General features: G+C 38.8%; 2 protein-coding genes and 1 long non-coding RNA gene across 3 annotated transcripts; 2 read left to right on the top strand and 1 right to left on the bottom strand.

Moving 5' to 3' along the window:
• Nucleotides 1-11,248: 11,248 nt before the first annotated feature.
• Nucleotides 11,249-12,703, bottom strand: LOC128371234 (uncharacterized). The gene is made up of 3 exons (XR_008322801.1): nucleotides 12,679-12,703; nucleotides 12,142-12,292; nucleotides 11,249-11,368 (listed from the first exon to the last, which is right to left on the bottom strand). It is a non-coding gene; the product is annotated as an uncharacterized LOC128371234 (long non-coding RNA).
• A 2,117-nt stretch (nucleotides 12,704-14,820) lies between these two features.
• On the top strand, nucleotides 14,821-22,061 carry f11r.1 (F11 receptor, tandem duplicate 1). Its single transcript, XM_053331496.1, has 10 exons — nucleotides 14,821-15,084; nucleotides 17,693-17,752; nucleotides 18,108-18,224; nucleotides 18,743-18,886; nucleotides 19,018-19,220; nucleotides 19,331-19,433; nucleotides 19,658-19,765; nucleotides 20,151-20,163; nucleotides 20,287-20,347; nucleotides 20,484-22,061. The coding sequence occupies exons 1-10, from the start codon at nucleotides 15,033-15,035 to the stop codon at nucleotides 20,517-20,519; spliced, it is 897 nt and encodes a 298-aa protein (XP_053187471.1). The 5' UTR covers nucleotides 14,821-15,032; the 3' UTR covers nucleotides 20,520-22,061.
• A 1,222-nt stretch (nucleotides 22,062-23,283) lies between these two features.
• On the top strand, nucleotides 23,284-46,746 carry ubash3ba (ubiquitin associated and SH3 domain containing Ba). Its single transcript, XM_053331638.1, has 14 exons — nucleotides 23,284-24,035; nucleotides 37,148-37,201; nucleotides 37,433-37,619; nucleotides 39,441-39,639; nucleotides 39,736-39,905; nucleotides 40,093-40,301; nucleotides 40,911-41,055; nucleotides 41,781-41,901; nucleotides 41,988-42,110; nucleotides 43,037-43,129; nucleotides 43,641-43,785; nucleotides 43,882-43,988; nucleotides 44,326-44,435; nucleotides 44,559-46,746. Exons 1-14 carry the CDS (start codon nucleotides 23,908-23,910, stop codon nucleotides 44,694-44,696), a joined length of 1,929 nt encoding a protein of 642 aa, XP_053187613.1. The 5' UTR covers nucleotides 23,284-23,907; the 3' UTR covers nucleotides 44,697-46,746.
• The last annotated feature ends 14,202 nt before the right edge of the window (nucleotides 46,747-60,948 follow it).

Here is a 60,948-nt window from a genome sequence, read left to right as displayed (position 1 = left end):
TACAATGCTGTACATATTATCTTCTTTAGTAGTACATTTTTGTATATGATGGTTTTAATGACTTTGTTATGATTATACTGAAATATTATCCTGTATGTATGATTGTGTTACAAATGGTTGTTTACGTATCTCCAAAACTATATCATTACATATAAAAACACTCATACCTCAAAATATTTTACCTCTGAAGTGTTCAAGGGATTTTTCCTGCCATTTCCCTGCGTGAGTTATGTATTGAATTTGTCTTCATTTTCAGAGTTTTGTATATATTGTTTTGTTAATGCTTAGACAGGTTCAGAGTGAAGTATCTCTTTAAACTTTGAATGTTTTCTTGTGCTTGAGGATTATAGCCATTAGTTTCTACTGAATATTTTGTGACAGCGATGTAAATCATTTTAAAATTGAACATGAATTTGTGGGTAATTCTACATTTATTTCAATACATTTGTATTTATCTTTTGAGACAGAAATCCAGGAAAGAAGGAAACATTTAATAAAATTTCATTATATTGTGGCACAAAATTACTACTTTATTTAAAGCAAAGCAAAGATAAATATTTGATGGAATCATTTCAATAAATAGCTACCATGCACAAATGAGAGTGCTTGAGTCTGTTACATTTCATTATGAAAAAAAGAGAATATATCTCATTTTCATATGAAATCTTTTACATAAATGCTTAAACCCATGTAAGGATTTTCAGAAAACATACCATCTTGATTTGCTTTTAATGTCTACATCCAGGGATTTTAGATTTTTCTGTTACCCATTCAATGCATAAATCACAGTGTGAGCCTGCAATTAAAGGAAGAGAAAATAAATAGCATGTGTTTTCCATATAGTAGCGGTGTTATAAACTCATGCTGTTTATAATATATGAGACATCTGACAAAATTTGATGTCATGGACTTTTACTTATTTAAATTTCTGGAATACTGTTGAGTTTTAGGCTTGTTAAGAACATTAAAGAATGAATAGGTGTCCTATCCAAAAGTGGACCTGGAAGTGTGTTTGCTACCTATTGTTACAGAAAGAAATACAATTTTAATGTATAGATTAATTAAAAAGTCATTCATTTTGCATCAGTGCAAAGCTGAATCTCAGGTTTATGTTTGTCCATAAAATACAATAAATTGTGGCAGATATGCTTCTTCCTCAGTGCAGACTGTGCCCGTGATCCGTGCTTAAGTGTTTTTAAACTACTTGATGTAGCGTGACTTGAAGTCTTTATGTGGATTTGATGCTGCAGAGCATCTTAGACAGTGAGGCTGGTTGTGAGGAATGAGGCTCGTGCAGGATGGACACCCATCATTAAGCACACATGCAGCCCACATGCTCACATTCAGATTGTGAGAGGTCTCTTCAGGTCACAGTGGAGCTCAATTCGAGGTTGGGTAGAACTGGGGATTGCCGGGATGTGAATAGAAAAAACAATAGATGCAGACATGTCAAATATGAAACATATCTAGAGTAGTTTTGTTCAGCTGTCTTTAAATAACCTTTTGAAAAATGTTCCTCCAATCTGTGAGACAATTATGAGTCACCAACGTTGATATCACATCTGACCGGTGGCTTCAACAAGTGTGTCATTAAAGGAACTTGAATTTGACACCAACAATTAACCCACTACCTTTTAATTGATTGATTTGATCAGTGTTGAATTCTTAAAATCATATATATATAATTGTATGTATGCAGTGACAGCAAACCCTGGAGTCATGCAGCTGTTATCCTAAATGACGTCAGAGCATTTATTCGTGGGTGGCTCAGTAAATGAATGAAACAGGTTTTTGTCGATTCACATTATATTAAGCGAACAAAAACCTACTGTACCTCCAACGCAAAATAGTTTCCAGATTATCAACCCAGGGCAAATCCCCATATAAAAGTTCTTTGGTATCTCCTCCACAACTTTCGATGTCTATCAGGGCACTCTTTCATTCCTTCCTACTTTGACTCATTCAGAACAGTTTCTTGACTAACTTACATCGAATGAGCTGTGACTCGGGTTCTTGCAATTGGGGCCTTAATGGAGGGTGTGTGTCAGTGGAGCAGTATATATAAACTTTTCTCAGTTACATTAAATGAAAGCATTTGTCAAAACAGTGTGAGACTCTCATTATGCTTCAAATAAACAAGATTGTACAATGTGTTTGTCTGAAGGCATAATGATAATAATGATCATTTTATTTAGATAGCCCTTTTCAAGCTAGCAGCACAAAGTGCTTTCCACTGCAAAATGGGCAAAAAGATGTCATGGCCTCCTCTGGCTGTATCCCACTGCCTTCATATCTCTCAGAGAATTTGTACTTTTGTTCATCTTTGTGGTCTCACTGCCAAGAATCATACAGTATCACTTTACAATGAGGTACACAAAATTTTGAGTAGTTACCAAGGAACAAATGAGGAGCGAATGAGGCACTAACTGCTGGTAAACAAAAAAAAGTAGTTGATTCATTTATGATTAGTTAATTGAAAAATGACTGTGATGTTACGGAGTACTGAATCATTACTTCATGATTATCTGTCCATTAGTTGCCCAATTTGTGCCACACTATTCCAGCAGACAAAAACTTGGTGAGTAATAAACAGGTAATGATTCAGTGTATACTAACATACTGTATGGTACATCAATTCACTTGAGGAGACACAAAAATAGAAACTAATAGGTTATAATGAAATGATGATTTGTAATTGCTTAAGTGCTGTTTAGCTCATTATTCAGAAGTTATTAAGAACTATGCATTAAGAGCCATTATAAGAATTAACAGATACCCATGAACAATTTTGTACATGCCTGTTACATAATATCTAACAGTTGTTTCTCTATTAACTAGTCATTAACTAGTCATGATATGTGAAGGAGGTAGTTTTATGAAGAATGGAAAAAAAGAGCTTGGGAGAGAAGTTCAAATCCTGCTTACTTTCTCAACTCTGCTCACCTGGCCTGACACCTGTATGTTTTAAAAGAGTTACAGAAAAAAATGTTGGATGCAGCCCCTTCTGCTGCCAGAAAGGAGGTTTACAACTCTGTTAGATGACCAAACAAGCACTTTCTCTGAATCATACTGCGACCTTTACAGTCCTCTCATGCCTCTGTGTGGAATTACATATTAACTTTATAACACAATAACAGCTGTTGGGTGCAAGGGATTAATTTGTGATGACTAATTTTCTAGCTTTTCTGGCAACAGTTATTAAAACTCATTGGCAATATATAACAGTATATATATATTAACAGTTCTCCCAAATAAATGGTTTATGTGCCCACATTTTCACACATTACCCTTTAAATTAAGCGAAATGCATTGTGTTACATTTGAAGAGGCACTATAATCAATACAATGAATACTTACACAAAAATCATCAAAAGCGCCAAAGCCAAATGCATTTTATTGTACACATTTGACAGGACCAAAAACAGCATATTAGTGTCAAATAAATGTAGAGATTCTTGCAGGCTGTATGATAGGGTTCATAATTCTTAAAATATTCACTCAATAAAGAAAAAGCTCTGTGTGGTGCAGTGATAGTGAGAGAGCTGTCTCCATATGACAAATTCACCCCCCCCCCAAAAAAACCCCCCAAACAAACAAAAACAAAACACAGGCCTTTCAGGTTTAATCCTAAAACAGGAGGAGATCTATAACCTTTTCTTACATGAATAGGTGATAATTAGGATTCATTCTTCAGACCAAAATCCTGTTCCACTGAGCTCAGCACATCTGTAAAACCTAGCTGCCGCCTAAGTTGGGTGTTCACACCAAGAGCAGGCTGCAACCCATGACCGCCCATAACTGTAGAATTAGTTCCAGGAAGCTGATTATTTATAGTAACAAAATATGAAGAAATTATAAATTAGTCATCTTCCATGTGGCCTACATTGCCACCTGAAGCTTATTCTCTACTGTAATGCAAAACAGACCTAGTTTTACTGAGGACAAAAAATAACCATACTTTAGCATGAAATGCAAGAAGAAATAGGAAGCAGGCCACTAAGGAGTCTCAGCACACACTTTGGTTTCTGTCAAACCTGACAAAGTTGATTTTGATGTGAGTGATAACAGGTTCATTTCCTGTTTGAAATGAGGCCACATTACAGCTACAGTCTCATGCATATGGGAGCAAAGTACTGTCTGCAACTTTGTTAATCAATCAGTTAGAAAAAGACTACAATCTTTTAAATAGTGCAGAAAAAAATCAATTTGCACTTTTATTATTCAGCAAGTCTTAGACTTTTAATGCCAGTGAAATATCTTCTCTTGGTCAGCACGGACTGTTTCAATATTGAACTTTTGTAATTACACCTGTCAACACATGTTCATGATTATGAATGATATGAGCATAACAATTTTTCACCTCCAAAAAGTAATGTATTGACTCTTCTTCCATTTCCCCAAAGTAGTCTCTTAATAGCTGGTTAAACACACACAGCTAGCTTCACGCACAATTAATCCCATGGTGAGAGCCATTTAACCGCAGGGAGGCAGATTACAAAGATAGTGCCTGAGTGGTTGTTGTTTCCAGAGCTGGACATCAGGTCACCTCTCCTGCCTGACTGGCCAATAAAGTGCATTAGAAAAAGCTAGGTGGGTGGCTGCTTAGTGGGGTAAAACGGACGCCCGCTGTCTTTTATTTGTTAGCCTGGGGCACTTCTTGTCAGCTTCATTGGTTACAAAACATGTACTCTAACATGCGATTTTTACTTAAGACTTAATTGTACATTTTGATGAAATTGATTGATACCACTCTCATATCTGTCCAATGCATAAAAAGCTTGAGCCAAGTGACTGTTAGCATAGCTTAGCATACAGACTGGCAACAGGTAGCCTGACTCAGTTCTGAATTTAAAAATTAGCTTAGCAGCAACTCTCAGATTTTTGTGAGCCTTTGGGCAGAGCCAGAATAGCTGTTTCACCCTGCTTCCAGTCTTCCTGTCTACTGACTCTAGCTTCATATTTAGCATGGAGACATGAGAGTAGTTAAAAAAAAAAGAAAAAGAAAAAAGGTTATTACTAACCCTTCCCCAAATGTCAAACTATTCCTTTAAAATATTCCTGTTTTTTCTGCCCTCCGGTCTTCTTTATTTTAATTACTTTTTATTGTTAATATTGTTAATATTATATTAAGTGTTGTATACACAATGAACGCCTATTTTACATTTCTGTTTGTGTGACATTGTGCATTGCATTTGACAGCATCAGTCTAATGCCTAAAATATCAGATTGACATGCTGAAATTGAGGCAACAGCACAGTGCACATAATGTGAGTAAGTGTCTAATTAAACAACATTCATGTTTGTGACTCTGAATGTAAGTTATGCTGCAGCACAACACAGACACACAACCAGATGAGATTTTCTGTTTGTTCCACAATCACTAATGAGGCAGATGTGGTTTAAAGCTGTCCTGCTGTGCTCCCACTCCTGGTTGATTCTCTTAATTGACAGCAGCAGAAAAAACAGCAGACCCTGTATTAAAGTACTAGTGTGTAGCATTTAGTGGCATCAAGCAGTAAAGGTTGCTGATTGCAACCAATTGAATCATATAGGAGAACCTACAGTGATCACGAAACTTATGAAAAATGTATAAAGCCCTGTCTGGAGACAGGTTTGGTTTGTCCATTCACAACATGGCAGTACAACATGAGGGTTCTGTGGAAGAGGCTTATTTAGATATAAAGAGTTCATTCTAAGGTAATGGAAAAAAGGAGGTTATTTTCAGGTGTATACAAACTAATTAAAACATACTTATGAATATTATATTCCTTTCTGCCGAGTCCATTCTGCTATGCCACTTAATTCTACACACTGCACCTTTAACATCTGTGTGGAGTGGAAGATGAATTCTTATTTAATGCACATCAGATTTGATGGAGATAATTCCTGCCAGGCTTGTATAAATAAGATGGACCTCTGTTGATAGCTTCTTCCACAGGGGGGGAGTGGTAGCCTGGAGGAGCTGCACAGCGAGCTGGGGACGAGGCTAATTCATCTGTGTGGCCCAGGCACAAAGCCAGATTAGGTGGGTTGAGCCTTTGGAGCTTTGCTAATATAAAACACAATATGCACATGCACGCCAAGCATTGCAGCTGTGATGCAGCTCTGTGTCTCTCAGGGGGAGGCCAGGATGAAGATTAATTCATGATAAGATTAACCTGACAGCAGCCTGCTGATCAGGGCCATCACGTGATGCTTGAACAGGAAATCGAGAAAATCAGGTTGGTGGTATGGGTGCAAACATCTCTGGTCACCTGTGACTCAAAGCTGGGTCTTGGTAAAGTCCATGCAAATGAATCAACAGTTGGCAATTTGACAAACTGTTCAAATAAGTTTATACATTATAGGAAGCCATAGTGTGTTAATAACTCAATAGAGGAACCTTTATAAGGTAAAAGATAGACAAGATGGTAAATGGCATTTGTTGTAAAATGCCACGCTATAAAGAGCTAGTATAATCTGCTTTGTTGTAGTTTCCTGTTATTACAATATTTTGATTTGCAAACTGCAAGAGAAGCACACAGTGTACCTCAGCAAGGAAGGAAACTATACAGTTTTATAATTTTGAGAGGGGATTTTTTTGTTGTTACACTCTGTGATGATGCAGAATTAAAGTCTGTTTATAAGGACAGGAAGCCAAGCACAGTATATTTTTATTTGTTCCTTTGTACTTAAAGCCTATGTCATTTCCATGACATAGTTCAGAAAATATTTCCACTGCACTTGGCTTCAGTTAACTTACTACCACAGGAAGTGACATCACACAACTGTTTATGCTATATCTGTACTGTTAGTGACACTGCTTATTATGAACCCGTTTTGGAAATGCTGCAATGAATCCTTTTTCTCTCTTCTCCATTTTTTCTTGCCATCCCACCCCAAAACAATGCCTTTCCATTAACACCCTTTAACTTCACTCTTGTGACAACCATCACAGTTACAAACTCACCAGAATGTGTCCCTGTGTACAGAAAAAGTGCCTTATCAAGAACACACAGAACTTTCATTGTGACCAACCTTTAGTGTAAGTAAGTCACAATCTTGGTTGATGCACACACGCCATTAAAAGAAAATGCTCTCAGGGCTGCATCACTGTGAGTAACATGTAGTTGGCAAAGAATACACAATTGTGAATACTGTATAAGCCTGTGTGTGTGTGTGAGAGAGAGAGAGAGAGAGAGAGCGCCAGAGAGTGAGGTAGACATCGTCCTCGTGGCAAACATCAAGTACAGTGCTGCCTTTGGACTACAGTTAAATACTTTTCCTCACTTGATCTGGGTTTCCCCTCAAAAAATCTGAGGTGACTGATCTTGCTTAAATACCAAGCTGGTTTCACCTTCTTATGACAGTTTATGAAAGTTAATCTTCAGGTTCATCTATGAAGTTTGACTAGTCATAGCTGAAGAAGCATAAGTTAAAAAAAAAGTGGCAATGCCAGTTTAATACTCCATTGTAAGTCATTAAGTAAAAGTAGCCTTATCATCAAAAAGTTTATAAAGTGTTAAAAATAAAGTTACTCTTCATGCAAAATGGCCTCTTACAGAATGTTGATCATATAAGTACCATACAAGTACCTCATATTTTGCTGGATAGATTGATCTATGACAGTGCATCATCATAGTTCATAAGTCAACCTATTTGCAAAGTAACCAGTAACCAATACAGGTGTCAAGTAGTGCTGTAAAAGTATACATTTTGCCTCTGAAATGTAGTGAATGCTTCAAATGTAAATGAATTAGATGTACGTATCACATAAGTATCAAGTATTATAAAATCTAAATACTTAAGTACATTACCTCATTACCTTGTATTTCAGTACACTACCTGAATAAAGGTACTAACTTTTCACTAGTTATTCAGTGCTATTCCACTCCACATGTCTGAGTCCTTGGGCAAGATACTGAACCCCAAATTGCTCCCAAAAGCTGTGCCATCAGCATTTGAATGTGTGTGGGAATGTTTCAGTCCATTTACCATTCAATCACATTAGTGATGGCTTTGTTCAGTTGAAGTGTTGACAAAGGGTGAGCATGCATAACTATATGATTTCATCACCCTGAAACTGAATAGAAGGCAGTCATTATAAAAGTTAATACTCTCCTGCTATATCTGCTGTCAAATAGACCCACATAGCACATCATGACAAGTAGAGAATCTCACCTGTATCACCTCAATACCATGAATACACTGTGTGCTTTTAGAGAACTGTCACATGTTGGTGCAAAACAATAGCCCCATCTGCAGGACAAAAACTGGAAGCAACGTCACAAAAAGTCAAACAACGCTTTGGTGACACCTAGTGTAAAAGGGAAGTTGTGTTTGGGTCATGCTGGATACACAATTGGAGCTTTAGACCTGAATTAGCTAAGTTTGAGAGTAAACTTTCAATTTATCCATTTTCTATAACACTTACATCGTTTTCAGCTGCAGTTTTCCCAGTATAGCTTTATTTGTGAAACCAGGTGTGATACTTTTCCTACAACCGTATTTGTTTTCTGTTGCAGTTTAAAGATTTCACATGCAAATACATTCTATTGATAGAAAATGCACTTAGTTCTTAGCAACAAGTATGTACAAGTATGTGTTATATGACATTATGTATGTGTTGTATGGAAGTAGTGACTTTTGCAGAGAAAATACTGGACACATTTACTATGTATTCAGACCTTTATTTGTTACTATACTTTTACTTTTGCATTTAACACACCTTTGGTGAACACTTGATTTGTCTATTTGAAAAACATAAACATATCTTGATAATAAGTGCTTCTTTGCAAATAATACTATGCAGCGTAGCTTATGATGATGGTGGCAACTTATAACAAAAGTGCACTGCAGAGACAATTCATGTTTGAAAAATGTGACACCAAAGTAAAAAACAAATAAAACAACAAAATCTAGGCAGAATGAAGTAAGCAGCATAAAAAGAGCACAAATGTCCTCAACGTATCTGTGTTTAGTTAGTGCAGGAAGCTTGTGCAATTTTAATGTAAACATCAAATATTAAAATGAAAGCAGCTTTGAAAAAACACATGAAGCTACAATATTCATTCATACTACACACATACTGGATACATTATCTCATTATTGCATACAAGCACATGGGCAACAGCTAATTTAAACACTCCAGGATTATTAGAGTGAATTTCAGTATTGTGCAAAACATTATATTTCCACCGACTGTTATTCTCACCATATTCATTCTTGGTCTGTCAGTTATTACTGAAGAAACAGGCTAAATGGGTGGGTCATTGTTTTGTTTTTTTCATTTCTGTTTGTTCCAATTGGTTCATATTATTGTTCTAATTTAAAGTGCATTCATTTTTGCTAGTTTCATCAGTCTTTTTCTCCCACAAATAGATTAATATGGAGAATATTACATGAAAGACAACTTTGTTTTCAGACACTTTGTACAGACTCTATTGGTCATGTAACATCCAGTAAAAAGATCTTTTAGACTGCAGGACACTGAGTGACACATGGTGCAGATCTTGAAGTAAGAAATATTCATCCCAATCATTTTATTTATTTGTGTCTTATTGCTGTTCAAAGGGTGCGGGAAGACTCTGATATTGCTATATAGACGTGCAGATCTAATGACATAACAAAACATAATGTAGTGTGCAGAAGAATAAAGGAACAGTGCTGAAGGTATCTGAGATTAGCTAGCAGCAGAGGCAGTGACCGAGCAATCATTCATTATTGTTATTCAAAAGTCATAATATTCAGAATATTTGTCTATGTTACAATGTAGTTCAGCAAACTGGTAACACTGTAATACAACCCAAATTAAAATAAGGGGGTGAAGTCAAAGAGAGAAATGAATCTGTAGCACAAAAAAACCCAATCATAGGGCTCTCCACATTTTTACATACAGCTATATGTTGCAAGAGCACCAGATCTGTGTTGTGATGATCTCCACTATTATAAGCCAAGGTTTTCAAAGAGGGAGGTGGGTCTCTCCAGAGGGGGTCCAAACTGTTTCAGGGAAGACTCAGTGAATGGAAGTGAAACAACACTGCATTAGTTATTTCTTTAGTTATCAAAAGGAGATAATGTGGAATAGCCTAATCATGTGTGATTTGGTTATAGAAACGGTTCAGAGATACAGTCATTTTCGGGGATTCAACTGTTTTTCCCTCTTTTCCGGATTCAGAAACTGATAAATACCTTCAGACAGACCTTTTTTATGTAGTTGATGTAGTCTGAAGTATGTCAAAAAACAATATCAGGCTATCTTGGTTCAATTGTTGAGGATATATGGGATCAAATAATACAATCGTGATCCCATAAGCATCCAGGAATTGAAGTAAACTAAGCAAGCAAAAAAAATGGAGGATGGAGTGGGGGATAGCACCTTTTTTCAAACTTTGTCTGATGGGAGGCCCACAGTCTCAGACTTTGAAAACCCCCACTATAAGCCAACCCATTTGTGTTCACAGAATCAACAAGATGCAATAGAAATCTATAAGAATGATCTGTTTTTATTTAAAAAACTAAATGTTTGTTAGTATCAAGACAGGACCCTGATCATGACAACGGGCAAATGTCTTGAATCAGTTGTATCATAACAGAAAATAAACACTGTTCACTGTTGCATTTGTTTTCACTGTCATTTATGTTAATATTGTGAGTTCCTTCCTGTACTAAAGTCCTTGGAGATGACTTGATGTTTTTCAGTGTCATTTATTCGGAGGGGTTTTCATACCCTACAAAATGACGATTCATTATGATGCAGAGTCAACCACCAACCATCAAACCAGAGTGAATCACAAACCATGTTTAAAAAAATGTCCAGTGAGTTGTTACCCTGTGAAAGGGACAGTTCAGGGACTCAGAAGCCCCACAGCTACAGGAAGTGACATCACCAGTGATAAAAGCCATGGCGCAGATTTGAACATCACACTTATTGCAGAGCAGATTGGAAGAATCCCTGTATGGAAACAGGAAGTGAGTTTAGATATTGTTTCAACTGTTGTTTGTAGAAATTAAATGAGTGGTTGAAGTAGACTCTACTCACTGTGATGCACGGCCATGCTGTTCTCCTTCCATTCAGTGCCTTGGTAAACCCTGCAGGTGTAGGTGTAAGGCTTCTCATCATCCATCGGTGCCCACGTGAGGCGGCACAGGGTGGGAGTGACCAGGCTGACATTGCTCCTCCTGCGGTCGTCAGTGGACACATAGATGACGGCGTTGGGGTAGGTGCTGCCAACCAGCCGGCTGTCCTGCCGATACTCACAGTAGGGGCCTGGGACCTCATAGGTGGGTGGGAACTCACAGTCCACCCTGACATTTCGCTCCAAGTAAGTTAGACAGGGAAACATCTGAGGGCCACGTGGAGGGAAGAGAAGTGTGGTAACTGGGTTCACTGAAAGAGACACAAAGAATAAAATACCAAGATGTTACACTCAGAAAACCCAAAATATTCCATTTGCATGTAGTATTTATATTTGAAGCAAGATCCTGCATGCGGATCATGAGTCACAGCCACCAATTTGTACAGTTTTTGAAAACACTTGGGATTTTATAGAAGTAATTTAGGTCTTTGTAGATATTTGTTTTATTTTAGGTATTAAAAGTTTAAGTAAAACACCTTTAATAAATTGCTTGTGATTCAATATATTAAGAGAATGAACATGGAAAAAGTCCAAGTGGTTGATGAAACTTACACTGTGTGGATACTAGTTTCACCCCCTCCCCATCAACTACTCAGCTCAGTGGAAAGGCATGAATTCAAAGCATCCACATAATTTTGGGAGTAAGCAGGTGTCTGTAAACCTTGTGGATTACGTAATCCTCATTAAATCCTTACTGATCTCTGTGGTAAAATTGAGAAATGACACGATGGTGCAGTGTTATTGCATTTTGGGCTGTTTTGGAGGAGTTCACAAAATGTATCCGATCTCTTTATTACTTATATTTTTAATTAGAGCCAAGATATTTAAAAATAAAATAAAAGATCTTCAGTGCAACAATCCACCTCTTTGATTGAATCATCCACACTGAGTTTTTATAGGCTACATTACTCGAATGGGTGCCTAACATCTCATTTTTGTCTGCAGGACCCTCCAATGACAGCCAGTAGTTATAACAGTAACATACCAGTCTTAAATACGTGAATAAAAAAAGAATGGTACATACTGTGATTCTGAGTTTGGTGCGTTAGCATTATCCTGCCAAACAGGAGACAGGCCGTGGCGAACAGGTGAAGTTCCATGGCGATTGGTACGATCAGATCAATAACCTTCACAGCACAGGATGACCTGGGAAAGTTTGAACATGCAGAACCAGACTACCACACGTGATTAAAGCAGAAAACACAAGATTTATAGAAGATACAGAACCTAGAGTATCTAGTACTTAACCCGTAGAACCTATAGAGACACACAGTAAGTCTAAACGTGCAAACAAAGCGCAAACAGCAGCACACTATAGCGCAGTAATAGCGGGCCTGGATGTGCCCATCTGGGTGGGCTGCAGAAGAGACTACGCCTATGCGGAGACTTTGCACTGCAGCAAACTGCCGACTTCTATCCACATATTGTCCTTACTGCAGCTCCAAGAACCATGCACACTTATGTCTCTGCTAGACCCGAGAAAATGTTAAATCTTCAATAAAGACACGTTAGAGTCTTGTGTTATTTTTTTAAACCCTGCAGATGAGACAGCCCAACCTACCTGGTAGTTGATCCCTATCCCGAGCTCCGCCTGTGTGTATGCAGAGCAGTCTCCGCAATCCGCATTATCACTCAGCACCACAGCGCTGGCTGATGACTGCTGAGTTATTTCCCTCAATTTGTATGTCTGCACTCACACACACATCGGCTGCATATCTTCAATAAGCTTATCCCCGAGCAGGGATCCAGCAGAAGTGAAATCTCTGGGTATAACTGTAATCCAGAGAAACCGCGTTGAGTTGTCTTCACCATGCAGAATAGCAGAAACTCCTCATGTGAGGCGCAGGCTTGATGAGGGCTTGTAACGATGATCTAGATCTTGGGTTTGATGTTAAAATGTAGGCAAACATAATATATTTTTGTTTTTAACGACACCCCCCCCCCCCCATGAAATGAATGAAACATTAAAAAATTGGGCACCATAATTTTTTAATTTCTTTATTTTTTACATTGATTTATTTATGCACTTCTTATTTATTTCTGTATTTCTGTGTAGTAAGGTAGACAATCACACCTCAGTCCATTTGTGTTTCTTTGCCCCAAACAGCCAGAATACATGACTGTACATTATCTGTAAATAGCAACAGCAAGCATTGACTGTCTGAGGGAGTGTGTCTGTGTGTTTTTGTTCAGAGTTTAGATTTGTAAATTAGTCTGGAGGGGTTAGGGTTAAATTAAAAGTTTAATTTTTGTCTTTCTGTTTGAATACTGAGAGTCATTTGTCTCCTCATGAGTTTAAACAAGCCAGAACAAATAAATCAGTAACTTCACTTGCTGTCCCCAAATCAGACTGGTAATTTATATGTGAATAATTTACAGTACATGCATGTGTGTGCATGTTTTGATATTGTCAGTCTTGTCATCTTACTATTAGGTGATGTTAGTTCAGTATTCAGTAACCTAATAACAAGATATGATCATGAAAGCTATGCAGCCCCGACAACCTCAAGACCAACAAAGCAGTTTTATTTTGTATGGCTTTATCCCAACTAACTATTAATCACAATAAGCCTGTCCTTTTTTCACTCTAAATCTGTGAAGTTTTCTGAGCTTTTTACTGCTGCTTCTTTAACTGCCTTTGATCCACATTCAAACACAGAGTCTTGCTTTTTAATCACTCCTGTCAGACTGTCCTGAACTCTGTCTCTCTACTCTACATAGTGTATTAATGAATCAAAATGGATTTACATGTAATTTATGAGATCTGGAAAGACACAATGAAGAAAGCAGTTAAAAAACAAGAGAAAATCATTCTTACGCCACAATTTTATTCAAGGTAATAGACTCAATCATCAACTTGTCCCACTTCAATACCTCACAAAAGATGTGTGAGAGTTTTTTAATTGATTTATAAATGGTGTCAAGGACATAAGGCAAATCACCCCCACACTGTGTTTTACATGTCAGTAGGGACAGTCATATTTATTTCAGCAATCTTAAACCTGTATCACTGTCATTTTGTGAAATCAACTATATGCAGCCTTGATATTAACCTCACTACATTTCTTTAAGAGGTTATTGACACACTTGGGTCAAGTATTTTAATGATCATTAATAGATAGCAAACCTTTTTTTATGCAATGCTATTTAGTTATTTATTCTGCACAAAAGAAAAGAAACTGACTTTCACACACCCAAGTGAACATTATATACAAAGATAGGCAGAGCTACAGAAGTCAAAACACACACCAGTGTCTCCTGTTATTTTTCACAACCCCAGCTTGCTCGTCACCTCATTCTCCCTTATCATACTCTGCTCCCAAACTGTCCTTGATCATTCTATTCTTCTTCGATCATAGTATCATCAACACTTTCACAAAATAAGAATGATTTAAAAATGTAAAAGATGGTGTGATGGATATAAGGGAAGAGAAATTTGCATATGACTCACTCACACCATGCTGCTGAGTCATCGTTTTTTTCCTCATAAATGGAGAAGTAAAGGAGGTTAAATACATACAAATCAGTGCCACGGCTCACCCACCGCTAATGATGGTAGAGGGTTTAGAGACACTGTCTGTTGTCTGTTTAGTCTGTGCAAATATCACCTGGCCAATTACAAACAGCGATCTTGGCTCTGTTTTCTCTGTAAATGTGCTATGTAGTTTTGCTCCTGTCAAACCTGTTTTTCCACTCTGACGTCACCCAGATACCTGAGAGGCTTTTATTACCCGGAAGTCACCTGGGCGGACTATGCAGACGAGAACAGACGTGTATTGAAGCTGTAAACATAGTTGATAAAAGTTGGACATATCGAAGCTTGGTTGTTTACTCGACGCGAGGAAGGTTTTTTTTGCAATTTTTTGGTCCGTGTTTTATTCTCCAGGAGTATTGTTGAAGAAGGAATAGGTCGACATGCGTGTCAACAGGTTGCTCTCAGTTGCTTTGTTCGTGTGCGCAGCGACAGGTGAGGTATTTGGCCGCAAACTTCAGTCGTTTGAGGACTATCCAACGCTAAATGTCTTTATATTTTTATTATTTAAGTAAATATTTATCAAGCCAATGCTCACAGGCACTAAACTAAATATTGAATGAGCTTTTATGACTTGTTTTATTATCTCCAAATGAACGCTGGGCCTTGTCTACAGAATGCAGGCCTGCTTTGTGTTAGTTGGCGACAGGAAGGTGGGTTTAGGAATGTAATGAGAAGTTGATATTTGTGGCAATGAAAAACATTGGTCTTTTTGTGGTCGTAGGACACATCATGTTTTGTTGTGATGTCCTTTTAAAAAAATATATGACAGCAATAAAGCAAAACGCCCGATCGTTGTAATCAACTATAAAACACAAAGGTGTGAGAGGAAGGGACACCAGGTTGATTAGTTCCTCCTCATTTACAAAATATATCATTGTAATTTGATAATAAATGTGGGAGGTGGGCTCCTGAAAATATAGCATTTGTTCTCACTTTTCTCATTCATGTATATACATCAGAATGAGGTCACTGTTTTATTCATTTATATGAGCAAATGTAATTGTAAAGAAGGTGTTTAATAATAGTCTGTATGTATGAATGCAAGGTTTTCAGCATTCCAGACTGAACTGAATTTTGAATTTTACTTGTTGGCGGATGGACTTTCCTTTTCTCCCAGTAAAGAACCTAAAATAATGTCCTTGGTTATTGACAGGGGCATTGCTGACAACATTTCTTTACACTATAAATTTGGAGCTTTAAATTTACTGTCTTGTCTTGCTGTCTCTAATTTGTTCACATACTCTATGTAAGCTCAGATTCATCATTTTGATGTTTTCTCCTTCGAACATTCACTCTGAAGTTAGGGAAATCTGTCTCAGAAGCAAGTTCTTTTAAGTATCTTTTTTATGTGTAAAAAAAAAACATGAATTAAGACAGAGCTGTACGATGACTGATTGATGATGATTGATGACTGATGCCCTGTTTCAGTTTTCACAAGTGTTTTTATAAAGTAAAATTTCTTCAAGCTGCTTTCCAAGGCGGTTACTGTTCATCTTTGTTGTGATACTCAGTTGGTTCCTGTAGTACAGTCTGCTGTGTGACTTCAAATCCGTACACTACACTTGTTACTCTATACAGAGAAATCTACTGTGGGGCTTGAAATGAGAGTTTCCACATTAATCTCTAACCTGCGTGTGCTGCCAGTATCTTACACTGGAGGACTTTAATCATTCCAGCCCGAAACTCACACACTATACAAACAAGGAAGCCATGGGCTGCTCTGGTTTCATTTTACACTGTAGGCTTATCTCTCCACCAAACCAAAACTGTGACGGTGCTATTTTATCTCAGGCAACTATTTGGCTGTCTTTAAAATACATAACATCAACATGTCATTATTACATTTTATTAAATGGCATATTGATATACACAATAAAATAAATGATCTAGTAGTAAATACAATGGCCCCGTTGATGGCTTGTTCAGCATACAGCAAATGATTTACCGGCTGGTGCTGCTGTTCCCTGTATTTGAAGGGCTTCTCCTACGCAGGCGTGGCAGACAACAAGGTAGTAGTTAAATCATGTAACTACCAACAGTCAAAGCCATGCCAAGTGGTTTAATGTTATGCATTTGTGCATGTATGTGAGACAGGCTAAATAGTGCTTTAGCAGTGCTGCCGTCCCTGAAAAGACCCAGTTTCAGCTAGATGGTTGACAGTTTCACCTGAAGGTTTCTGGCTCAGCAGAAAGGAATGAGCAACTTTTTTTGGTTCACACCCTGGAGGCTTCTCACTATTGTTTACTTTGTGTGACAAGGGGAGTGTTCATCAATCGTCACACATTTTCACAGCATGACAGTTTGTGAAGTGATATTATGGAGATTAAACCTCTCATGTATCAATAACAGTCTTGACATGGCCTGATACATTTTTTTGTTTATAAAGCAGAAACAGTAATGAAAATATTCATGTAGGGATTTCCCGCTTGATGCCCCGTCGGTCCTCTTTTGACCTGAACCTGTCTTGTAGTTGAGGGTAATTGCTGAACTTTTCAAAGGGGACCAACAACTATACTGATCCCAAAAACTTTAGAAGTGATGGTAATCTGCATCCCAGCCTTGGTTCAACCAGTCTTCATGCCTGCTGCAGCTTCTTGTGTTCAACCATATAAATATTATGACAGTGCTTTTATTTTGCCTCCAAGTTTTTGAACTGTTCATATTTCAATCCTTTAAAATCCAACCGGAAAGTCAGCATTTCATGGTAGATGACACTTGTATTATTACTTATGTTGTACACTTTGAGATGCTGTTTGTCTGTGGCTGATATTGCAGTGAATTGCAGACAAAACTCAGCAGAAAGACCACTACACTATGTGCATTTAGAGGAAGTGAGACTCTAGATGTGGCAACTTTTGAAATTGTGGTGATCAGTGTCTATCATGTCAGGATTTCAGAGGCTATATGACATCTTAAGCAGTCTCAAACAATGAATGAACTGGTCATAAAACTGCATTCTTGACAGGGATGTATTATAGTGACCACATGTAATGGAATTTCTAATTACCTGTATTTGTTGTATTTTAATGTCTATGTACAGGTGTAAGCAGCTTTTCAGTTACTACCTCCAATCCAGATGTGAAGGTTAAAGAGAATGAAGGTGAGTCCTGAAAATGTAAATTCATTTGAAGATAGAGAAAATGCCATGAAATTTTACATCCCATGGGATTATTTCGCCTGGTTTGTAATGTTTGGTTAGAAATCTGCAAGGTTGTCAATGAAGCACTTCATTAAAATGAGCCATATCTATATCCACAAGGCTGATTAGTAGTTGTATGAATACATGTTAAGGTTGTAAAAGTTATATTAATATGTGCCATCATTGGAATAAAGTATAACTGTGATTGCCAAAGAGGGTTTGAGGGTTTTATTATTTGCCAACACTACATAATAAAAGTGAAGACAGCACATTTGTGTTTTCTCTTTGGATTCATTGTGAACTGTCTTTATTTTAGGGGTTGACCTTACATGCAGTTATTCGGCAGACTTTGGTGCAGATGCCAGAGTTGAGTGGAAATTTAAGGACATGAAAGGCTCCCAGACCTATATAGTTTATGATAGGAAAGTCACAGGTAAGTGGGTTTACAGTTTGTGTCTGTGTCTATTTGTCGACAAATATTTTCAGATCTTTTTGTCATTTTGTCTGTCTGTCAGTTTTACATCTCTAAAACTAGCTTAAAAGATATTGAGGAAATTTGGTGGAAAGAATCAGTTTCCTATAATTGATTAAAAAATTGTTGTACTTGCAGCCTATTACGTGTGATATAACATACCATCATTTCTAAATGTGTTGTGCAAGTACAACCAACGTACATGACATGTGCATATCCGCTCCAACTCATTCTGAAAACTTTGACTGCAGACATAGATTTTGAATGTCCATAACTCTCTTCATATTTTACATAAACCATCCTCCTGCAAAACCCTAATATTCCTGTACAGGATGAAAAAACAGCATGATTGCCCATCAGTGTTTTTTGGTTCATATTAGCTGCTAAAATGTTTCTATTATCAAGTAACACATTCAGAGGACTCTGCATCTTTGATAGAAGTTTCCTGTCTGTTATGTAATGTTGCAACTCTTCCACAGCACCATATGCCAGCCGAGTGGAGATGTTTGGTAACATAAATCTGAGATTCTCCAAAGTGACCCGTAAAGATAACGGAGTGTATGACTGTGAGGTGTCTGGCAACGGCCAGTTCGGAGAGACCAGAGTGAAGCTCACTGTTCTCGGTAAGGACCCTTTGTAACTACACCCAGACACAGTCACTGCCATAAAATAAATAATATCCTATCTCAAACATCTTTGTCTTAAATTTTTGTGCTTTGTGGTCCTGATGAAAACTGAATGTTATGTCCTACAGTGCCTCCGTCTGCACCTGTGTGTCGGGTCCCTACCTCAGTGACAACAGGCAACAAAGCCCTCCTGTCCTGCTTTGACAAAGATGGCTCACCTCCTCCCCAATACAAGTGGTACAAAGATGGCACCCTTCTGCCTGCTGACCCCAGCAAGATTGCGGCCTTCAAAAATGCCACCTACAGGCTGAACCCATACACTGGCAACCTGGTTAGCTGCAACTCATCTCACCTTGCACCATATAAACTGTGACAGCTGCAATCTTATGGGCTTTTAGAAATAATATAACTCATATGAATATACCCTGTCTGTCTTCTTAGGAGTTTCCTGCTTCAAACAAGATGGACACAGCAGAGTATTACTGTGAGGCTTCCAACAGTGCCGGTCCTGCTCAGCGCTGTACAGCTGCGAGAATGGAAGTCCGTAAGTGCTCTTCACTTGAGCCTGACCTGATTTCAGATTTTATTTATTTTTTATTCTTACCATAAGTAAAGGGATGAAAAGTGGATAGATTCAAGAGATTATCATCTTTAACAAAGTTTCAGGCAGTATACTGTGCTACGTACCAACACTAAGGACATTAAACTTTCATTTTCAGTTTAAAAATGCCAAGTTTTCTGTCATCGTCCTTTGTGCTCTTCTTCAAGGTGACATGAACACCGGAGGGATTGTTGCTGGGGTAATAGTGGCTCTCCTGCTAGTGGGCCTACTGGCACTTGGAGTTTGGTACGCCAACAGGAAAGGATACCTGCCCAGTGAGTGTACACTTCCACATTTACTGTAATCAACAATATTCTGGTATTCATGTTGACATTATCTTGGTCCTCTAAAATCTAGACAGATGGCAGACCAGTGGCAACATGAAATAATTTCTCCTATTAATTAAAGAAGCTAGTTGAATCCAACACATTATCAGAATTTGCATTTTAAATTAAAGCAAATTCAGCATTTTAGAAGTCTTCATGGAAAAACAATGTAACCACTTTTAAAAGGATTTTTTAAACTTCCTCTTCCTCTAACCTGTTCCTGTAACCTGCACCCCTATATGTTTTTTGGTCATGTGTGGGAGGAGGGAAAAGGCAAGGTGTTATACAGTAATGTGTCCAACCATTGACTTTGTTTCCTTTCTTCCCTGTACAGAGAAGAGCGAAAGGTAAGATCACTTTCTTTCTTTTCTTTTTTTTAAATATTTGCAGGTTTCATTCAGATTGCACGTGTAAAATGATCCTCTGTCTCTGTGACAAGCTCATAATGTTCTTTTAAATGATCTGTGCAGCAAATCAAAGCCCAGTGTGGTCTACCAGCCTCCTTCAGTGTATGGAGGTGATGAAGAAGATGTACGTATGAATCTGCCTGTTTTCAACTTTAAACACACTGCTGTTATTCCAAGTGATTTATATGTTTCTTCTGACAGGTTTTTCTATGTTTGAGAAACATGTTCCAATAATGATGTTCGGTGTGTTTGTTTTTCAGGGGGAGTTCAAACAGAAGTCATCGTTCGTGGTATAGCCTGCAAGCCACAGACATAACTGGAGATCACCATGATTTTTCTCAGCATGTTTTTTTTTCTTTCTGTTTTTAATGACGTCCTGACACTAACTTTTTTTGTTCCTAAATTGCAGTTTTCGTAGAGCAGTGTTTGAGTTAACTTTACAGTTTAACATCAACGTGTGTGCTTTAAAGATCAAGGTTTTAGGAAATTATTTACTACAGGGACGACAGCTAGTGATACGTCTTTTGTACATGAATTATGTTTTTAATAAGATGAGCTGTGGCTACTAGTCACAGATTTTTGGGAGGTTTTTTTGGAGGTTTGGAGTTTGTGCCTCTGAGTTTCTGATTTTCAGTGCCTTTTTTAGAATAGAATCAACCCATTTTTAACATAGTTGAAAGGACACAATTGCGTGTAAAAGCCTGAAATCATCTCCGTCTAGCTGAATATAAATTTCACTCCCTATTTGGTCATTTTCTTTACATGGGGGTTGGACTCATGTGATAGGCACATTTTCCCTGCAGATGCAGTGTCTTGATAAGACATTTTTTTACAATCACATTTTTATTACACTTACTGATCTGTCACCTTAATTTCCTCCAGTGAAACACTCATCTGTCAATCTATGTGTGTCAAAGCAGAAACATTTAAGCAGCTAAAAAATATTGCTTGACTCTTGGGATGTTTTTGTTTTTCTTGTTTTTTAACAACCATAAAACATTTTCCGTGTACAATATTTTCTTCTGTGAAAGTTTATAAAATGTCTAATTTCTGTAAATATATGCTTTTGTGTTTGCAATTAAGAACAATTTAGAAAGTCAGCTGCTCTTCCTGTCGCTGAGGTTCGTGATATAAACTACAAACTTTACCTTAACCTTATTACATCTGAGGTTGTTATGGAAACTGGTTATAAGACAAACGTTTTAGGTGCACCTTCTCTTTAAAATGTCCTTTCTGATTGAGCTAATATTACATTTGTTTGTTGTTTGTAGAAGACTTAAGTTTGTAATCCTCTGCACTACATTGGCTAAGTTAATGCATTGATAAGAGTGTAGGCTTACAGTACAGAACACTTCACGCATGGTGCGATTCATTTCCTGTTGAAATGTCATTTCCTGTCAGCTGAGATGCAGGCGATACAGCACTGTGATGAACTGGAGGCAAACATGTGACTAAATGACAATGTCAAAATTAACAAAGGATTTACTTTTTAAGTGATGACAAGCAGGTTTGTATGGCATCATGTGTAGCATTACCATATGATTAATTACACAAATTGTTATCCTTGATATCCACAAGTACTCAGGTTGTGTTGTGTATTTAAGTGGTTTGTTAAGGTTAGTCACCAATACATATCATGAGTTTATATAATCTGTCAGATATATGTAAATTGGGAAACACTGTAGGTTTTTCTACATTTCTGTGTACAAACCTTGCCTTTATAGGCAGTTAAAAGCTGATGAATAATGATTATTGTAACTTCTCTTTATGTATTGGTTAATAAAATTGTTTTGTTTAATTGGATATACTGTCGTGTCAATAAATGGATATTCAGTGTACGTCATTTGGTGTGCTGACTAAGTGCAAAGACCTGCAGTAAATGCATAAAACTCTGATAAACATTCAACGAAGAGTATCGACAGAAGCCTGCATATAAAAGGCCTATATATCATCTGGATTTTTCCTGACAAGCTCTGCCATATACTGTATGTGGATACAAGAAAATATACCAGTTACCAGTTATTGGTTTTGCTGAAAGTTAGAAATTTAGGACCACTGACTGATGCAGTGAGCCTATTATATCATTCAACACGAAGATACTGCATATATGTATTCCCCTGCATTTAAACTGAGCATGATTCTTTTAATTACAATATTATGAAGCTTTTTCTTTAAATGTGTCCAGAACACCTGAAAGTGTCAGCACAATTAACCCTTTTATTTTAATAGTATGACTTGACAGTTTCCTTTTAGGATGCCTTATAAAACTATCATTGTCACTTAAATCAGTTAAGGGCAATTTAAGGCCAAATTATACAGTAAACCAGTCATTAATGTCACCAAAGACACACTTCAAAGTGCATACATTTCAATGCAATGTAAACATATAAATATTCTTATAATAAATAGTGTCTGTCCAAAATGGTATACTTTACATGAGTCCTGATCTCTAATTACAAAGGAGTGAATGTTTTGTTTATAACTTATAACTTGTGTTTTCCCTTAACACTGCCTAGTTAACATTAAACTGTGAATATGAAGGTAAGCCAGTTGTCCTTACTGGACGCACTCTATAATGACCTGAAGGCAGCATAGACCCCAGACTCTTTAAAACAGAAACCTTTTTATGCAAGAAGGCTTTTTCATCTTAACTCTTATTTTATGTATGCTTTATGTTTGCAATGTTGTAGCAACCTGAGATTCACAGTAAATGAAAATCATAATAAATGATAATTATGGTTGTTATGATCACAGCTACAATAAAAAGCATACTTTTAAATGCAGGAGTGAATTAGAAATGTAATAAACTTCAACTTTCATTTTGAATGAAAAGCGCTGTACAAATTAAAAGTATCATTATTATCATTATTATAATTCATTTATAACAAAGTTTTGCCATATGTCGGTTGCCATGGCAACTGATGATGGCGTGCTATAGCTATCACTGTGCCCACTGCGCATGCGGAGCGTGTCGACGCCCACTCTCTCAGACAGGAAGTGTGACCAACTTTTTCCACCATCCGCCCTTTACCCTCGGCACTTTCCATCATGCCGCCTGGAGTAATCTGATTAATTTGGGCAGGGAACAGTAACAGCAGGCGGCATGTCTGAGCGGGAGGAGCGACTGAGACTCCGCTTTACCCCGCCTGAAACCCGCACTCTGACTCAAACGGTGTACTGTCCCTTTAACTGAAGGGGGCTCTCTCTCTACATATATACAGACTGAACCTCCGCTCACTCAGTACCCATTCATAAATAAGACATCGTGCGGAAAGGAGGCTCAGAGAGTTGCATCTGATTTTTTTAATTCAACACGACCGGATGCGAGCAGGAGCCAGACATGTTCACCTCGGGTCGGGGACTGTGGATCGGGGGCAGCGCTGACTTCCCATGGCTGACCCCCCTGCTGATGGTTTGGACTTTGTGTGCGGGCCGTCAGGAGGCAGCTTGATCCAAGCTCAAACCCGTTGGATGAAACCAAAAAAAAAGAAAAAGAAAAGCTGTTTTCCTCGCAGGGTTTGGTGTTTTTCTACGTGCTTCCGCTTCACCACCCGAGTCATCCTGGTTTAAACAGTCCGTCAGCTTCCATCCCTCCTTTTTTTCCATTTCTTTTTTTTTCTTTTTTAATAAATGAAAATACATCAGAGGAGCTGAGGACCTGACATACCGATGGAGCAGTGAGTTATGGCAGCTAAAGAGGAACTGTATGCCAAAGTGACCCCGCGGAGGCAGCGCCAGACCCGGCCGAGCACCATCAAACATGGGTCCACTCTGGACGTGCTGCTGTCCATGGGCTTCCCCAAGACCAGGGCGTGAGTAACTGCACAGCTGCACTGTCCCAGCACACACACGCACACAAACACACACACAACAGATGTTTACTTAGGTCACTTTTGTGGACATACATACATTTACATTCTTTTCCTGGAGCCTAAACATTATCTCGTGAATCAGCTCCCCCTTTATTTGGGATGCAGCCATCCTCTCCAACTGGCCATCCTCAGATAACTGGTATTTAGTCTGACATGTGTCCCTGAAAATAGGATAGGACACACACACACACTCAGTCACACATCAGCTGTAGTAGAGTAACAACTGCATTTGAGTACCGATATGAAGCAGCGTGAGGGAAAATGATCAGATGAAGTATCTTAAAAGTGTACTTCAGTAAAGTCATGTAGCTTGTGTGAATGTATGTAGTTACAAATGCTACAGAAAAAAACACAAATATGTCCTCATCTTTCTCTCTCTCTCTCTGTGTGTGTGTGTGTGTGTGTGTGCCTGCCTGTCACTGTCAGTGTGTTGTTATGACCCCCTCCCTACCAAAGATGCTGATGAGTACTTCATGGCTCAGGTATTCCACTTGTAGGCTCTTTGGTAGTTTTCAATGAAAACACTGATGGTGGTGTGTGTGTGGGCATTCCAGTGTGCTCCTTGCCCGCCACTTCTTTTCATTCATCTTTGAGAGACGGAGTTGCCAGGAAACAAGCAGCTCCAAGTTGTGAATGTAGTCTGTTGATTATACCATTACATTACAAAAAAAAATATATATGTGTGTAGCCTGTCATTTTGTAGTCTGCTTAAACATAACATCAGTTCAGCAGTTAATAGGTATTGAACGTAATGCTGCAGTGGTTGGTTTTCACAACACTATAGTATATTATTTATTAGAAGCAAACACTGTAGTAACCTTGAATACAGCTTGTGATATGCTCCTGGTGCTCACAGACACTCAATGGTATCAAACTTTTAATTCAAGTTCTGGAAAGCTCAATTTTACGCCTCCTCTCTCTCTGTACAAACTACTCACCTCATCACATAATCTATAATCATAATGTCCCTTCTCATTGTACCTGTTGTCATTGACTCCCACCTTTTTATATAATGATAATTCAAACAGCCTCATTTCACACCAAAGCCTTTCTGTACGTGCAGAGCGCTTCGACTATGTGTCGCCTGCCACGTCACAAAAGAAGTCTGAAATAGTCCGCTTTCAGTTTTTGTCGCTATCTGAACCAGTTTTACTGCACTCCAGAATATAAAACTCTCATCAAGCAAGATTAAGGGTTGAAAATGTAGCAATGACAGTTATCTGAGCTCTGCTAAGTAGGCCGAAAGTGTCAAGCAGTCTTTCTTCTTTTAACTAGACACATCTCTAAAATTTAGCCTTTTTATCCTCTGGCTAAGGTCATCTAGGCTTTCATCGCTGGAGTTCTCTCTTCTCATGCCTAATGAACCACTGCAGACAAAATGAGTGACTGACTGGGTTTGGTTATATTTGCAGACTCACATTTATTATTAATGACTGTCTACTTTGATTTGATCGAGGCCACAAAAGCATAATGGAGCAGCAGAGTCATTCAGCACCATTACCGTCAAGCCTGTCTGGCCTGATGCAGAACGTAACACGGTGTGTGAATAGCCTGAAAGCAGCATAGGTGAGGCCGTGTGATGTATTCTGCACATCACCTTGGGGCATATGAGTTGAAGTGGTTGTGTGAGTTCGGTGTGATTCCTCTCTCTGGAGGTTAACGCACAGTAGTTGTTCAAGCACTAATGTTCAGAATTGCAAGTGCAAATGTCTGTGTGGGGCTGAAAGATGCAGCACATTTCCAATATTTTACTTTGAGAAATATATAATGTGTTTTTAGACAAAAGAAAACCAAAGTTTCTTACATGTTTAACCAGTGGCGTTCACAGACTTTTTGAAGGGCAGGGGCGAAAAGAAAAAAAGGGCACATACGCCACGTTCTCACCACTGAAGAGGGCACATTAGCACGCGTTTTTGCCACCCAAGAGGGCAGTTTTAGTGTGTTTTGCCAACCAGGAAGGCACCGTAGCACGCGTTTTGGCTCCCAAGAAGGCACTTTAGTTCATGTAGTGGCTCCCAAGAAGGCACGTAAGCACACGTTTTTCAACGATAATGCCACGAGGGGGGGGCGACCGCAGCTTAACACTAATGAAATGTTGTATATTAAGTGTGGAAACTGGGTCTCTGTTTGAAAGAGGCTGCTCGAGAGTCATACCTCATACTATGGATATGTGTTTGCTTTATATAATGAGATATAAAAAGAAGTTAGTCTTAACAGTGATGAACAGGTGTTGACAGAGAGAGTCTTCTGTCTTTTATGGCATATTATAGAAGAGTTGGGAGATAATAGTAAAGATGAATATCCTTTGCTTCCCTGATTGGATACAACTGGATATCATTGAAAGTTCTTTGAAAAGCAGTTGTGAAATGCATAAGCTGTACGTGCTGAAGCATACATTCATACATGAAGACACATGTTTGATAAATATTAAAGCTGGAAATGGAGAACAGATGTAATGTCATGAACAAGGGAGCTGATGGTTTATGATTTGACACAGTTGCTGATCTTAAAAAAAACTTTTGGGTTACTTTTTTTTTTTTTTTTAAGGGAAGAAGGATAAAAGCTGACCCAAACAATGTTACAGTGTGATGTGTAAAGATACATTAAACTATAACAGACTGTTAGAAGACATGTACTGCATATAGTCTATGTGGTCTTTCACATTTAGGGAAAGTTTGTTTGACTGAAACCACTTGTCAGTAAATGATAGAATATTATTGATTTCTCTGATGAGGAAGCAAAGCAAATACGCCAAATGCAAATATGTGTTGATTTTGCTATTTTCCTCTGTTGCGCTGCCCTCAAATGGCTGAAAAAATCAATGAATGCAATTTTATTATTGTCTAAACAACAGGAAGGCTAAAAAAAAAAATCCTTCTCTGACTAACCTTCCTTTGCCTGAGATTGGCAGCATTAAGATTTAAATAAAAAACAGACTGATAAATGAATAAGTAAAGAAGACTAAGAAGTTGACCAGATCTTCTATGGGACACTTTTGACTTACTTTTGACTCACTTGTGGCCTGCAGTGCTCACGCAGTTCCGTCCATCCAAATCGTGACACCTACACTTCAGTCGCAGTGAAATATCGAATGTTTGATTTACAGTCTTGGTATCAGACCATTCCACAGATGTTGATAGGAGAGGAAGAAGGAATAATAGGAAAATCACTTATCAGTCATAGCTTCAGGGAACAAGGTCTTCATTGTGTTCAAGGTTTTATTTTCTCGGCCAGTAGGGAGCATGAATCATACACACACACACACACACACACACACACAGAGGGAGAGAGAGAAATATCCCTTATGTTTTAATTGAGGGGGGATTTTCTGCTGAGTCATTCAGCAATTGACTAGCGTAATCAGATACGGACAGCGGGCCCCCGTCCTTGTGCTGATCGTGTCCGATGGTCGGAAGCAGGTTTGGGTAAATGATCCCGTTGGGAATGTGACAGAGCTGCACTGAGTTTCATCATGTTATCTCTCCAGATAACACCCTCTTTCAAGATCCCCAGCAAGAATGTCTTTTAAAAATTCTATCTATTTGGATTTTGAGTTAGCTGCTCAGTGATATCTTCTAGCAAGTTTTATTTAGATACAGCTGTTTTATAAAATCTACTAAATGAGCTTTTATACCTACATCCCCTGTTGATGGTTCAAAATGACATAGCTTTTTTTTTTATCTCAGCAAACTTCTGAAGCTAGATCTGAAGCTAAAGTCCACACACCTGCTGTAACCAGTGTGCCACCTTTGTTATTATTGGTGTCACAGAAAGAGACAGAGTATGTGAACTAGGTGGTATGAAGCCTGGTTGGTTTTTTATATTTCAAAACACACTTTAGGGTATGTGTGCAGTTCTAAATGTCAAGCTTGTGGCCAAAATAATAAGTTGCACACATAGGGTTGTTCACCATCTGAATATGGAGCCCTGAAGAGTCCCCATTCAGGTTGACTGAACACAGGAACCTGAATTACTGGCAGAATAAAATGCTTTATTATTATTTAATATCTTATATTTGAGGAAGTAGAGAGCTGGATTCAACCACATGATTTTCGATAAATTAGGTGCTAATTGGTTAATGAGATGAGAAAACTTGAAATAACCAAAGTAAGTGTCTGCGGCTTCTTCTTGTCCCTTCATGCATGAAGCATGAAGCAACCACAAAGCAGCTGTATACAGTTTTTCTTTGACATGACAGAAATGGAAACACATTTGAATGTGTTGCAGAATGCATGGATGGCATATAACCATCTGCAACTGTGTTTTAGTTAAATTACACTGAAGAATAATGTGACGATTGTAAGCAAGACAAACAGGAAGTTGATGACCAAAATGTAACAGAACAAGGCCTGCAGTGACAGAGAGCGAGGAAGAAAATTAAAGATTTAGAGGCTGTTTTGCTCTGATCTGATACTAACAAGATGTAGAGTCACTGAACCAGAAGAGGAGAACGTTCCCATAAAGCAACACAACATTGTCATGTGATATATTAGACCAGTCACAGATGTTCTCACAGTGGTGCTGGTGTGTGGAAAACTATTGTACTTTGATCTGCAAGCCTGTGCACGATGCCTGAAGACCATATGCTTAATTATTATTTCCAGCTAGTCTTATTTTATTCATGAGAACCTGAAAGTTTAATTCTGTTGATATTATGGCTGTGTTTAATTGCAAGTTGCAGAGAGAGGACTCGCCATTTGGAAAGCATGTGGATACTGAAACACCGGAGACAATTTCAGTGTTTTTTGTTATGTGAAGTCATGTGGAGTGGTGAATTTATTGGCATATTTAGCATACAGTCACTGGGAGAAGCATCCGACATCTCATTTTAAATGGAATACCTGCAGCTAGGATGTTTGGTGAAGAGACCAGGTGTTAAGTCTATCACAGTAACTGACCTAGAGTAGCAACTACCAATTATCTTCTTTATAGATTCATCTCAGGAAATAGTCTGTCAGCAATTACAAAGAGTACAAGATGGAGCCTTCAGAGTCCTAAACAACATATGAGGAGCTGGATCAAGCCGATGTTTGACAGTTTTGCTTGATCAAATGAATCGATTAGCAAAGCTGTTGTGTGACCAGACTGATCCCATGTTGAAGGCCAAGTTAGCTCGATGACAGTCAACCCTTTTGAACAAACAACCCTGCATGTCAGAGGTTTGGTGGTTTGAGGTTTGATATTTCTGATTGTGGTTATAGATTTATACTGAATTAGCTTGAAGCAATCTGCTCTTTGGCATGGTAAATGCTACGTTGTTTGTAGGGCTGCAGCTAATGATTATTTTGACGATCAGTTCATCTTGCAGTTACTTTTTGTATTGATCGGTTAATCGTGTGGTCTATGAAACCCCATGAAATGGTGAAAAAGGTCCATCACAGTTTCCATATTTACCATCACATTAGACTTATAAAAGCAGCAAATCCTCACAAATAATTGGCTGGTCTGGAACTGGAGAATGTTTGGGCTTTTTAAAGGAATCAATACTCAATATAGTCTCCTATTATTTTTCTTTTGATTAACTATTCAATTAATTGACTTACTGTTGCAGCTCTAGTCATTTGCACTGAATCTGATTGTTAAAAAATAAATTGCATTAAATTCAGTTCAAAGGGTTCCATCTTGTTTTATGTTGTAGTTTAGTGAGCTCCAGTTAATAAAACACAGCAGAAATCTAAAGCTCAGCTCTGTTTTGTACTCTTTAATGATAATTCAGTTATACTGTGCTTAACTAAGCAAAGTGACTTCAGCCCCTCCTTATGTCGATGTTCTTTTCGAAAGAAGACTACAAAGCCACCGTGGTTACTGAGCTGTTAGTGCATGTATCACATTTATTTTCACACTGCTGGTTCTGTGAAGCCTGTGAATTTAGTTTTAAAGAGGAAGTCACATGTAGCCTGCTCTCTTACCTACATCAGTTTCATAACTCCTGCTTTCACCATGACAGTTGCATGTATAACTTTGCTCATTTAACATACAACACCCCCCCCCCCCACACACACACTCAAAAAGAAATTAAAAAAACATCACGAGAAAGTGTCTCAGTTTACTTGTGGGCTCCACATAATAATTACAACACATAACTTATGCATACATGTGACACGTCGGTGCCTGCGCGTGCAGCCTGCAAGAACAAACTCTGAGCTTGTATTCAAGACGGCCAAGAGGAAGTCGCCCATTTCCGGAAGTGGCTTGTGACCTTTACTGAGCGATCTGTTCAGAGGTGGTTTGAGGGCTGCTAGAGCAGGAGATTCACATGCAGCTAAGCAGATAAGAAGAAGTTTGTTGCATTGACTATAGCTATCATTCTTTTTCTCGTTAGTGATGGGCTGAAGATTGCAAACCCTAGCCAAAATTACAGATGGGACAGAATAAATGCATTTCTTAATCTTTTGACAGATCACTTTTCAGCTGGTCAGTATGTCCTGAATATCAAATTTCAAAGTAAAAAAAACAAACAGATATTCTTGATTTGGGTGTTGCATAATGTCTAATGCAAGTATGTTTTAAAGGAGATCAGCATGCCTACCAATCATGGCTGTAACTCTCTATAACTTATGCTGTGGGCTTTGTATGACGCATCCTGGGACTGTGATGTGTGAGGCATCACAGTTTTGGCACTTTGCCCTATGTATTTTTAGTGAATCATTTGCTTTGTGCAATTCAACTTTCACAGAAGTAAGCAGCACTAAAAATAACAGTCATGCCACATCAGGCCACTTCATCTTCCGTTTCTGTTTGTTAGAAATGTTGATTATCGTTAGTTCAAACTGATAAGCCTGATGGAGACAAGAACCCAGCAAAGAATATTATCAACATCCTTCACTTACACAAAAAGCCACTCGGTTCATGTAATGGTGTCAATCTCTGACTTTCTCCGTGTGACCCTGTGACGTCTGATCTCTCTTCTGCAGAAATAATGAAGTGAGAAGAAGAGAAGCAGTTCCAGACGCCAGGGATACACAACTAGCTTTGTTAAGACACGTGCCACTGTGAAAGAAAAGCTTTATGAGCGCACAGCACCGAGCGATGGCCCTGTTTGTGACTGTGCTGACCCTAAACACAATGAGGTTTATGGATGTCAAAACACTCCAACTATTTCCCACACAATTAAAGAAACTGTTTGATATTTTGTTGAATATGCTTAGAGTCGATTGATACCATTTATCTTTTCTAGTTAAATATGTAGCTAAAACTGGGAGTTCCCATTGAAAAGTTCTAGTGCAAGCGTCCCACCAGCATGGCAAAAAGTAAAGAGGAACAAAGATAAAAGCAAGAAGGGAGCAAAAGTGAAAGTTTCTAAGGCAAGATTAGAAGATGCATCATCATCACAGTGTTTGCATAGTTCTGGGGAGGCCTCGGTCCCCTTCTGGGGAAATGTTGCATTTTTGACACTAACTTTAGCATTTTGAGAGTGAAACAACATGGTGCAGTCATCATTTCCTAGCTTATGTGAAACAATATATATATATATATGTGTGTGTATATATGTGTATATATATATATATATATATATATATATATATATATATATATATATACTGTATATATATATATATATGTATATATATGTATGTATATGTATATATATGTATGTATATGTATATATGTGTATATATATATATATATATATATATATATATATATATATATATATATATATATATATATATATATATATATATATATATATATATATATATATATATATATATATATATATATATATACACATATATATATATATATATATATATATATATATGTGTATATATATATATATATATATATATATATATATATATATATATATATATATATATGTGTATATATATGTATAGATAGATAGATAGATAGATAGATAGATAGATATACACACAGACAAAATCTAAACTACATTTTAGAGTTCAGGCTCATGCTGGGGATGTTTATTCAAGTTTTGCTAACAGCTCACACTGGGATGTGAAACAATCTTTTCATATCTATGCTGGCTCTTGGAGATCTTGAAGGGTCAAAGGTGGTTTGGGTCAGTGGTCTGGTTTACTGGCCTCTGTAGGAGAAAAGGGGGGTCTTCTCATCTCAGGCTTGCTGTTTGCAGGATGTTGTAAATTTTGCTGATGTCATTCTGGCCGGCATTACTGGGCGGCGTTGGAGAGAGAGCTGGTCTAGCTTGAGGGTTGTACTGTTGAAGCCACCAGAAGACTTTTGTCTACAGCAGGTCATAAACCCAAGTATTGGACAATTTTAAAATTGAATGTAACTCTTTTAAACTTAATGTAAAACCGGTTTATGTAGTTTGATTTAACAAACAAGATTCACTGTGTTAAATATTGAGCTTTAGAGATGATGGCATGGGGATTTTGGATATTTTAAAGGGAACCACAGTAGCTGTTTCCCCCCCACTTGCCAGGCTAAAGGAATTGACCTGCGGCTCTACCTGTGGCATCGTAGTATTTCCCAAAAATGTCAAACTGGATTCAAACTTCATGCTGTTATAACCTTATTCACTCTGATAGGGCGGTCGAAGGTTTATAAAGAGATGTAAGGTACGCTGTTTGGCTCAGCGTGGACTCTTCCAGGCCAGACTGAACATAGGAAAGCACATTTCCTCTGCTGACGGGGCTCTCCTTAGGGTGCAGTCTGGTGCTGGGCAGCAGCAGTGCTCTTGGCTCTGTTAGTGCGATAAGTGGTTAGAGATGTGTGTTTCGCCGTTGGCTTGTAAACAGGAAATGTTCATTTGCCCATAGAGCTGAGTCAGGGAGGGGCCCTTGGGAGCACATAGCTGTGAATGTGTATGTGTGTGTTGAGACAGGGTGACATGGTTTTGTTCTCTTCAGTTCTAGATGCTTACTTTTGGCTGTAATATGCAATTTATTTCTCAGCTAATATGTCACTGTGAAAGCTTTACATGAATCCAAAGAGCCCACACTCATACTGTGAAGAGTGTGATGATTGTCAGATATGATAACTGTCTTCTCTAGTAGCCTGGAAGATGCCCAGGTTTAGAAAAACAGGTCATCTGTAATAAACAGTCCAAAGAATGTTTGCATGCTGTATCTGAAAAACCTGCTGTTTAAAAATGCAACATGTGGACACAAGAACGCAGCACTTTACCATATGTGGCTGAAATGAAAGGCTGCTTGCAATATATGCAAATGAAGCTAAGGTCCTCATCTAATAATGGTCAGTATCATTCATGCAAACAATACTGCTGGTGTGAAGTTATACCTAATTCAGAATGAGCACTCTCCCTCCCATATTTTCGCCTAGCTGTGAACAGGAAATGCAGTTTATAAATAACTTGCTCACTTCTTGCTAAGAGCAAAGGAGAAACCTTCGGGTTATGCAGTTATTGAGGACAGCTTGTCCATGACTGTTTCAATTATGGGTGGAATAGACAGATCAGTTCAGCAAAAAGAAACAGATGGTCCAAATGAAAATGTGTACATGAGGAGATGCTACATGCAGGTCCAAGAGGCAGGAGGTGTGGTCTTATGGGCCAAAACATCGACCAGAGAGAGAAGAGAAAAAGAGAGAAATAGCCTGTAAAACTTTGCCATCTTTGCTAACTTTACTCAGCACTGCTCCATCTCCTGTTGCCTGGCAGTGACTTCAGCCTCCACCACCCTGTTCATCCTATCCAGGATTTGTGTGAGCTGCGCCGTCTGCGGCTCCCTGCCGTGGTCCTGAAGTTGTCACTGATGTCTATCTTGTGCTTTATTTTGCCTGGAGATATGCAAAGCGAACAGAATTGGTGCTGTATGATCCAAAAACACGTTCTTCTGTTTTTATACCGTGTGAAAAAAGACAACCATTTGATCTCATGCAGAGGAGGCAGGTTCAGACTGGAGGCTGCCAATGTAGTATTAAGGCTCTAAACAGGTGTGTTGTACTGAGGGGAATAGTGGGTCTAAATACCCTGGCTCCCAACATGGGGAGAGGCCTACATATGTTATACATTATTTAGTATGTAGGTAGAACCTAGAGCCACCAAATATTATAATTAATGTTTTAATAATGAGTGGAGCCACAATGATGAGTCATTTAAGATAAATTCAATCTCCACAAATGTTAACATTGGTTTTATTGGTCTTCCAGATGCCAGATGTCTTCATGTTTTAACGATGAATTTGTTGTGAATGAGTTGCACAATAACCAAACTCCAAACAATCAAATACAAGGAAGAACAAAAACTTTACGCATGTTAAAACACTGTCCGTGCAGCCAAACTTAAATTCAGGGTTTTGACAGATTTTTATGTGTTGACAGAAACAGTAGAGGGTCTTTCTCGGATGGATTCATTGATGAAAAGCCATATTAGATTACTGCAGCACTGCACGTGAAGCTATTTCTTTACGTTTTACTTTCTTTTCTGAAGATCTTGCTCAAGCTTCAGCTGCAGCCGCTTACGTTACAATCTTAAAGCACACTCGAGTGTTGTGGTTTTTTTTCTGTTATTCGCCCTCCTGTAGAGTGCAACACTATGTCCCACATCAATGAGGGAGAAAGCAACACTGTTCTGTACGTGTTGTTTGACACGGAGTGATTATTTCTGAGGCCTTAAAAGAGCAGATTAAATTTGACTAAACCTCGTAGCAGTAAGACCTTTTTTCTGCTGTTTGGCGTCATGAGGGTTCACTCTCATAAAGTACCACAAAGATAAGAAGCAATCCAATGTTCTTGCCTGGATCGGATTTTGTGATGTCTCAGTCACATCTGCCTGTAATCCCATCGTGCCTTCTGAGAGAAAATCCCCTTCTTTTCCGCCTCCGCACAGCACCAGGTGGAACCTCTGAATAAGACGGCTCGAGCCAACAAATTACTCTCTGTCTTAAACCTTCAACATGCAGTAGTTTATACTGTAGGAATAAAAAAATTGACAATTCACTATGAAAGTTGTTTCCTGTTTAGGGGGGGATGATTTTAATCCAAGTTTTGATTGTACTTCTCTGTCTGTGTAGCTTGTATATAATTCACCCTGCATATATTTGTGTGTGTGTGTGTGCGTGTGCGTGTGTGTGTGTTGCAGTAGATGTGTGTGAGCCATCTGTTACGATGCTGTAGCCTTGGCGTTCCCATCCTGCACGCTGTGCTCTGTCAGGGCATGCTGCCCCAGGGTTTGGGGACTTTGCTGTATCTAGGACCCTCTCAGTGGGACAAATGTAAAAATAGCATATTGAATGTGAACGCTAGAGTGGCACAATGAACGATGTCGACGTGGTCACATATACAGTATGTGAGGCGGCATGTGTATCATACACTGTGAATCAAGTCAAATAGTGGCTGAGTAGATAACGGACGCTCCTGCTCGTCTGTTTGTTCAGTAGATTGTGATTTTTATAATTCAGTAAAGCTGTTCAGAGCAGCAGCAGAGGCTCTGAAATTAGATGAAGGAAGGCCATAGTGTGAAGGTTTTTTCTGGTATCTTATGAATAAGTGTTTAATTCTCATTGACTTGGGAGTATAATGCACATCAGCATCTTAAATGAGATGGGGTCACATGTAGTTTCAAAGGTTAAATGCTTTAGAGACAATGTACAGTAACTCTAAACTCATTTCCTGCTGCTTAATAGTGAAATGAGCTATGTACCCAAACTGCTCTCTTTAATTATTCACAAAGAAACACAGAGGTGTTCCTGGAATGATTCAGCTGTGATTGATATATCAGTCAGCTGATTATTATCGGTTGATATTGGCCAATCTCAGATATATCGGTATTGACATAGATTTGGAAAAATTCAAGTTTAATATGTAAATGTTTTGTCTTATGTTTTTTATAATGTATAATTATAATTTATAATAATTAAATTCCCAGTGAAGTTTACTCTTTCAGTGCACTGAATAACCACATTTGAAGATTACTGCAAAAACTGTTTTATGTATTTAATAATATATCATTATCAAAGTCTTTTTACTCCCTAATATTGGTATCAGCATAACTACATAAAGAAGCTTTACAACTGACACCTCACTGTCTGGAAAACCTGAATTACACTCAAGTACACACTCTCAGTTTCCACTCACGCCTATGATAATCATTCATACACTCATGTAGGAAAGTTAAAGTGGAAAGGATAAGCTAACTGCACATTGTACTAGTTAGTCATGACATGTTTTAGTCATGTACATCGATGATGTGTTGATTGAGTGGCAGATATGATGTTGCCATGAGTAACAGTCACATCTAGATTTCTCTGTGTCAGTTCCTCTTGGAGCTGAAAGAAGCTGCTTGAAAAATCGGTGAATCCCTTCAGAGGCGGCCCGCAATGCCAGAGGTTTTTTATAAAAAGACACTAATTAGATTTTGAGCACTCAAGGGTAAAACAGTCGGCTCTTTTGTTTCAGAAAAAAAGTCGTTAGAAGTCAGAGTTTGTGAAATGACACAGATAAATCCTCTCAGAGGCTTTTCGGAGTCGTGTGTAGACCTCTATTGCAGATGAACTCTGCCTTTTTAATGTGCATTACACTAAAACACAAAGCCTTATCAATGTCACTGTCGTATTTAGGTAGTTATTATTATATTATTCTGAGAAGAGACATAATCTCAATATTCTGGGATTTTGCTGCTACAGAAATAAATTGTTAACCAGGACTGTGAGCTGATATGCTGCCTGAAACCCTCTCCTCTCTAAACCCTCTCCTCTCTAAACCCTCTCCTCCCTGACACAGGGGTCATTATTTAATCATCGACTGAATCACTTTGAATAGAAATATTCTGTTTCACGTTAAGCTCAGTGTGTACAGAATACAGGAATTTGGGCCTTAACCCACTTTATTGACAGAACCACATTTTTCAATATCTTCAAAGCAAAGTCGTATATTTCAATCTATGTTGTACTCTCGCCATCATCGCTGTGTCATGAGGCTCCGGTATGAATAATGAACTCCTGCTATGAATTATTGTGTGCTTGTTGTCATTTCACTGCTCTCTCTGGATGTTTGTTCTTTGTTCTTTGTCACGTGGAGGCGCAGCAATCTCCTCCTAATAAACACAGTCCGGAAGAAAAACTATTGATTTTTCTGACTGTGCTTTGATATCTTTCTCTTTGCAGCTTGAAAGCTCTGGTTTCGACAGGCGGCAAAAACGTCCAGGCAGCTTGTGACTGGTGAGAATAACACACACTTTGACATACATGTTCTTTTATTGCGCCAAAGAATGCAGAACTCTTTTAATGGTGAACATAACATCCACAGCCTTACTGTATAAAGTTGCATTAACAGTACTGCCCTCTGCTGGGCATTGATCGCCCCCCCCCCCCCCCCCCCCCCACACTCTTCTGCTCATCTCCCGCTCTTCACTCATCATCACCTTGGCTCGTCTTTATCTGTCGCTTCAGGCTCTTCTCCCACGTGGACGACCCCTTCCTGGATGACCCTCTGCCCAGAGAGTATGTGTTATATATGAGACCCAGCGGCCCGCTGCTCCAGCAGCTCTCGCACTTCTGGCAGCAGTCTCGTCTCTCCTGTGGCAAGAACAAGGCTCACAACATCTTCCCCCACATCACTCTCTGCCAGTTCTTCATGGTCAGTCTCAGCCTTATTCTGTGTACATGCGTCTTTATATTGTCAGCACCCATGCAGAGGGTGTTATTACTTTAAATACGATCTTATCACAATACTGGAACATCCCAGTGTCATTCTTTAACTCATTTTTATGGGTCTGTTTCTTTAATAAAGTAATGAAATCAGCTTTGCACACAACACACAGTAACATACAGAGTTAGCTTTCATGTCACTTTGCAGCGCTGCACTGTCAACCCCCATATTGTCTCTTTCTTGTCTGTCACATCCCTTTTTTTTTTGTTAGTTCCATCTTGTAACCCATGTTCCTCTTTGTTTGTCTGTGTTTAACCTTTTGCTGTTGGAATGTTTTTATTTAACACCTTCCTCTTTCCATGATAAATTATTTTCACGATCCTTTCACACTTCTTTGTTTTATAAGTCAACTCATGTTGCTTTGACAACTCTCAGTACTGATTCCTATAAGGGGTTTTACAGTACAGAGTGAAATAGGTACTGCTAGTTGACATTAAGTACTGTGTGAGTCACTCTTCATAGAAGTATTCATCATGTCTGACGTAATGACTGTTTAGTTTCCTGTTTTGTCATCTCCACTGACCCCTCTATTCGTAGCAGTATGCTTTTTTTAACTCATTTTTTATTTTCAAATTCAGGACCAGACTTAAAGCATACAACAGTACACTGTCGCCCTGAACACACACCCACTCCCTTCCTCACATTCCCTCCCCAACCCTCCTACATCATCCCTCTACACACCACCATATACACCACATAACCTACTTGTATTGCACGGTAGCGGACAGTGAAAGAAAGATTAATGAAGGTTGCAACCAAATGATAAAAATAGGGATAATAACAGTGAAAACATGAGGAGTAAAAAGATGAGTAAATACAAAGATGAATAAATGAATAGAATGGCTTATAAATAAAGCAGGACACAGCAGGAATAGTCGAATGGTGGTATACAAGCAAACAACAGTTTAATGATCATCTCGGATCAAGTATAATTATACTCTTAACGGGTCTCCATCGTTTAACAAGCATGATGTTTCCATGCAGTACCAATCTTGTAGTTTTTGTGACCAGGTCGTATGAGTAGGGGGATTCGGATCTAGCCAACGATTGCATTTGATAGCTGTGGCAAGTAATATCTGAAGAAGAAGAAGTATGCACCAGTTTTTAAGTGTGGTCTAGTATCACTCCAAATAGTGCTACCATGGGGTCCCTGGGCAAGACAATGCTAAAACCATCCCTGAGCTAGATCATCCCAGCAGTTCTGAAGCTTAGGGCATGCTCAGTATGTATGCACATATTTAACTGACACCTCCCACATGCTCTGCAGCAAGCACCAGATGTAGATGCATCATATTTACACATTCTAAGGAACAAGTTTCCATCTGGGCTCTCCACATATTTGATCTGGTGAGCAGATCTCATTCATTGCAGGTCTCTGTGGGAATTAGTTCCGGTAATTGTGGCTCCTCTTCCTATTTAGTCTTAATATAGTTGGAGTCACTCTTATCAGTTGTTAAAAATGCACCATACATATCAGAGATTGTTTCGCTTGTTGAATTATTAATCAGATTAATCGACAGCCTTTCAACCACCTCAGAAGCTTAAATCTTATTAAGGTTGATACATATAGTGAGTGACTTCAATTTGGCGGCCAAGAAGTATGTTTACACATTAGGGAGAGCCCCCGTCTGTCCTTTGGGAGTTGGAGTGTTTTTATATCTGACCTTTGGTCACTTCCCCTGCCATGAGTATGCATCTCTGATGTAATGACTGTTAAGTTTCTTGCTTTGTCATCTCCGCTGTGCTCAGTGTGCCGATGGGAAGGTGGAGGCTCTGACCGAAGCTCTGCAGACCACCGTGACCAAGTGGAAGGGTCGCATACCCATGCCCCTCCCCCTGGAGCTGTACACCTCCTCGACGTTCATCGGCCTCTTCGTGGAGGAGCAGTTGGCGGAGGTGCTGAAGAGCTTTGCCTCTGATTTTGCCACCGAAGCAGCGGCTAAAGCAGGTTTGAGTCCCCTCTGATCTTTCTTTTTAGACTAAAACCATTACGGTTAAAATAATGTAGAGTGAACATTGCTCTTTTTTACCCCCCTCTGTCCAGATGTTCATGTCGAGCCCCATAAGAAGCAACTTCATGTGACTTTGGCTTACCACTTCCAAGCCAGTCATCTTCCAATTCTGGAGAAGTTGGCCAAAACCGTGGATGTGTCTTCGGGCTGCGACTGGCTGGCTGTGCTCTTCTCCAGGGATATCCGGTTTGCTAATCATGAGGTAGGGGTGCTTCCTTTTGAAATTAGTGCTTCCACTTAACATGTATTTTTCACTTCTGCAGTGGTAGATTTGGCACTTTTCAGTTCAGTTTTTGAAGCTTCGAGTGAAAGAAATTATAATTGATATTCCTTTTTTCACTCCACACTAACACCGTCTAACGCCTGTTTTACCATCTTCTCCCTTGTAGACACTGCAAGTCATGTACCCGTATGTGCCTCAGAATGAAGACGAGCTCGAGTTGGTGCCAGGAGACTTCATCTTCACGTCTACGGTGGAGCAGAGCAGTGCCAGTGAGGGCTGGGTGTACGGCACCTCGCTGGGCACAGGGCTGTCTGGCCTGCTGCCTGAGAACTACGTCAACCGCGCAGATGAGTCTGACACCTGGGTTGTCCATGGGTAAGAAAAACAAGCATCTTACTCATCACTGATGGCCCTCCAAGAATAGCAAGAGAAATAAATGTCACTGGGTGTTATCTTAAGCTGAGAATCCATTAATCCCATCAGTGTACTTCTTTTTACGGTTTTAAGCACAAATCAACCCAAATAAGGGGATGTTTCTTAGCTGGAAAGATTAAAGATATAGAAAAAGAAGAAATGAGTCATCTTCTTGGCCTACTCCTTGACTAACACTGTGACTTGGCTCCTCCGCCCACATTGCTACACTTCATGAGCCACTTGTGTTGTTCTTTTAAAGGGCTTTTTCAGTAGCTGGTGCAGAAGTATAGAATTCCATTCCTCCTTTCATTCATTCTTACCTCTCCATTGATGCTTTCAGGACAAGTTAAAATATATTTTTACATATTTTCTCATACCTTCGTGTCTTCAATGCGGCATGTTGTGTTTATACATAATATTTCTTATTCAGTTTTTCCTTTATTTCTTTGGTTTCTGTGTCTGCACTCCGAAGCAGTTTGGATCTACTTTGTTGTGCCTGAGGCACAATATGAATAAAAAAGTTCAATTTCATGATGATTAAGCACTTCCCTATGTTTGTCTGATCTTCAGGTCTCATTCCATTCTCAACTGTGCCTCGCCGTCTAACACTGGCAGCGCTGTGGCCGGGTTATTATTGGACGGGCAGCTCAGTGACAGTCTACTTGACAGTCTAGTGGAACCTCAACACCTTGCCGGCCTCTGTCCTCCCATGCAGGTACAGAGTTCTTGTATTGTATGAATGAAAAAGTGTTATCTGGCTGCATGCTGACTAGGAATAATTTTGTGCACATGTTTAAAAAAAAAGGTGCCCTTGAGCAAGGCCCTTAACCCAAAAACTGCTCCAGTGGAGCTGCTCAGTGACCAGCAGAGCAGACTGTGGCTGTACTGAGCAGCTTCCATGTATGAATGTGTGTAAGTGTGTGAATGTGATCAGGGCTTTCCTGAAAAACAAACGCTTCCTCTCCTCTTCCTAAACCTAACCAAATGAGTATGTCACGTAGTAAAGTGTGTAGTAAAGACTGCAGATAGATTCTCCTTGAAGCAATGTGAAACATGGATACAAATTCTGGTGATAGTGGGCATGATGGACAGTGTAAGTGGAGAAAACATCATAGCTTCTTGCTTTTGAAGCCCTGAGAGGAAGAAGAGAGCTTCAGGGACATTTGAGTCACATGTTTCCTGTGCGTCATAATTTATTTGCTAAATCTGCTTAATTTCACTTTGTCTTATTTTGCTTTTATGGATGCATCAACTTTTCCACTTCCTCCAAGCATACATTTTTTTCTGCAACATTTTGAGATTTTTTCGTGTGGAATTTCCACTCAGATGTTTTTATACACTAATTCAAAATGCCCATAAAAACAGGTGGATGGAAATGAACCGGTGTTGGCAGGAGCTTGAGATGAGTGGTCTAACTCTTGACTCTAATGCCTCTCTCAGGTGATGAGGCCAGCTGCTCAGTCTTCCCTGTCCAGGATGAGACTGTTTGTGTGCCGCCATGGGGAGAGGATGGATGTGGTGTTTGGGAAACACTGGATCACTCAGTGCTTTGACTCCAAAGGTTAGTATGCAGGAGAGATTGAGACCTTTTTACACTGTATATTGGCCACTTTTGACTCACTTAGGCTCTTGTATGTGTTTGTGTAGGCCGATACATTCGCTCTAATCTCAACATGCCATCCAGCCTGCCAGCCAGAATTGGAGGTCACCGGGACTACGATAAAGATTGTTCAATAACTGTGTTCGGGTCCACTCAGGCCCGTCTTGTAGGTCGGTAATACTATTTATGATTTGTGAAAAGAAGTCAATAATAGCACATTATCTCATTATCTAGCCACATGTCCTTGCTTCTGTCCAGTAAATTATCATCTGCTACTGGGTCCTTTCAAGGCTGTGTGCTCTCACCACAGTTTTTTGTTTTATATTTTTGTTTAAGATTTGTCCCAAAGTATGCTGATGACTCTGTCCTTCAGGTCCAGTCCTTACTGAATTTTTCCAAATATAATATATTGGCTAAGACCAAAGAAATGTTCATTGATTTCTGGAGGAGCCCCCCTCCCACTTACCTTCCACTGTGTGTGATTAAAGATGAGCCAGTGGCAGCAGGATAAGTTCTTGGGCACTGTCCTACATGAGAAGTTTACATTTGATGCAAATACAGCTGCTGTATGTGAAAAGGCAGTTTTTTTTAAGGAAGTTGTGACATTTTTATGTGGACATGACACTAATGAAAATGTTTTATTCTTATCTTGCAAGTAGTTGCAAAATCTTAATCTTAAAAATAGGAACAAATTGTGTTGTAAGATTACTGGTGTTACCCTTAATGGCGTTAAGCACCCATATGAAATGAGGGTCATCTTAAAGACATAGACTATTGTTTTGGACACTTTTATATGTTGAGTTCCAGATGTGTCCATCAGGGTGGAGGTTTAGTTTCCCCAAAGGTAGCACTAATGGATACAGACTGTCCTTTCTTCCATCTGCTGTTGGTTTCTTAAACAAACCATAACCCTGGATGTCATTGCGTCTTTCTTTCTTTTTCCTATGATTCATGGTGACAGTGTAAGAAATACGGATGTTGTGCTGTGTTGTGTATGATATATTGAGTGTATTAATGTTGGACTACTGTCTCAAAAGCAAGTTGCCCCTCGGGGACATGAACGTTTTTTGAACCATTTTGTTTTGGTCTGTCCCAGGTGAAGCCCTGTTGGAAAGCCACACGACAATAGACTTTGTTTATTGCTCTCCGTCTCTTCGCTGCGTCCAGACTGCTCACAACATTCTGCAGGGTAGGAGCTCATCTTCATTCCCTTCATCAATACCCAATACCACAGTCACAGATGCGGTTCTTCATCTTGAATTTTACATGTATATTTAAAAAAGTCACCGCTGCATGATGATGCATTTTTAGCTTCAGTTTTGGGTCAGTAAAGGTTTGGTTCAAATCTCAGTAGGATTTGTGTAGTTATATAAAACTTAAATAATTACAACAAAACTTCTTTGGTACCCAGAGGCATCATTATGAAAAGTGGATAAGAAAAGAAAGATATTTCACAAGACATCTGACCTCTTTCCATCTTCCTGCACCTTCAACTTGCTTTCTTTGAACAAAACTAATTGTCAAAACCTCTGAGTCTTATCTTGCTACTGAGTTTGGACACATAATAGCAACACTATTACTCTCACTGCACCAAGTTCATTCAAAGATATATTTATTTATATATTTCCTGAAAAGTCAAAAAAGAGCAAAAAGACACAATATCTCCTTCTCTGACAGTTTTGTGTTTTGCTCCATGTCAGGTCTCCAGCAGGAAGGAAAGACAAAAATCCGTGTGGAGCCTGGGTTGTTTGAATGGACCAAGTGGGTTTCAGGCACAAGTTTACCCATCTGGATCCCTCCAGCTGAGCTGGCCGCTGCTAACCTGAGTGTGGACACAACATACAGGTACACAACAACACCAGCACTCTATCACCTACACAATGTTATCTGTAAAGCTATGCAGATTGCTCTAATCTCTTCTCTCTGTCCTGTTGTCCCCAGACCTCATATACCCATAAGTAAGTTGGGAGTGCAAGAGTCCTACGACACCTACATCAGCAGGAGCTTCCAAGTGACCCGAGAGATCCTGTCAGAGTGCAAAAGCATGGGTAAAAAGGAAGCCTAAATACACAATACCTTCTGTACTAAGAACCCATTCACTGGCTACAATGGCCACTTTTCAAGATATATTTTAACAACAATGGGATTTGTTGAAACAGGATATACAAAGAAAATGTCTGTGACTCTACTCAAACCTTGAAACTGAGCATTGTGAATAAAAAATAATTACTTTTACTAAGAGCTTTTTTAAAAATCTTCCTGGCACTCTTTTCTCTGTCTGAATATAAAAGTGCATATTATCAACTACTGAGTGTCCCTAAACAGTACAGTGAGCTAATGGTATCTGTGGAATGTGGCTTTCTGGTCTCTACCTCTTTCACACAGGAAACACGGTCCTGATTGTGGCCCATGCTTCCTCCCTGGAGGCCTGCACTCGCCAGATACAGGGCCTCAGCCCCCAAAACTCCAAGGACTTTGTCCAAGTTGTCCGAAAGGTCAGCCTGCTGCTTTAGTAACGTCGCTCCAAATAGTCCGTCCTTCCATTTCTATCCTCTCCTCATCTGTTTCTTTTTTCGTTACATAACATGCACATCTGTCTCCTCTTTGTCTTTGTGCAGATTCCTTACTTGGGATTTTGTGCTTGTGAAGAAATGGGAGAAACAGGGGTTTGGCAGCTGGTCGACCCACCCATCTTGCCTCTTACACATGGACCAAATCACAGTTTCAACTGGAGGGAAATGTTAATGCAAGACTGAGGGATATGCTGTTTGGCTCTCTTATCTTTTGGCAGCCGCAAACTGCAGAAGAAATATTTATTTTTAACCCACACTGCTACAAATCCAGCCAAACGACCAAAAAAACAGCAACAACAAAAAAACATGTCTGGCTTCTGTCAATGAGGTCTTGCAAAAAATGTGCATTCATTGAACAAATGTATTCAGACAAGCTGCTCAGGAATGAGAAAATTCAGTATATGTGAAAAATGAGCGACACTTTGGGCAGCAGTCTGTCGCGATGCCCTCAACGCTCCACTTCTTAGCCCAAAATGTGGAGAAGCCACGAGAAATCTGGATATTTCTTTGATGGTTGCTGATGAATCAGGTTTTATGTCTGAGAAGGTGTCATTTTATGACTGTGTGGCTCCTCCTCAGACAGGAAGGGCTGAAGACTTTGTGCTATCCTGCCTTCTCACACACTGTGACAAGAAATAGATGAGAAAGACTCTACCACAGAAATATTTTTCCACATGTCAGAAGTTATTATTTAACTTGTAGCTACGACCCTCCTGAGAACAAGCACAAAAGAAATGTTGACAATCAGACAGGGGAGAGCTGATCTTCATTGTTTCTGGTGCTGAGGTGGGTTGTTTATTATACCTGTTTTACTCCTGTTAATGTCATATCATTAAGTGGTTCTGCTAAGCTAACATTTATGTTCCCGAATGATTCCTTTCAACCATGATTCACAGGAATTATATGGAGGAAATGCCGTTTTGATAACTACCACTGGAACTGGACAGGCGAGAATGAATATAATCAAAAACACACTGTTGTTTAATTTTCACTTTTGTCAGTTGTTGACTAAAACGTTGTTACCCTGAAACTCTCTGTAAGCTGGACAACCACACAGCTTTTCAAACACTTTTGGTGCATTTTTTCTTTTTGGTTATGTCTGATGATTTCATTGCTTACTGCTTATAGCAATTTTTTTGTTGTTTGACTCAGAAAATCCTATTAATGCTCAAAAAGTCAATAAAGCAAGATTGTGGGGTTATAAAGGCCTGTTCAGCCTGTGCCATGTGTCCATAGCCCTCTTCTTAACTTTGATTGCCAGTGGAAAGGTTGCTCTTAACTTTCTGTCCTGTTTTATATGAGATGCACTGAGGTTGTTTTTCTTAAGGAAATGTTTGGGCATTGCAATACACAAATAACACTGAAATAGTTTTCTTAAAGCATAATGATGGTTCTGCCAATCTTGCAGCAGCATTATTGCAGTGTTGAAGCTGCCATTCGACTGTAAACTGTTGACTCAGCAAAAGTGAGAAACACACCTACCAACTAAGTTTTCTTGACTGTAACTTTTTATCTCGCTGAGCATCAGTTACAGTGTCAGTTACAGTGAGTTTATTTTTTATGTTAATATAAAGAATAATTTAAAAATACTTGTTCTACTCTCTGAATTCTCACTTCATTTAAAGACTTACTTTTGGCAGAAATGGATTCTCAATCTGGATTTTACAATTTTTTTCTTCCACAAAATTATCAATTACAAAATATAAAAATCTTGCGGTTTGCAGAAGAAAATAATCTCTGAGCTAGGGGCAGTTACAGTTCATGCAAATATTTTAAACAAAAACAGGTAGTTTTACAGCCTTTGGAGTAGAGGAATATTAAAATGAATCAGTGCTGTTTAACCTCCTTTGTAAAATTGAAAGATTTAGAGTTATCTCCTAGTATTCCGAAATGTGTTTCCTAAATAAACTGTTCTTCAGTGTGGCTGTTGAAAAAGATACATATGGGACATAATGAGTGATCAGTCTCAGAGGAGCTACAATAAATAAAGTGTACAACTCATATCAATATCCTTTCTGATTTAAAATCATAGGAGAAATCTGACGGAAATTTTCTCCATTTTGTTAATTATCAAGATCTTAAAGTAGGAGCCAGACCTGTTTCCAGCTAACAAAGTACAAGGTCACATACAGAAGTGATTTTCAAACATCTGGCATTTGTATGCTCTTTTAGGCAACAACTAAGGGTTATTCATCAGTTTTTACCATCTCTTACTTCAATGCACTCTCCTGCATCCCTGTAATAACAATAAATTTGAAGTTCCCTGAACAATATATCTGATCATGACATCATCCTTTTAGAAAATTGCCTTGCCTGTTTGCCAACCAGAAGATATTTTCTGCTTGACTTGTAGAAGTACTTATCTTGAAATGTTTAATATAGAGATGATTTGTGGATATTATTAGGAGCGTTAACTGAAATTAAATGAACAGATAAACGAGCCTACACTGAGGCTAAAGTCAACTAACTACCATCATTATTACTGTAGGCATTTTGTGTTTATGTAATTATTGTTATTATTATTATTTTAGATAAGGTAGAAAGTTGTTGCTATTTTCAAGGTTTTGAGTTTGGGTTTTTCAAGGTTTACAGCTCTACAGAGAAGCACCTATATATACACAATACAAGCATTACTATGCCTGCAGAGAGGATTAGCAGGTAAGCAGCATCCAATTAGGAGGCAGTAAAAGTTATTTAGTGGCTGATTCTTCATTTTCACAGCATTTATAGATATAAAAAGAAGGATTGGACATCATGGTAAGAATATTGCTATTATTTGTGAAATAAAAAAAGGGAAATTTAACTGATATTTCTCCATCCTGACAAGATTATACCAAGGCCAATATTCATTAGTTGAAAAGGTAACATTTTGGACTGAGTGTGTAGGATTTAGAGCCATCTAGCGGTGAGATTGCAGAATACAACCAGGAAAGCACGGAAGGCCCTCTGTTAGGCCAGTGATATGCCGAGGCTACTGTAGAAACATGATGGTGCAACATGACGACTTCTAAGGTAACGAAAACACAACATTTCTTATTTCTAGGTGACTATACTCTAATTAAAACATACTTATGAATATTTTATTACATTTCTACCACGTCCGGTCGGCTACATGCCACTGAATTTTGCGCACTTGAAAGATAAACGTACAAATCCTACACTCTCCTATGAGTTGGTTCAGAGTAGATATGACTGTGAGCCGAGACTCCGACACTTCTATTTCTGTGTGATTGTACAGATACAGAATATCATTAGTCTGCATGCTATATATTAACTGATGGTATAGAACAGAGCCCAGAGCCTACAAGCAAATTATATTGTTTGTGGTTAACATACAGGTGATGTGATGAGTATATAGCTTACCATTATGTTTTATAATTAATTTTGTTGTCATTTTGTTAATGGTAATATTGTATCCTTACAATTGGTGCATTTTACTGAATGGTGATATTGCTCATCATCACTGTCCTGAAATACAACTTTGTGTTGAAAGCAGGCAAAATGTAACATGGAGCAGTGGGAGTTACACCTGCAGCTGTCATTTCTACCAGAACATTAAGTCCAGGTAGGGTCTAGTTTGATGGTAAAAAAAAAGAAAAAAATGAAAGACTTAATGAATATTTTGAGATATGATTTGAATACAGTCATTATTAGTCTGTATTGTATGCATCACAATAACATCATAATAAAATATAGTCAGAAAAGGATACAACTATTCCCTGGTAGTAGGCTATAAATGATTAAATATGGATAATTGGTATAGTAAACAGTCTTCACACAGTGGAAGTCATCCTAAGTTACCTTTGTACCATATTAGAACAGATGTTTCAAAATACTCTAAAAAAAAAATAAAAAGACAGAAAGATATTATGATTAAAATAAATACACAAATTGCCAAAGGGTCTCTTGTGCTCGAGATTGAGTGTTTTAAAAGTACACACACATCCAGCACCGACTCACACAGAACGAGAAACAAACACTAGATGGTGCTGTGTGATGGTAAATAGTCTTCCTTAGTAGTAGTCCAAACCAGCACACTAAAACTATGGGGAGTGTTCTTTTAACTTCTGTATGTTCTGCACACCCATTAAGGTCTGTATCATTACACAGACCCACATTTGATAAACCTCTCTCTCTCTCTTTTTAATGTTAATGTCATTTAGCACATAACTGTGGGGGCCTGAGTGGCATAGCATTTGTGGGCTATGCAGAAAAAGTGCTTTAAAATTGCACTTTTTAAAAAAGGACGTATTTGTAATGATAATCAGGAATTGATTACTGTAATAATTATTTTGATGGTTATGATAAACTCAAAGCTAGTTTGGATGATTCTTTTGAGATTAATCTGTTGACAACAATCTGCTACAAACACAATTACTGTATTAGTAAATCTACAAAAACAGCTGATACCAAAACACATCTTATAAAACATTCATGTATGTTTGTATATATTCCTCATAAGTGAACATGTACCCTTACACTTACACATCTATGCTTTTTATGAGCAGGGGTCAGAAGGCAGTGGCAGGAAAGATCATCACCCCTGCAGGTATCAGGTAGGTGTTCCCTGACTCACTCACTCACTTTAAGATTGTTTGTGTTTGTTTTCACTGTTCTTCAGGAAGCACACAAGTTAGGAACTAAGAAGGAAAAGACATAGCAGTGCTGAGTGTTTGCAGTTTTCAGCATCATATTATCATAAATGTATAGTATATTGTTTTTGTTTTACATAAATTACTGAATCACTGATATTTTTCTATCTTTATTTAAGGAGCTTTGCATCTATATAAAGATATGCACTCGTACAAACACACTGAACTCGCACAAACATTACTCAGCATTGTACCCCCCCTTCCACCTCCCCTGAGACCAAGAGGAGAGAACAATGGAAGTCTGCAAATTACCACACAGTAAAAGTACATTTAATAAATGGGGCCAATTAGCGGAAATAACATCAGTCAGATGGTGTGGGAGATCAAAGAGTCAGTTCCTTCACAGATTCAATAAATGGGGATACTTATCATACGACTTGCTCAGTGCATGTATTATTATCATAAGCTGAGGCAATGATAACACCTCCCATATCCATCTCTCCAATGATGGTGGTGTCTGGGTCTAGTTTCAGAGGTGTATTGCATAGAAGTGGCTATGGTTTAAGTGGGACCTGATAATCCCTTATGCATAGTAATGATAATCAATTAAGTAATTCATAAATATAAAATCTGGTATATTAATTTACTTATTTAGATTTATTTTTTTTTTCAATATTGTTATACAGGTATATTACAGCTACTAGTGTGTCCTCATCTTACTACAGCTATACTGCTGTTTATTGTTACGGCCTTAGGCCGCAAACTTGCATTGTTTCTCCCCTTCCTCTGTGTGTGTTGTTCCACCCCACTGTTTGCAGTGGATCCGGGAAGCAGATCCTTGGCGGCTGGTGGATGAGGCTGATTGGTGCGGCACTTCCCAATCAGAGAGCGACAGCTATAAAAGCCCGGTGTGCCCTGTTGACACTGGCAGACACCTCAGCATTTGTGTAGGACTAGTCATACTGTGTAGTAGCGTGTGTTTTGGTTACCCAGATTTGGGTCAGGGGTAAGGATAATCTCTCTCTTTATATTTATACATATTGTTGGTCACATTATTTTCGTACAGTAGGTTTAGGGGTGCTGATCATTTGTATTTCTGTTTTTGTTTAACACGAGAGTAGTTAGTTAAGTTTTTGTTTTAGAAATATTTGATTTGTTGTTTATTATTCACTTTATTCACGAGACAGTTAGCTCCACTTTATTTGTAAGGAGTCCTCTTTTTGTTATATTTGTTTATTGGTTTGTCAGCACCTGGCGGCCCTTTTCTGCTGGCTTTAGTATTAATTTCCACTTGTTGATTTAATATAATAAATACCACTTTAATTTTACAATCATTACCATCGGATTGTGTGTATTACTTTCCCTTTTCCCTTACGAGCTGGGTTCATAACATACGTGGGGGCTCGTCCGGGATATTTCACCCGTTAAAGGGGTCCTGGGATTGTGTATTTATTCACTTTTTTTTGACATTGTGGTTATTATCGCCCGTATATGAATATGGCGTCATAAAACATCCAAAACAGATCCTTCAAAGAGATCTTAAAGTGTTGGTACTTGGTGAGTTGGTGGAACAAAAGCTTGTCATGTTGCCTGCGCGGGTTGAGCTGCCTGAGTCGTTTGGCACCCTTGAGTTAGAGGGCAGCCGTGAGCAGGAGGGGGCGCCTGTTCGAGAGAGAGAGAAAGGGGTACTGGCAGGGAAACCACTAAGAACTCCCATTACTATGCCTAAGCACGACCCTCTCTCCTCGATGAGCGCAGACTCGGGGCACGAGGCCAGACTGAAGGTCCGCCTTGCCCGTCTCAAGATTGAGGCGGAAGAAAAAGCTCAGAACCGAGAGGTTCAGCTCAGGCTTGATATAAAGTGGCCATCCTTCGTGCATATGAGTTCGTACCTGAGGCATATCGGCAAAAATTTCACAATCATAAAAAAACATCAGGCCAAACGTACATTGAGTTCGCCAGGGAAAAGGGAACCTTGTTTGATAAATGGTGTTCTTCATGTAAAGTGGCGGATCACAAGTCTCTGAGAGAGATGTTAGTGGAGGAGTTTAAGAGGTGTCTGCCCAATCGTATTGTGGTCTATTTAAATGAGCAAAAGGTTTCCTCTCTTTCCTGTGCTGCTGTGCTAGCTAACGAGTACATGCTCACACACAAAATTGCATTTGGCCCTCAATCTGTTAGCGTCTCTGCTGAGAGAAAGAGTTATGTCCGGTTCAGTCCACTACCACTTCCCAAAAGGAAGACAGAGAATGTTTCTATTGCTACAAACCTGGTCACGTCATCGCTAACTGTCTCACACTTAAGCACAAAGAAAAAGTGAAAGCCAAACAGCCTGCTCCTCCTAAAGGGATAGGATTAATAAAAGCAGAACAAAACTTACCTCAAACTTTCAGTCACAGTGACACCCTATGAGATTCTGGCGGTATGATAACCATAAGCAAAAATATAATGGTTTCAAGGTATGGTGGTATTGCGATTACAGCTCTAAAATGTTCCTAAAAGGAAGAAAATTAAAGACAGACATGTTAATTTAACCTGAATATACACTGTAATGACAGTGTGAGGGGTCGTGATACTCTATGCTGACCTGCACTTTCTGTCTTTGACCAGACAAAAAACAGCTCATACCTTAGGAACGGTATGACAGAAAATTTGGCGGTTTCAGTTATTGTGACTTTTCATATCGCGGTATACCTTGAACACGGTTATCATCCCATGCCTAGTGTTTTAAACCCTTCACCATCGATGGTTGGGTGTCTCTGCCCTGTGATCCTGCTGGTAAGTGTCCGGTACGTATCGTACGAGTCACAGCTTGTTCAGTCTGTAATCCTCTCCTTCGTCCTGCCATTTTCTAACCAGTCTGCGTGTGGTTATGGTTCTGTGTTGCGTGGTGTGGAAATGGGGTACCTGCTCCGACCCGTCCACGGTGTATGTCCAGTCCGACCTAATCACCAGCTATTTCTCCATCTCTGTCTGCCCAGAGTTGCCTATCAGAGGTATTAGTTTTCTGATGGGAAATGACATAGCAGGAGGAAAAGTGACTCCCTCGCTGGAGGTGTTAGACTCACCCCAGCGCATCGAGCCTGGTAAGGTAAATCCAAAAACCGTAGGTTGGTACTCTGCTTGTACCTACAAAATAAGGCCCTCGAAAATGAAGTGTCTTTGACTGATTGGAGCATTGTTTGTCAGGTAGTAGTGCCTACGGCGTATCGCACGCACGTGTTGTCTGTGGCACACGAAAGTAACTGGTCCGGACATTTGGGTATTACCAAAACATACCAGCTTGTATTAAAACATTTCTTTTGGCCCGGACTTAAAGGTAGAATATGTAGAATGAGCAGAACAACGCCATCTAATGTCTCGAGATCGTAGTCGCAACAACCAAAAAGTAATTCCAGCAGTCGGGTTGCCAGGTCCGGTGCCGGATTTTATTTTAGCTCTAACTCTGTAAATATACCACTTTATCCACATGTCTAACCTTTTTAGGCGAAAAAGTAGCCCTTTAGATCCACAATGTGACGCTAATTTGTCCAAATAACATCTGCTTAAAGTTTTGTTCCTGCGAATTCGGAGCCACTCAAGTTAGCCGTAGCGAGTAACGCACTTCCGGTCATTTTCACAAAATAAAACACCCGTTGCCTTTTATTATTAATAAAACCATAATGATAGAGTTGGTGCTTTTATTTTGAAAACAGGAAGCGAACATACCCTCGCTAACTGACTTGAAACCACCGAGGTACATTACATTGTAACGCCAGTGGGAGTAGCAGCAATGTCTCTGCATGTACTGCCTAATCCTAAACACCGTCAGAAGCAGAAGAGGCTCACGGTCGTAAACATCTAGTCACGTGTAGTCTGAGATGGACGCGCAGGTCAGGAAATGACGTAAACGGACCGTATATGGTTTGTTATTTGTGTTATTACATTACGTGTTGGACTAAATACATGGACATATTGAGGAAAATATTCCGGTTTTATGAAAACGGATTTCATATTTCACAAGAATGGATACTTGGCGAGCTGTACAGAAAGTCCTGAGTCATAAGATGATCGTTGTGGATAAAGGGAAGACTTTGAAGGTATGTAGGCATTATAGCTTTTCTCACTTAGCTGAGTGGCTAGCCGAGCTAATCGGTAATACTATTACGGCTGTGAGCAACCATATAAGTCGTGAGTGGTCTTGGATGAATCAGAACAATCTAAGCTTTCCAACAATGTACGGCATGAGTATATATGTTTAAGGGTTGGTGTTTAAAACATTCAGAAGACCGTGTGGCTACCTCCTAACATCCGTCCCGTCCCGTGAACGGAACAGCGTGCGTTAAGAGGTTAATGATCAAATATCAAAATCCGAATAGCGTCAGAAAGTCAACCCACTCTCCACATTTCCATTGCTACCGTTTTGATACTTCATGGTACACAAACAAATAGCATCTCATATGAAAGCTAAGACCCTGGCAAGTTCAACAGTACCACTATTATTGCGCTAAAAACTCAGTGAACCAGCAGCCAAAGGTAAACAACCACTTATTTACAGTGACTAACAGATATTCTGTCTTACCTTCGAAGTTTTGTGATGAAAAGTTGTGCTTGAGGCAAAAAAACGCTGGTTTTAGTGAGTCCAACACGGCCGTGTTTGTTTACAACTCCATTTCACCCAGTGCCTGCCTACAGTAGCTGCACCGGAACAACAGACAACCCTGGCAACCCGCAATTCCGTTAATTGGCTGGTACAATGTACACAGAACGTGTCAGAACGTCATTGTCGAACCCGTCAAAAAATTTTAAAAATATTAATTCAGACTAAATATTTTTTTTTTATGGAAAAGCAATATTTTCATTCTGTACCCCTCAAAACGAAGCAATCCCGCTGCGTAAAATCATCGCCAGCTCGGTGGCGAAGGCCCTGCAATTTGACTTTCATCCACAATGAAGGTGTAAACAGATCCCCATTTATTTTTAAGATAACATTAAGATAGAAAGTCTCACTGTCACACATAAAATTAAACTACCGACCCTCAGAAATGTGACTGGCATTGACATAAGTTGGCCTTCATTCTCAGTGTTGTGAGTTTGGACAAAAAAGGACTTTCTTGCGTTCCATCATGTGCTGTGTTTTCTATCATTTGAGTCAACATTAGGTTTGAGGATTGTTTGGTGTTGGGCAGGTAGAGCAGAGGTAGTAGCAACAGATTTATTGGAGCTTTTTGGCTGGAAACAGTTGCCTCCTGTGGATGGGAACAAGGTTGATGAGAGCAGTGAGAGTGAATCAAAATGGTAGAATTGCAGGCTATAAAACCAGAATAATGAGCTAAAAGATGCTAAATGTATTAGTGTTTGAAAATATTGACAGAGCAGTTGAACTATATGTTATCAAAATATTCATTTTTTGATTGTTAACAAGTCAATCAATCAACTAATTAGTAGCTTCCAAAGTATTACAGTTCTTCTCGATCTCGTACACACACTGGCAATCAATATCATTAACTAAAGTCATCACAGCTGGAACCCAATTAACACACAATTAAAATAACAATGTAAAAACACACAATGGAAACGCTACAAGTAAATGTTATTACACACCAATCACAGCTTCAGGATAGATAGATACCAGGGCCATGAGTCAGTGGATCCGCAAAGACGTGAGGCAGAGGTGTGATGTCTTTTTGTACAAACTGTTTTTTCCCCTTCCCATTGGTTTATGTTGGCAAATACATGGAAATTATTTTACTGTTTTCTATTTTCTTTATCAGTTGCGTATTTTTACAGAACATTTACTTTATCAATCCATTTCAGTGTGTTTTACTACAATACTTTGAGAATTGAAAATGTAGAAAAGGGATAAATGTGTTATGTATTTATATTGTGCCCATCATGTTAAAAGGTTGGCAAAATCGTAACACCATTATTCAGTAACAGTGCAGTAACAGTTTTTTACAGTAGTGTTTTGAGTTGATCTCATCCGTATGTAATGACTATTTTGTGCGATGTTTGAAGGCAAAATTTGGTTTAGATGTGTAATATATTAAATATTAAATGAAGCATAATTTCAATAAATGTGTCTTAGCAATTGTAAAAACCTGTAATTAGAACAGCTCTTCGTGGCAACATGATGTTGGACCAATCCTGACCATCAGTATAGTTAGCTCTTTGTGAATGCTTCTCAAACTCTGATTTAGGCCTGTCACGTTCTTGGGAGGGCTGAAATTAGATTGTCTATATCCATCTCGTTCTCCATGGAAACAGGTCAACATTTGGTCTCAATTTATAGCTTGCTTTGTAAAAGGTAATAGACTGCTGTCCCTTTGTTGGACCTGGTGAGGGTCTTCAGACAAGTTGCAGAGCAGCTGAGACCAAGCAGTATCTAAAGTGGCTGTCATGCAAGTCTGCTGGGCTTCCTGTTGGCAGTGACACCAGCCAGGACACTAAGGGGAACTGAAAGTTTTGTTTCCTTTAAGGCAAACAGAATAGAGTCTTTGCTGTGTGTAGTGCCAGGCTAATTAAAACCAAAAATGAGACAGGAGTGGTTTGTATTGTACAGGTTATGACCCAGGGCAGTACTATCAGGAGATTGCTGCTGCTACTCTGGGTAGTTTAAATCCATTTTCCTGCCAAATCTGTGTGACTGTTAATGCCAAGTTTAGAATCATAGGGATTTTCCTAAAGGTGAACCTTCTTCATCAGTGAATCTGTGATGATTATATAGATTTAGAAGGCATTTTCAGTCCATCCATTCAGGAGACCAGGCTGAGGTAGGTAGTTAAATGAATTGTGTTTGTTTGGTCCATGGTCTCTTATTGTACCTGTGTAATGTCATTTTTGGTACTATTGTCTATAGGTTTTTGGGACACTGGATGTCACTTTGTCCTTGCAGAGTTTCTGGAAGTATCTGTAAACATGAGGATGAAATCATTGTTTCACTGTTTGTCAAATCTGCTTATGGAGTCCAGTATTGAATCTCTTTATCCAACCTGAATCCATCCCTATAGCTTCTTATATTTATTTAGGTTTTGCTTTCAACTCTGGAAAGTAATTGAAGTTATAAATATCTGAAATTCAAAAGTGGCAGCTTAATTAATTGAAAATTAAAAGCTTTCAACTACAACATGATATTGAGATAAGACAGGAAAAGATAGACAGAACTTAATTCATCCCAAAAATCTGTGTCAAGGACCAAATCAGCACTGTTTAAAAAAACCCAAACAAAACAACTTTTGACTTTTACCTCCTACTTTATCCAAGTATTGATTCTCATGATTCAGAATTGTTATCCTGAAAGCAATAATTGATATGATAGTTTGACTGGCAGAATGTGAATGCTGAGATTGACATGATGCAATAAGCTGCATTGTTTCACCAGGGAGGAGTTTTCACTTGGCTGGACACACAACATTTGACTTGCAGCTGTACAGTCATGTTACAGGGTGCAGTTATCAGGGTCTTGGTATTTTGCCTGCTGTCTCAATGTCATACTGTCATGTCTTACTGGGACACTTGAATATATTGTTAATTGTATTACCAACACCTGGGCTTTTCCTATTGTGGCAGGTCAAAATGTCTGGTGTAAAAAAGTGTTGAGTGACTCGCTGTTAATCAGACACAGCTGATATAATCTATAATGTTATAAAAATGTCCTTTTTATAAGAAGCTGCTACTTGAATGTTCTTGGCTAGCGTACACTGTAGTTTTTTCAGATTAACATGCTCTAAGTGTACAGTACAATATACACTATAACCAGATTTACTTGATTACTATGACTGTCACTTTTTATTTCAAGATCAAACTCTGTGAAAGCATTTTGTATTTAACACAAAAGTTGGACAAATGAAGGCTGTTTGCTGACTTTCTAGTAACAATGACATTGCTGTGACAACAGAATGACCTGTTAGCTGGCAGCTAACAAGGCAGCTAAGGAAAATACATAGAAGTATTTTAGTTAGTTTTACTTAGTTTGGGCTACACTACTTGGTTATATTGCATGACAGTTCACATTTGTTTGAATTAGATTTTTTGAAAAGTGACAACCCTACATATTGCCAATCAATTATAAATATAAATGAAGGTGGCTTGAATAATTTGACATTAAAGGGGCTTTTGTAATCACAGATTTAGCCTTTTGCCTTTGAACAACAGCACTAGTCATCTTGACCACTAATAGGGTTTAACACAGCTGTCACGAGTTAGTGAGACCACTAGATGTTCTCAAGATGGACTAAACTGACTTGAGAGTGCAATAACAAGGCTATTTGCACATAGGCAAATACAGATGCCAGTCAGTCAGGAACATTCACAGATGTCATTTCTAGTACAGTGGTCCTGAATCAGCAAAGTCTCTACCTACTGCCCAGATGACATGTTATTTATTCAACTTGAATTCATTCAGATATCAAATAAATGACTGACTTATTTTGATTTTGTAAAACATTTCAGTTGTGCTTTTGTCCTAAATAACACTATATGGTCTTCAAAAATGAGGCAAGTGAGAGTTAACGAGCTGCTTGAAGCCAACTTTTGCCCAGGAGAGGTACGAAGTGACGTTTCCAAAAGCAACACTTGAGGTAAAAAAAAGTTTCAACCATTCCCGTCTACTCTAAAACATTAGGTAAAATAAAGAAGACAAACATCAAACAGAAATGATATTTTGTAAGTGAAATTACTTTTTGATTGATCATTTTCTGATTGGACACTTACACCCATAGACAAAACCTATTGGGCATATCCAGGCAACCAGTTTGTCAGAACACACATTTTAAAAGTTTGTGTAAAATTGGTTAGTTCATGATAAAGGCAATCGCAGCAGCAACATGCCATCTTGACAATTTGAAAGGTGAAGCAGCAGTAAAGTAATGTTACTCAGTCACAGAACTTCACTGTCCTGTGAACCTGTAGTTTTGGGTAATTGAACAAAAAAGCTTGCATAAAATCCCACAAGCACCAGTTAGCTGCTTTGTGTTACTGCCATAGTTACTAAGCAAAACTTTAGTGAGAGTCTCTGGGCTATCTACAGCTGGACACACATAAATGTATACATACTAGGGCTGGGCATTATATTGATATTGTTATATGAGACTAGATTTCGTCTTAGAATTTACTGTCTTTTCCTGGTTTTAAAGGCGGCATCACAGTAAAATTATATAATTTTCTGAATTTACCGGACTGTTCTATTATTTGCCTTTACCCACTTTGTCATTGTAGCCAAAGTACTCATGATTATTTATAAAAAATCTCAGTGTAATTATTTTGTGAAAGCACCAATATTTTTGCGATATCGAAAAGGAGGTATTTGGTCAAATATATATTCATATTTGATTTAATCTATATCCCAGCCCACACAAGTGGCGAGGTTGCAGATTGAAATCAACTTTGGTATGTCCATTCCGGGCTACTGTAAGAACATGGCGGCCTCCATGGTAGAAGAACCACTCCCTATGTGGATGTAATGGGCTCATTCTTCATGATTCTTATTTTCAGGTGATAATACACTAATGTAACCATACTTGTGAATATTTTGTTTCATTTCTGCCAAGTCTGTTCTGTTAGATTCTACTACACACTGCACCTTTAAAGATAAACATGTAAAACATCAGTCTACCATTATTCTCCTCAAAGATATAACTATGGAATGGTTGTCATGGTTATTAGGTTGCTTATCTTTAGAAAGGTTTAAAAAATTAACTTAGTGTGTCATTTCTTTGTCATTTAAATTACTTCACTGTGGCAAGAAAGTGGAGCTGTTCTTTCAGGATACAGTAGATGAAAAAACATCCATGTATAGAATTTGTAAAGAAGAGTTTTGTATTGTACCTACAGTTGTATACAGGAAAGAGCTCAAGAAACAGCAACTTCTGATTCCTTTCTTTTCTGCTCTGTCTTGGAGCTGTTTGGGAGGGAGAGGGAGGGGGAGGTGCTGGGAGGAGGAGGAGGAGTAAGGTTAGAGTCCCACACAAGGGGAAGCATTGGCAAAGGAGCCGTTTCATACTGTGCTCTTCTGAGCTGTCTATGCCTCTCTCTGTTTGTGTTCGCTGGGAGTCAGCATGCACCTGTGTGTTTGAGCATTCACTGGTCTCTCTCTCTCACTCCAACCGGTTGTTTATCAATGCTGTCATGTTAGCAGCTCATGCAGCAGCAGGACAGTAGCAGAATAGGAACTGGCAGACTCAAAATAACAAAAAAAAAAAAACTCTGAGCAAAGGAATGGTGTTTGGAGAGTTTCTGCCTCCATCTTGAGACGAAAGAAATCTGAAGGAACAAACTTGCCTGCCTGGAATGAAGGACTGACAACAAGCAGACTTGTGTGGAAAATGGGGGTAAGTTACTCACAGACAGCTGAAGTTACTGCAGGTTGTTCAGTTTAAAACAGGATCAAAACTACTGCTGTAATACTTTGATAGTTAACTGTAGGACTTTAGGACTCAAACTGTCTTGACACAAGCTGTTATTTATCTCTTTGTGTAGGTGTGTGTGGACATGTGTGTGTGTGTGTGTGTGTGTTGTGTTTGTTGAATTTTATGATGTGTAGACTGGTCTGTGGTTCATCTTTGGATTAGACTCAACTGCTTTGCTTCTCTCAGGGTATGTCTGTTTTTTTGTGTTTATTTGTTCAGACATCGCACATGTCCAGAAATATACACACACTTGCACACACAGGAAACAGCAGGACAGTGTGGTGTTTTCACTTCATAGCAGACAGAATTTTACTCCTGCAGGTTCAAATAACAGTAGTCCACCTGTAAACCAGTAATTTGTACAAAGTTAACATCATCCTCAGTTATTATAGCTGCATATACAACTCATTCACTGTGGAGTGTTGGTGGTACATTATCTCCATTTGGGGTTTGATTGTAAAAACTGAGCTGCTGTACTCGCTTAAAATTTCAAATATGTTTAGACATGAATAGAAGCCCACAGGACAGGTTGCATCAATGTGTTACTCTGTGCAAACATGAATGCAATATAGAGAATGTTGTGGCTAATTGCTGGCTGCTTGTTTAATGGCAGTAGTGTTTAACATCGTTGGCAGCTCAAATGGATGTTGACAGACAAGTACTGAACTGATTAATCAGGTGGTAATGAACAAGAAAGGTGGCGCTATTTGTGTATTATTATGTATGATCATTAGAGCCAAACATAACTAAAGTTTTAAGTCACCATTGAGAGCAATTAGCATCCGTCCATAACACATTTTTATACCCAAAAAGAGACCTGAATGCAAAGGGACCTGAGGACAGTCAGTAAGAAATTGACCTGAGGATAATTAGCTCCAAATCAAAGTGAGGGCAACCTGAACAGGCTGAGGTAATGCTGGCAGCAGCATGATGTGGCACAAAATTAAGAGCTGCCATGTTGAAAACCATGTTTTGTTGTTGTTCTTCCACAACATCACAGTTTACATCCTTGGCCTCAATAACCAAGTTTTTCTTCCACGATTAATTTAAAATATTATGATTATGACACATCACATGATGCTGGTAGTGAGTCTCTAAGCCAACTGCCAATCAGCCAGGAGCTAGCTTGATGAGTATAATTGGATCTGGCCTAGCTTGGGTCCCAGGTTAGGTCTAAATTATTATTCTCATGGAGATATCTATTCTATATTACAAAAGGTCAGCTTTAAAATGTGTTTTAACTCAGAATTAGTAACCTCCAGTCATAATAGTTGTGTGTACATCATTTGGGTTATATTGTATTGCTGTAAATAAGAGGTTGAAATAAACAGGCTACAATTAATAAATAAACTTAAATCTACATTAATCAATTTTTAGCCAGTAGTAGGCAGACAAACTGAACTCAAGCTAACAGAAACACAACCCTGACATATTGTTCATTTTCAAGTTGTTATGGAG

The sequence above is a fragment of the Scomber japonicus genome, chromosome 13, assembly GCF_027409825.1.
Source record: "Scomber japonicus isolate fScoJap1 chromosome 13, fScoJap1.pri, whole genome shotgun sequence".
NCBI lineage: Eukaryota > Metazoa > Chordata > Actinopteri > Scombriformes > Scombridae > Scomber > Scomber japonicus.
This window is presented reverse-complemented; position numbering and strand designations above follow the sequence as displayed.

Excerpts from the sequence above, each read along its gene's own strand:
- f11r.1 (XM_053331496.1), top strand. The coding sequence starts at position 15,033 with ATGCGTGTCAACAGGTTGCTCTCAGTTGCTTTGTTCGTGTGCGCAGCG. Across the intron at positions 17,753-18,107 it reads GAAGGTTAAAGAGAATGAAG|GGGTTGACCTTACATGCAGT; the intron begins GTGAGTCCTGAA and ends TCTTTATTTTAG. Across the intron at positions 18,887-19,017 it reads AGTGAAGCTCACTGTTCTCG|TGCCTCCGTCTGCACCTGTG; the intron begins GTAAGGACCCTT and ends TATGTCCTACAG.
- ubash3ba (XM_053331638.1), top strand. The coding sequence starts at position 23,908 with ATGGCAGCTAAAGAGGAACTGTATGCCAAAGTGACCCCGCGGAGGCAG. Across the intron at positions 40,302-40,910 it reads GACACCTGGGTTGTCCATGG|GTCTCATTCCATTCTCAACT; the intron begins GTAAGAAAAACA and ends TCTGATCTTCAG. Across the intron at positions 43,989-44,325 it reads GTCAGAGTGCAAAAGCATGG|GAAACACGGTCCTGATTGTG; the intron begins GTAAAAAGGAAG and ends TCTTTCACACAG.